At 44.0% G+C, this 64,307-nt stretch overlaps 1 protein-coding gene across 1 annotated transcript; it reads right to left on the bottom strand.

Annotated features, from left to right (window-relative positions):
• Positions 1-39,810: 39,810 nt before the first annotated feature.
• LOC146563376 (noelin-like) lies at positions 39,811-57,005 on the bottom strand. Its single transcript, XM_085295802.1, has 6 exons — positions 56,719-57,005; positions 55,828-55,977; positions 53,607-53,762; positions 45,304-45,523; positions 44,995-45,101; positions 39,811-43,786 (listed from the first exon to the last, which is right to left on the bottom strand). The coding sequence occupies exons 1-6, from the start codon at positions 56,812-56,814 to the stop codon at positions 43,124-43,126; spliced, it is 1,392 nt and encodes a 463-aa protein (XP_085151928.1). The 5' UTR covers positions 56,815-57,005; the 3' UTR covers positions 39,811-43,123.
• Positions 57,006-64,307: the final 7,302 nt, after the last annotated feature.

Here is a 64,307-nt window from a genome sequence, read left to right as displayed (position 1 = left end):
ATTCATAGAGATTTGGAAAAGTTTAAAAGGTGTTATAAACCAGTTAGAGAAAAACAGAACATTTCATTGGCAGAAGTCAGAGCTCTGCGAGAGCTAAAAAACGCTAAACATATAGTAATAAAGCCAGCCGATAAAGGATCGGCGGTTGTAATTTTAAGTCGAGAACAATACACGTTTGAAGTACAACGACAATTACAGGACACCACATATTACAGGAAATTAGACAAACCATTGTATTTGGACACAATCCCTATTGTTAAAAACATACTTAAATCATTAAAGGACAAAAAATTCATTAATTCTAAGCAGTACAAATACCTATTGGGCAGTTCGCAACCTAGGGAGAGGCGGTTTTACATATTGCCGAAAATACACAAAGCTCCAGACAAATGGACCATCCCGTACGAGATCCCCCCGGGGAGGCCCATTGTTTCGGATTGCGAGAGCGAGACTTATCGTACAGCGGAATTTCTGGATTTTTATTTGAATCCATTGTCTGTAAGGCATCCCGCATATGTGAAGGACACATATCATTTCATTGACATTGTTAAAAACTTAAAAATAGTTGAGGATTATTATTTTTTCTCCATGGATGTAGACAACTTGTACACTAATATCCCAATTGAGGCAGGAATCGCTACTGTAAGGAATATTTTTCAGAAATTTCCAGATCCTAAAAGGCCTGATCAGGAATTGCTACAATTGCTAGAAATTAATTTGACAAAGAATGATTTCATGTTTGATGAACAATTTTATTTGCAAGTTAAGGGAACCGCAATGGGCAAGAAATTTGCACCGGCGTATGCAAATATATTCATGGCCAATTGGGAAGCAGAAGTGCTCCCGAAGTGTAAAAAGAAGCCGGCCCATTATTTGAGGTATTTGGATGATATTTGGGGGATTTGGACCGGCTCTGAATTGGAATTTACAGAATTTGTGCAAACGTTGAATTCCCATGATCCATCAATTCAATTAAAATTTGAAATCAATAGGGAGGCCATAGACTTTTTGGACACCACGGTGTTCAAAGGGCCGACGTTTAACATCACCCGTAAACTCGATGTCAAAGTTTTCTTCAAAAGTACAGACACGCACGCCCTGTTACACAAATTTAGTTTCCACCCAAAACACACTTTTCGTGGTATCGTTAAGTCCCAGCTTCTCAGATTTCGGCGGATTTGTACCCGACCGACGGACTTTAGACAGGCAGTAATCACCTTATTTAAGGCATTGCGTGAAAGGGGATATTCTCGACCTTTTTTAAAGAAATGTCTTAAGACCTTTCAGGAGGACAGTGAGAAGGTCGAGGGGGACTTACTCCCACTCATTAGCACATTTTCCTCCAATAGTAGGTATTTTAACAGGCACATGAAGACTCATTTTGATGAGGTCATAGGTCAGGCAGCTCTTATCCCAAATTCAAGGGTCATTTCGGCCTTTCGGAGGAACAAGAACTTAGCTGACCTGCTTGTAAGGGCCAGACTTCCACGGCTCGACTCGAGCAAACCGAGGTACTTGGAGGCCCTGTTTACGAAGCTGGAGTTTGTTAGGAATGTCAAGGACAGGACTATTATTTCAGTTACGCAAAGTTTCAGCCCACACACAAAGAATTGTGTTTATGTTGTTTTTTGCTCAAAGTGTGGAATGAAGTACGTGGGTGAAACTAGAAATGATTTGTACAGTAGGTTGTACCAACATGTGTATAACATCAGGAAAAAGAAGGAACCTGATGCACCTTTAGTTGTACATTTTCTTAAGCATGGCTGGGATTCGCTGAGAATGGCTGGACTACAACAAGGCATGGATTGGACAGATTGGGAACGAAAAAAGAGGGAGAGATATTGGATTTATGCATTGGGAACTAAAGAACCATTGGGACTTAACATAAAATGGAATTAGACTTTTATTGGGGAAGGTTTTGGTTAGTTTCCAACCCTTACTCCCACCCTAACCTCAACCTCTTTAACCCTATTGGTCTCAGTATGTTAATTTAAACCAGATTTAGTTTTGACCCCAAAACCCACCCCCCCTGTTTTTGTTCTCCACTGTTTTGCACTACCCTAGCCCCAACCCAAGCCCCATCCCTAAACCTAACCTCACTGTAAGCCCTATGTCAGTCTAACCCCAGTCCTTTGTCTTATCCTAACCCTAACCCCAGCCCTGTATGTTAGCCCTAACCCTAACCACTTTATCCCCACCTCCTGACCCTCGGTATATATTATTTAATAAAGGGGGAATTAAATTAGTGAGAAATTGGAAGATTGGCTTAAAAATTCTAAAAACCAGGGTTCATAAATTCATTAGCACAATTCATAGGGTTTGCGAGACTATTTACAGTTAAAAATGGATTAAAAAACAAATTGGGAATAAAAACAGTGATTAAATTAATTTGGCTTTAAAATTCATTAACAGTAATTTCATGGAGTGCAAATATGTTATTTTTGGCTAAAAAACAGTTAAAATGTAATGTAGATTTAAAAATAAAGACCAAATTCATTTTTACCGAACCAAAGTTAAAAAAGACGAATGGGATTTTACACAGCCGAGGGGAGAATATAAAAGGCGGAGCTCACACAGGAGCTCATTTTCCACTCGGCACTCGATGAGAGCACATCTCTGCCAGTCCAACTGTTGCCAGCTAACCTAGCTTACAGTTTTCTGTGTGCCACACCTGAAGAAGACCGTGTACGGTCGAAACGTTGTGTTTTTTGTGTTTATTTTTAAATAAACAGTTTTTTTTGGCACACCTTCTTTTGTTGTTTATTGTTTTTTAAGTGACTTTTTCCTTTCCACATTTTGGAAAGCGTTTTTTGTTCACATTAAAATTAATTAAATATATTTTGTGAAGCACATTTAATTTTTTTTGGAAAAAAGAAAAACGACAAAACAATTCTGGACGCCATGGACGATGGCTGGACGGTGGTACGCTATGGCCGCCGCCGCCAACGTGACCGCCAAGTCTTCTGGGACGGGTACGGAGGGCCGCAGGGAGGGATGGACCGTGCACGCTCCTTTTCCTTTCGGAGAAGGGATTATCTTCCCCATCCTAACCCGCCAGTGCCTCCCCCCCGGGTCCCCCGGTACTTTGGTCCCCAAGTCCCATCCCGCTCGTATGCAGCTGTGGTCCGGCAGGGACGTTTCCAACCGGCCCGAAGAGGGAGCTCTTCCAGGACCAGAGAGGATGATGTAATAAGAGAAGCGGCAAGTCCCGATTTTGGAAGACTGATTCGTAAGCTGCATGGCATCATAAAGATGGTGCACCATCTCCAGAACGTGGCTCCAGAGCCAGGCAGGCCGGAGCCCAGGATGATTGCTAGGATGGTGGATGTCCTAGCTGGGATGATTAAGCCGGCATACCCACGGCGGGATACAACAGACATGATCGTGGGGAATGCAAGAAATTGGGGTCAGATGACCCTCCAGATTTTGATGGAACATTATGAAGGATGCTTGGAGAGGTTTATGGAAGAACTCTCCAGCATGGACACTCGTGAATGGCGAAAGGCCTTTGAGGTGGCCTCCCGCTGGGCCAAGCGGAACCTAAGACGGATCACGCGGAGCATCATTGACCACGCTGAGGCTCTCATCTCAACTAAGCTCGCGGGTGAATCACCTCAGGTTCGTCGGCGGGTAGCGCCAAAGGCCTCGGTGGCCACCATGACAGACCGGGTCCCTGATGCAGCGGCTAGCTGGTCAAGCCCCAACATGGCGGACTGGATGCCATCTCCCCTCGGACGGAGGGAAGTCCAAAGGGGGACGAGGAGACCCGAAGGGGTGGTTCTTCCTGAGGAAGATGTTCTTCATGACGAGGATCTTTTTCTGGAAGACGTGCAGGAGGACCACCTGTCAGACGCTGACCCCGTGTTTCCTCCGGAACGTTCAGCCTCCCTGTTGGAGTTGGAGGCCATGTTTGATGAGATGCGAGCAGAGGAGGCACGAGATGAGGCCAGGGCTAGAGCGGAAGCAGAGGCCGAGAGAGAGGCCCAAGCAGCAGAGGAGCGGGGACAATCTTCCCAGCCTTCAACACGGGATGTGCAAGTTCAAGCCCAGGTCCATCACGAAGGCTCTGAGGGTGAGGAGCCGTGGATGGATCTTTCAGGGGACCTGTTTGATGAGGTCGAGAGTTCCAGGGGTCCTCGTTTCCGGGTGAATCGACATCAGAACACCACAAGAAAGATGATTGATTGGGGCTGGGTGGCGAATCGCAAATGGATTTTCTTGGGAGATTCGAACCTCACCAAATTCCCTGACTTCTCCAACACGAACTTGCAGGTGGAGAGCTTTCCGGGGGCGGACTTCCGCCACGCAGAAGCCTTGTTGAGGAAAACGGTACCGCCACAGGGTCTGGTGGTGGAGAAGATGGTCTTGTCCTTTGGGATCAATAGCAGGGCCAACAAGCCTAAGGAAACGACCATCAAGAATGTGCAGGCGGCAGTGAGGGCTGCGAGGACGCGGTTCCCATATGCAGAAATTTGGGTTCCCCAGATTAATTTCTCGGAGAACCTGCCAGCTGAAGACAAGTCGAATCTGCAGGTCCTGAATGACTATATCTACCGGAATAGGGTTCACATTCCCCTTTTGGACGAGGACTTGTTCCATACCGAGGAAGATGACATCCATTGGACGGCGGAAACGGGCGAGGCCATGTTTCAACATTGGACGTCCTTTTTAAACTGCAACACCCCCTGAGTCTGGACCAGTATGGGGACGACAGTGGACTGGGCCTTCAAGGTCAGGACGTGGTGGTCTTGGCAAAGAACTTTAGACTCTCGAGGCCACAACGGGAACTGTTGAGAAAAGGACTGTTCTTTGTTCCAGCATTGTATATAGGTAAGAATGAAAAGCTTAAGTTTGAATTTGATATGCAAGCTTACCATAGAAAAGTTAAGTTGGCTGCGTATTTTAGAAACTCAAAAAGGAGGGATAAAATGCCTTTCACGGGGCCGTCGGATTGGTCACCGCCGATGCAGGAGCTTCCACCAGAAGTGGAAACTTTAATTCATAGAGATTTGGAAAAGTTTAAAAGGTGTTATAAACCAGTTAGAGAAAAACAGAACATTTCATTGGCAGAAGTCAGAGCTCTGCGAGAGCTAAAAAACGCTAAACATATAGTAATAAAGCCAGCCGATAAAGGATCGGCGGTTGTAATTTTAAGTCGAGAACAATACACGTTTGAAGTACAACGACAATTACAGGACACCACATATTACAGGAAATTAGACAAACCATTGTATTTGGACACAATCCCTATTGTTAAAAACATACTTAAATCATTAAAGGACAAAAAATTCATTAATTCTAAGCAGTACAAATACCTATTGGGCAGTTCGCAACCTAGGGAGAGGCGGTTTTACATATTGCCGAAAATACACAAAGCTCCAGACAAATGGACCATCCCGTACGAGATCCCCCCGGGGAGGCCCATTGTTTCGGATTGCGAGAGCGAGACTTATCGTACAGCGGAATTTCTGGATTTTTATTTGAATCCATTGTCTGTAAGGCATCCCGCATATGTGAAGGACACATATCATTTCATTGACATTGTTAAAAACTTAAAAATAGTTGAGGATTATTATTTTTTCTCCATGGATGTAGACAACTTGTACACTAATATCCCAATTGAGGCAGGAATCGCTACTGTAAGGAATATTTTTCAGAAATTTCCAGATCCTAAAAGGCCTGATCAGGAATTGCTACAATTGCTAGAAATTAATTTGACAAAGAATGATTTCATGTTTGATGAACAATTTTATTTGCAAGTTAAGGGAACCGCAATGGGCAAGAAATTTGCACCGGCGTATGCAAATATATTCATGGCCAATTGGGAAGCAGAAGTGCTCCCGAAGTGTAAAAAGAAGCCGGCCCATTATTTGAGGTATTTGGATGATATTTGGGGGATTTGGACCGGCTCTGAATTGGAATTTACAGAATTTGTGCAAACGTTGAATTCCCATGATCCATCAATTCAATTAAAATTTGAAATCAATAGGGAGGCCATAGACTTTTTGGACACCACGGTGTTCAAAGGGCCGACGTTTAACATCACCCGTAAACTCGATGTCAAAGTTTTCTTCAAAAGTACAGACACGCACGCCCTGTTACACAAATTTAGTTTCCACCCAAAACACACTTTTCGTGGTATCGTTAAGTCCCAGCTTCTCAGATTTCGGCGGATTTGTACCCGACCGACGGACTTTAGACAGGCAGTAATCACCTTATTTAAGGCATTGCGTGAAAGGGGATATTCTCGACCTTTTTTAAAGAAATGTCTTAAGACCTTTCAGGAGGACAGTGAGAAGGTCGAGGGGGACTTACTCCCACTCATTAGCACATTTTCCTCCAATAGTAGGTATTTTAACAGGCACATGAAGACTCATTTTGATGAGGTCATAGGTCAGGCAGCTCTTATCCCAAATTCAAGGGTCATTTCGGCCTTTCGGAGGAACAAGAACTTAGCTGACCTGCTTGTAAGGGCCAGACTTCCACGGCTCGACTCGAGCAAACCGAGGTACTTGGAGGCCCTGTTTACGAAGCTGGAGTTTGTTAGGAATGTCAAGGACAGGACTATTATTTCAGTTACGCAAAGTTTCAGCCCACACACAAAGAATTGTGTTTATGTTGTTTTTTGCTCAAAGTGTGGAATGAAGTACGTGGGTGAAACTAGAAATGATTTGTACAGTAGGTTGTACCAACATGTGTATAACATCAGGAAAAAGAAGGAACCTGATGCACCTTTAGTTGTACATTTTCTTAAGCATGGCTGGGATTCGCTGAGAATGGCTGGACTACAACAAGGCATGGATTGGACAGATTGGGAACGAAAAAAGAGGGAGAGATATTGGATTTATGCATTGGGAACTAAAGAACCATTGGGACTTAACATAAAATGGAATTAGACTTTTATTGGGGAAGGTTTTGGTTAGTTTCCAACCCTTACTCCCACCCTAACCTCAACCTCTTTAACCCTATTGGTCTCAGTATGTTAATTTAAACCAGATTTAGTTTTGACCCCAAAACCCACCCCCCCTGTTTTTGTTCTCCACTGTTTTGCACTACCCTAGCCCCAACCCAAGCCCCATCCCTAAACCTAACCTCACTGTAAGCCCTATGTCAGTCTAACCCCAGTCCTTTGTCTTATCCTAACCCTAACCCCAGCCCTGTATGTTAGCCCTAACCCTAACCACTTTATCCCCACCTCCTGACCCTCGGTATATATTATTTAATAAAGGGGGAATTAAATTAGTGAGAAATTGGAAGATTGGCTTAAAAATTCTAAAAACCAGGGTTCATAAATTCATTAGCACAATTCATAGGGTTTGCGAGACTATTTACAGTTAAAAATGGATTAAAAAACAAATTGGGAATAAAAACAGTGATTAAATTAATTTGGCTTTAAAATTCATTAACAGTAATTTCATGGAGTGCAAATATGTTATTTTTGGCTAAAAAACAGTTAAAATGTAATGTAGATTTAAAAATAAAGACCAAATTCATTTTTACCGAACCAAAGTTAAAAAAGACGAATGGGATTTTACACAGCCGAGGGGAGAATATAAAAGGCGGAGCTCACACAGGAGCTCATTTTCCACTCGGCACTCGATGAGAGCACATCTCTGCCAGTCCAACTGTTGCCAGCTAACCTAGCTTACAGTTTTCTGTGTGCCACACCTGAAGAAGACCGTGTACGGTCGAAACGTTGTGTTTTTTGTGTTTATTTTTAAATAAACAGTTTTTTTTGGCACACCTTCTTTTGTTGTTTATTGTTTTTTAAGTGACTTTTTCCTTTCCACATTTTGGAAAGCGTTTTTTGTTCACATTAAAATTAATTAAATATATTTTGTGAAGCACATTTAATTTTTTTTGGAAAAAAGAAAAACGACAAAACAATTCTGGACGCCATGGACGATGGCTGGACGGTGGTACGCTATGGCCGCCGCCGCCAACGTGACCGCCAAGTCTTCTGGGACGGGTACGGAGGGCCGCAGGGAGGGATGGACCGTGCACGCTCCTTTTCCTTTCGGAGAAGGGATTATCTTCCCCATCCTAACCCGCCAGTGCCTCCCCCCCGGGTCCCCCGGTACTTTGGTCCCCAAGTCCCATCCCGCTCGTATGCAGCTGTGGTCCGGCAGGGACGTTTCCAACCGGCCCGAAGAGGGAGCTCTTCCAGGACCAGAGAGGATGATGTAATAAGAGAAGCGGCAAGTCCCGATTTTGGAAGACTGATTCGTAAGCTGCATGGCATCATAAAGATGGTGCACCATCTCCAGAACGTGGCTCCAGAGCCAGGCAGGCCGGAGCCCAGGATGATTGCTAGGATGGTGGATGTCCTAGCTGGGATGATTAAGCCGGCATACCCACGGCGGGATACAACAGACATGATCGTGGGGAATGCAAGAAATTGGGGTCAGATGACCCTCCAGATTTTGATGGAACATTATGAAGGATGCTTGGAGAGGTTTATGGAAGAACTCTCCAGCATGGACACTCGTGAATGGCGAAAGGCCTTTGAGGTGGCCTCCCGCTGGGCCAAGCGGAACCTAAGACGGATCACGCGGAGCATCATTGACCACGCTGAGGCTCTCATCTCAACTAAGCTCGCGGGTGAATCACCTCAGGTTCGTCGGCGGGTAGCGCCAAAGGCCTCGGTGGCCACCATGACAGACCGGGTCCCTGATGCAGCGGCTAGCTGGTCAAGCCCCAACATGGCGGACTGGATGCCATCTCCCCTCGGACGGAGGGAAGTCCAAAGGGGGACGAGGAGACCCGAAGGGGTGGTTCTTCCTGAGGAAGATGTTCTTCATGACGAGGATCTTTTTCTGGAAGACGTGCAGGAGGACCACCTGTCAGACGCTGACCCCGTGTTTCCTCCGGAACGTTCAGCCTCCCTGTTGGAGTTGGAGGCCATGTTTGATGAGATGCGAGCAGAGGAGGCACGAGATGAGGCCAGGGCTAGAGCGGAAGCAGAGGCCGAGAGAGAGGCCCAAGCAGCAGAGGAGCGGGGACAATCTTCCCAGCCTTCAACACGGGATGTGCAAGTTCAAGCCCAGGTCCATCACGAAGGCTCTGAGGGTGAGGAGCCGTGGATGGATCTTTCAGGGGACCTGTTTGATGAGGTCGAGAGTTCCAGGGGTCCTCGTTTCCGGGTGAATCGACATCAGAACACCACAAGAAAGATGATTGATTGGGGCTGGGTGGCGAATCGCAAATGGATTTTCTTGGGAGATTCGAACCTCACCAAATTCCCTGACTTCTCCAACACGAACTTGCAGGTGGAGAGCTTTCCGGGGGCGGACTTCCGCCACGCAGAAGCCTTGTTGAGGAAAACGGTACCGCCACAGGGTCTGGTGGTGGAGAAGATGGTCTTGTCCTTTGGGATCAATAGCAGGGCCAACAAGCCTAAGGAAACGACCATCAAGAATGTGCAGGCGGCAGTGAGGGCTGCGAGGACGCGGTTCCCATATGCAGAAATTTGGGTTCCCCAGATTAATTTCTCGGAGAACCTGCCAGCTGAAGACAAGTCGAATCTGCAGGTCCTGAATGACTATATCTACCGGAATAGGGTTCACATTCCCCTTTTGGACGAGGACTTGTTCCATACCGAGGAAGATGACATCCATTGGACGGCGGAAACGGGCGAGGCCATGTTTCAACATTGGACGTCCTTTTTAAACTGCAACACCCCCTGAGTCTGGACCAGTATGGGGACGACAGTGGACTGGGCCTTCAAGGTCAGGACGTGGTGGTCTTGGCAAAGAACTTTAGACTCTCGAGGCCACAACGGGAACTGTTGAGAAAAGGACTGTTCTTTGTTCCAGCATTGTATATAGGTAAGAATGAAAAGCTTAAGTTTGAATTTGATATGCAAGCTTACCATAGAAAAGTTAAGTTGGCTGCGTATTTTAGAAACTCAAAAAGGAGGGATAAAATGCCTTTCACGGGGCCGTCGGATTGGTCACCGCCGATGCAGGAGCTTCCACCAGAAGTGGAAACTTTAATTCATAGAGATTTGGAAAAGTTTAAAAGGTGTTATAAACCAGTTAGAGAAAAACAGAACATTTCATTGGCAGAAGTCAGAGCTCTGCGAGAGCTAAAAAACGCTAAACATATAGTAATAAAGCCAGCCGATAAAGGATCGGCGGTTGTAATTTTAAGTCGAGAACAATACACGTTTGAAGTACAACGACAATTACAGGACACCACATATTACAGGAAATTAGACAAACCATTGTATTTGGACACAATCCCTATTGTTAAAAACATACTTAAATCATTAAAGGACAAAAAATTCATTAATTCTAAGCAGTACAAATACCTATTGGGCAGTTCGCAACCTAGGGAGAGGCGGTTTTACATATTGCCGAAAATACACAAAGCTCCAGACAAATGGACCATCCCGTACGAGATCCCCCCGGGGAGGCCCATTGTTTCGGATTGCGAGAGCGAGACTTATCGTACAGCGGAATTTCTGGATTTTTATTTGAATCCATTGTCTGTAAGGCATCCCGCATATGTGAAGGACACATATCATTTCATTGACATTGTTAAAAACTTAAAAATAGTTGAGGATTATTATTTTTTCTCCATGGATGTAGACAACTTGTACACTAATATCCCAATTGAGGCAGGAATCGCTACTGTAAGGAATATTTTTCAGAAATTTCCAGATCCTAAAAGGCCTGATCAGGAATTGCTACAATTGCTAGAAATTAATTTGACAAAGAATGATTTCATGTTTGATGAACAATTTTATTTGCAAGTTAAGGGAACCGCAATGGGCAAGAAATTTGCACCGGCGTATGCAAATATATTCATGGCCAATTGGGAAGCAGAAGTGCTCCCGAAGTGTAAAAAGAAGCCGGCCCATTATTTGAGGTATTTGGATGATATTTGGGGGATTTGGACCGGCTCTGAATTGGAATTTACAGAATTTGTGCAAACGTTGAATTCCCATGATCCATCAATTCAATTAAAATTTGAAATCAATAGGGAGGCCATAGACTTTTTGGACACCACGGTGTTCAAAGGGCCGACGTTTAACATCACCCGTAAACTCGATGTCAAAGTTTTCTTCAAAAGTACAGACACGCACGCCCTGTTACACAAATTTAGTTTCCACCCAAAACACACTTTTCGTGGTATCGTTAAGTCCCAGCTTCTCAGATTTCGGCGGATTTGTACCCGACCGACGGACTTTAGACAGGCAGTAATCACCTTATTTAAGGCATTGCGTGAAAGGGGATATTCTCGACCTTTTTTAAAGAAATGTCTTAAGACCTTTCAGGAGGACAGTGAGAAGGTCGAGGGGGACTTACTCCCACTCATTAGCACATTTTCCTCCAATAGTAGGTATTTTAACAGGCACATGAAGACTCATTTTGATGAGGTCATAGGTCAGGCAGCTCTTATCCCAAATTCAAGGGTCATTTCGGCCTTTCGGAGGAACAAGAACTTAGCTGACCTGCTTGTAAGGGCCAGACTTCCACGGCTCGACTCGAGCAAACCGAGGTACTTGGAGGCCCTGTTTACGAAGCTGGAGTTTGTTAGGAATGTCAAGGACAGGACTATTATTTCAGTTACGCAAAGTTTCAGCCCACACACAAAGAATTGTGTTTATGTTGTTTTTTGCTCAAAGTGTGGAATGAAGTACGTGGGTGAAACTAGAAATGATTTGTACAGTAGGTTGTACCAACATGTGTATAACATCAGGAAAAAGAAGGAACCTGATGCACCTTTAGTTGTACATTTTCTTAAGCATGGCTGGGATTCGCTGAGAATGGCTGGACTACAACAAGGCATGGATTGGACAGATTGGGAACGAAAAAAGAGGGAGAGATATTGGATTTATGCATTGGGAACTAAAGAACCATTGGGACTTAACATAAAATGGAATTAGACTTTTATTGGGGAAGGTTTTGGTTAGTTTCCAACCCTTACTCCCACCCTAACCTCAACCTCTTTAACCCTATTGGTCTCAGTATGTTAATTTAAACCAGATTTAGTTTTGACCCCAAAACCCACCCCCCCTGTTTTTGTTCTCCACTGTTTTGCACTACCCTAGCCCCAACCCAAGCCCCATCCCTAAACCTAACCTCACTGTAAGCCCTATGTCAGTCTAACCCCAGTCCTTTGTCTTATCCTAACCCTAACCCCAGCCCTGTATGTTAGCCCTAACCCTAACCACTTTATCCCCACCTCCTGACCCTCGGTATATATTATTTAATAAAGGGGGAATTAAATTAGTGAGAAATTGGAAGATTGGCTTAAAAATTCTAAAAACCAGGGTTCATAAATTCATTAGCACAATTCATAGGGTTTGCGAGACTATTTACAGTTAAAAATGGATTAAAAAACAAATTGGGAATAAAAACAGTGATTAAATTAATTTGGCTTTAAAATTCATTAACAGTAATTTCATGGAGTGCAAATATGTTATTTTTGGCTAAAAAACAGTTAAAATGTAATGTAGATTTAAAAATAAAGACCAAATTCATTTTTACCGAACCAAAGTTAAAAAAGACGAATGGGATTTTACACAGCCGAGGGGAGAATATAAAAGGCGGAGCTCACACAGGAGCTCATTTTCCACTCGGCACTCGATGAGAGCACATCTCTGCCAGTCCAACTGTTGCCAGCTAACCTAGCTTACAGTTTTCTGTGTGCCACACCTGAAGAAGACCGTGTACGGTCGAAACGTTGTGTTTTTTGTGTTTATTTTTAAATAAACAGTTTTTTTTGGCACACCTTCTTTTGTTGTTTATTGTTTTTTAAGTGACTTTTTCCTTTCCACATTTTGGAAAGCGTTTTTTGTTCACATTAAAATTAATTAAATATATTTTGTGAAGCACATTTAATTTTTTTTGGAAAAAAGAAAAACGACAAAACAATTCTGGACGCCATGGACGATGGCTGGACGGTGGTACGCTATGGCCGCCGCCGCCAACGTGACCGCCAAGTCTTCTGGGACGGGTACGGAGGGCCGCAGGGAGGGATGGACCGTGCACGCTCCTTTTCCTTTCGGAGAAGGGATTATCTTCCCCATCCTAACCCGCCAGTGCCTCCCCCCCGGGTCCCCCGGTACTTTGGTCCCCAAGTCCCATCCCGCTCGTATGCAGCTGTGGTCCGGCAGGGACGTTTCCAACCGGCCCGAAGAGGGAGCTCTTCCAGGACCAGAGAGGATGATGTAATAAGAGAAGCGGCAAGTCCCGATTTTGGAAGACTGATTCGTAAGCTGCATGGCATCATAAAGATGGTGCACCATCTCCAGAACGTGGCTCCAGAGCCAGGCAGGCCGGAGCCCAGGATGATTGCTAGGATGGTGGATGTCCTAGCTGGGATGATTAAGCCGGCATACCCACGGCGGGATACAACAGACATGATCGTGGGGAATGCAAGAAATTGGGGTCAGATGACCCTCCAGATTTTGATGGAACATTATGAAGGATGCTTGGAGAGGTTTATGGAAGAACTCTCCAGCATGGACACTCGTGAATGGCGAAAGGCCTTTGAGGTGGCCTCCCGCTGGGCCAAGCGGAACCTAAGACGGATCACGCGGAGCATCATTGACCACGCTGAGGCTCTCATCTCAACTAAGCTCGCGGGTGAATCACCTCAGGTTCGTCGGCGGGTAGCGCCAAAGGCCTCGGTGGCCACCATGACAGACCGGGTCCCTGATGCAGCGGCTAGCTGGTCAAGCCCCAACATGGCGGACTGGATGCCATCTCCCCTCGGACGGAGGGAAGTCCAAAGGGGGACGAGGAGACCCGAAGGGGTGGTTCTTCCTGAGGAAGATGTTCTTCATGACGAGGATCTTTTTCTGGAAGACGTGCAGGAGGACCACCTGTCAGACGCTGACCCCGTGTTTCCTCCGGAACGTTCAGCCTCCCTGTTGGAGTTGGAGGCCATGTTTGATGAGATGCGAGCAGAGGAGGCACGAGATGAGGCCAGGGCTAGAGCGGAAGCAGAGGCCGAGAGAGAGGCCCAAGCAGCAGAGGAGCGGGGACAATCTTCCCAGCCTTCAACACGGGATGTGCAAGTTCAAGCCCAGGTCCATCACGAAGGCTCTGAGGGTGAGGAGCCGTGGATGGATCTTTCAGGGGACCTGTTTGATGAGGTCGAGAGTTCCAGGGGTCCTCGTTTCCGGGTGAATCGACATCAGAACACCACAAGAAAGATGATTGATTGGGGCTGGGTGGCGAATCGCAAATGGATTTTCTTGGGAGATTCGAACCTCACCAAATTCCCTGACTTCTCCAACACGAACTTGCAGGTGGAGAGCTTTCCGGGGGCGGACTTCCGCCACGCAGAAGCCTTGTTGAGGAAAACGGTACCGCCACAGGGTCTGGTGGTGGAGAAGATGGTCTTGTCCTTTGGGATCAATAGCAGGGCCAACAAGCCTAAGGAAACGACCATCAAGAATGTGCAGGCGGCAGTGAGGGCTGCGAGGACGCGGTTCCCATATGCAGAAATTTGGGTTCCCCAGATTAATTTCTCGGAGAACCTGCCAGCTGAAGACAAGTCGAATCTGCAGGTCCTGAATGACTATATCTACCGGAATAGGGTTCACATTCCCCTTTTGGACGAGGACTTGTTCCATACCGAGGAAGATGACATCCATTGGACGGCGGAAACGGGCGAGGCCATGTTTCAACATTGGACGTCCTTTTTAAACTGCAACACCCCCTGAGTCTGGACCAGTATGGGGACGACAGTGGACTGGGCCTTCAAGGTCAGGACGTGGTGGTCTTGGCAAAGAACTTTAGACTCTCGAGGCCACAACGGGAACTGTTGAGAAAAGGACTGTTCTTTGTTCCAGCATTGTATATAGGTAAGAATGAAAAGCTTAAGTTTGAATTTGATATGCAAGCTTACCATAGAAAAGTTAAGTTGGCTGCGTATTTTAGAAACTCAAAAAGGAGGGATAAAATGCCTTTCACGGGGCCGTCGGATTGGTCACCGCCGATGCAGGAGCTTCCACCAGAAGTGGAAACTTTAATTCATAGAGATTTGGAAAAGTTTAAAAGGTGTTATAAACCAGTTAGAGAAAAACAGAACATTTCATTGGCAGAAGTCAGAGCTCTGCGAGAGCTAAAAAACGCTAAACATATAGTAATAAAGCCAGCCGATAAAGGATCGGCGGTTGTAATTTTAAGTCGAGAACAATACACGTTTGAAGTACAACGACAATTACAGGACACCACATATTACAGGAAATTAGACAAACCATTGTATTTGGACACAATCCCTATTGTTAAAAACATACTTAAATCATTAAAGGACAAAAAATTCATTAATTCTAAGCAGTACAAATACCTATTGGGCAGTTCGCAACCTAGGGAGAGGCGGTTTTACATATTGCCGAAAATACACAAAGCTCCAGACAAATGGACCATCCCGTACGAGATCCCCCCGGGGAGGCCCATTGTTTCGGATTGCGAGAGCGAGACTTATCGTACAGCGGAATTTCTGGATTTTTATTTGAATCCATTGTCTGTAAGGCATCCCGCATATGTGAAGGACACATATCATTTCATTGACATTGTTAAAAACTTAAAAATAGTTGAGGATTATTATTTTTTCTCCATGGATGTAGACAACTTGTACACTAATATCCCAATTGAGGCAGGAATCGCTACTGTAAGGAATATTTTTCAGAAATTTCCAGATCCTAAAAGGCCTGATCAGGAATTGCTACAATTGCTAGAAATTAATTTGACAAAGAATGATTTCATGTTTGATGAACAATTTTATTTGCAAGTTAAGGGAACCGCAATGGGCAAGAAATTTGCACCGGCGTATGCAAATATATTCATGGCCAATTGGGAAGCAGAAGTGCTCCCGAAGTGTAAAAAGAAGCCGGCCCATTATTTGAGGTATTTGGATGATATTTGGGGGATTTGGACCGGCTCTGAATTGGAATTTACAGAATTTGTGCAAACGTTGAATTCCCATGATCCATCAATTCAATTAAAATTTGAAATCAATAGGGAGGCCATAGACTTTTTGGACACCACGGTGTTCAAAGGGCCGACGTTTAACATCACCCGTAAACTCGATGTCAAAGTTTTCTTCAAAAGTACAGACACGCACGCCCTGTTACACAAATTTAGTTTCCACCCAAAACACACTTTTCGTGGTATCGTTAAGTCCCAGCTTCTCAGATTTCGGCGGATTTGTACCCGACCGACGGACTTTAGACAGGCAGTAATCACCTTATTTAAGGCATTGCGTGAAAGGGGATATTCTCGACCTTTTTTAAAGAAATGTCTTAAGACCTTTCAGGAGGACAGTGAGAAGGTCGAGGGGGACTTACTCCCACTCATTAGCACATTTTCCTCCAATAGTAGGTATTTTAACAGGCACATGAAGACTCATTTTGATGAGGTCATAGGTCAGGCAGCTCTTATCCCAAATTCAAGGGTCATTTCGGCCTTTCGGAGGAACAAGAACTTAGCTGACCTGCTTGTAAGGGCCAGACTTCCACGGCTCGACTCGAGCAAACCGAGGTACTTGGAGGCCCTGTTTACGAAGCTGGAGTTTGTTAGGAATGTCAAGGACAGGACTATTATTTCAGTTACGCAAAGTTTCAGCCCACACACAAAGAATTGTGTTTATGTTGTTTTTTGCTCAAAGTGTGGAATGAAGTACGTGGGTGAAACTAGAAATGATTTGTACAGTAGGTTGTACCAACATGTGTATAACATCAGGAAAAAGAAGGAACCTGATGCACCTTTAGTTGTACATTTTCTTAAGCATGGCTGGGATTCGCTGAGAATGGCTGGACTACAACAAGGCATGGATTGGACAGATTGGGAACGAAAAAAGAGGGAGAGATATTGGATTTATGCATTGGGAACTAAAGAACCATTGGGACTTAACATAAAATGGAATTAGACTTTTATTGGGGAAGGTTTTGGTTAGTTTCCAACCCTTACTCCCACCCTAACCTCAACCTCTTTAACCCTATTGGTCTCAGTATGTTAATTTAAACCAGATTTAGTTTTGACCCCAAAACCCACCCCCCCTGTTTTTGTTCTCCACTGTTTTGCACTACCCTAGCCCCAACCCAAGCCCCATCCCTAAACCTAACCTCACTGTAAGCCCTATGTCAGTCTAACCCCAGTCCTTTGTCTTATCCTAACCCTAACCCCAGCCCTGTATGTTAGCCCTAACCCTAACCACTTTATCCCCACCTCCTGACCCTCGGTATATATTATTTAATAAAGGGGGAATTAAATTAGTGAGAAATTGGAAGATTGGCTTAAAAATTCTAAAAACCAGGGTTCATAAATTCATTAGCACAATTCATAGGGTTTGCGAGACTATTTACAGTTAAAAATGGATTAAAAAACAAATTGGGAATAAAAACAGTGATTAAATTAATTTGGCTTTAAAATTCATTAACAGTAATTTCATGGAGTGCAAATATGTTATTTTTGGCTAAAAAACAGTTAAAATGTAATGTAGATTTAAAAATAAAGACCAAATTCATTTTTACCGAACCAAAGTTAAAAAAGACGAATGGGATTTTACACAGCCGAGGGGAGAATATAAAAGGCGGAGCTCACACAGGAGCTCATTTTCCACTCGGCACTCGATGAGAGCACATCTCTGCCAGTCCAACTGTTGCCAGCTAACCTAGCTTACAGTTTTCTGTGTGCCACACCTGAAGAAGACCGTGTACGGTCGAAACGTTGTGTTTTTTGTGTTTATTTTTAAATAAACAGTTTTTTTTGGCACACCTTCTTTTGTTGTTTATTGTTTTTTAAGTGACTTTTTCCTTTCCACATTTTGGAAAGCGTTTTTTGTTCACATTAAAATTAATTAAATATATTTTGTGAAGCACATTTAATTTTTTTTGGAAAAAAGAAAAACGACAAAACAATTCTGGACGCCATGGACGATGGCTGGACGGTGGTACGCTATGGCCGCCGCCGCCAACGTGACCGCCAAGTCTTCTGGGACGGGTACGGAGGGCCGCAGGGAGGGATGGACCGTGCACGCTCCTTTTCCTTTCGGAGAAGGGATTATCTTCCCCATCCTAACCCGCCAGTGCCTCCCCCCCGGGTCCCCCGGTACTTTGGTCCCCAAGTCCCATCCCGCTCGTATGCAGCTGTGGTCCGGCAGGGACGTTTCCAACCGGCCCGAAGAGGGAGCTCTTCCAGGACCAGAGAGGATGATGTAATAAGAGAAGCGGCAAGTCCCGATTTTGGAAGACTGATTCGTAAGCTGCATGGCATCATAAAGATGGTGCACCATCTCCAGAACGTGGCTCCAGAGCCAGGCAGGCCGGAGCCCAGGATGATTGCTAGGATGGTGGATGTCCTAGCTGGGATGATTAAGCCGGCATACCCACGGCGGGATACAACAGACATGATCGTGGGGAATGCAAGAAATTGGGGTCAGATGACCCTCCAGATTTTGATGGAACATTATGAAGGATGCTTGGAGAGGTTTATGGAAGAACTCTCCAGCATGGACACTCGTGAATGGCGAAAGGCCTTTGAGGTGGCCTCCCGCTGGGCCAAGCGGAACCTAAGACGGATCACGCGGAGCATCATTGACCACGCTGAGGCTCTCATCTCAACTAAGCTCGCGGGTGAATCACCTCAGGTTCGTCGGCGGGTAGCGCCAAAGGCCTCGGTGGCCACCATGACAGACCGGGTCCCTGATGCAGCGGCTAGCTGGTCAAGCCCCAACATGGCGGACTGGATGCCATCTCCCCTCGGACGGAGGGAAGTCCAAAGGGGGACGAGGAGACCCGAAGGGGTGGTTCTTCCTGAGGAAGATGTTCTTCATGACGAGGATCTTTTTCTGGAAGACGTGCAGGAGGACCACCTGTCAGACGCTGACCCCGTGTTTCCTCCGGAACGTTCAGCCTCCCTGTTGGAGTTGGAGGCCATGTTTGATGAGATGCGAGCAGAGGAGGCACGAGATGAGGCCAGGGCTAGAGCGGAAGCAGAGGCCGAGAGAGAGGCCCAAGCAGCAGAGGAGCGGGGACAATCTTCCCAGCCTTCAACACGGGATGTGCAAGTTCAAGCCCAGGTCCATCACGAAGGCTCTGAGGGTGAGGAGCCGTGGATGGATCTTTCAGGGGACCTGTTTGATGAGGTCGAGAGTTCCAGGGGTCCTCGTTTCCGGGTGAATCGACATCAGAACACCACAAGAAAGATGATTGATTGGGGCTGGGTGGCGAATCGCAAATGGATTTTCTTGGGAGATTCGAACCTCACCAAATTCCCTGACTTCTCCAACACGAACTTGCAGGTGGAGAGCTTTCCGGGGGCGGACTTCCGCCACGCAGAAGCCTTGTTGAGGAAAACGGTACCGCCACAGGGTCTGGTGGTGGAGAAGATGGTCTTGTCCTTTGGGATCAATAGCAGGGCCAACAAGCCTAAGGAAACGACCATCAAGAATGTGCAGGCGGCAGTGAGGGCTGCGAGGACGCGGTTCCCATATGCAGAAATTTGGGTTCCCCAGATTAATTTCTCGGAGAACCTGCCAGCTGAAGACAAGTCGAATCTGCAGGTCCTGAATGACTATATCTACCGGAATAGGGTTCACATTCCCCTTTTGGACGAGGACTTGTTCCATACCGAGGAAGATGACATCCATTGGACGGCGGAAACGGGCGAGGCCATGTTTCAACATTGGACGTCCTTTTTAAACTGCAACACCCCCTGAGTCTGGACCAGTATGGGGACGACAGTGGACTGGGCCTTCAAGGTCAGGACGTGGTGGTCTTGGCAAAGAACTTTAGACTCTCGAGGCCACAACGGGAACTGTTGAGAAAAGGACTGTTCTTTGTTCCAGCATTGTATATAGGTAAGAATGAAAAGCTTAAGTTTGAATTTGATATGCAAGCTTACCATAGAAAAGTTAAGTTGGCTGCGTATTTTAGAAACTCAAAAAGGAGGGATAAAATGCCTTTCACGGGGCCGTCGGATTGGTCACCGCCGATGCAGGAGCTTCCACCAGAAGTGGAAACTTTAATTCATAGAGATTTGGAAAAGTTTAAAAGGTGTTATAAACCAGTTAGAGAAAAACAGAACATTTCATTGGCAGAAGTCAGAGCTCTGCGAGAGCTAAAAAACGCTAAACATATAGTAATAAAGCCAGCCGATAAAGGATCGGCGGTTGTAATTTTAAGTCGAGAACAATACACGTTTGAAGTACAACGACAATTACAGGACACCACATATTACAGGAAATTAGACAAACCATTGTATTTGGACACAATCCCTATTGTTAAAAACATACTTAAATCATTAAAGGACAAAAAATTCATTAATTCTAAGCAGTACAAATACCTATTGGGCAGTTCGCAACCTAGGGAGAGGCGGTTTTACATATTGCCGAAAATACACAAAGCTCCAGACAAATGGACCATCCCGTACGAGATCCCCCCGGGGAGGCCCATTGTTTCGGATTGCGAGAGCGAGACTTATCGTACAGCGGAATTTCTGGATTTTTATTTGAATCCATTGTCTGTAAGGCATCCCGCATATGTGAAGGACACATATCATTTCATTGACATTGTTAAAAACTTAAAAATAGTTGAGGATTATTATTTTTTCTCCATGGATGTAGACAACTTGTACACTAATATCCCAATTGAGGCAGGAATCGCTACTGTAAGGAATATTTTTCAGAAATTTCCAGATCCTAAAAGGCCTGATCAGGAATTGCTACAATTGCTAGAAATTAATTTGACAAAGAATGATTTCATGTTTGATGAACAATTTTATTTGCAAGTTAAGGGAACCGCAATGGGCAAGAAATTTGCACCGGCGTATGCAAATATATTCATGGCCAATTGGGAAGCAGAAGTGCTCCCGAAGTGTAAAAAGAAGCCGGCCCATTATTTGAGGTATTTGGATGATATTTGGGGGATTTGGACCGGCTCTGAATTGGAATTTACAGAATTTGTGCAAACGTTGAATTCCCATGATCCATCAATTCAATTAAAATTTGAAATCAATAGGGAGGCCATAGACTTTTTGGACACCACGGTGTTCAAAGGGCCGACGTTTAACATCACCCGTAAACTCGATGTCAAAGTTTTCTTCAAAAGTACAGACACGCACGCCCTGTTACACAAATTTAGTTTCCACCCAAAACACACTTTTCGTGGTATCGTTAAGTCCCAGCTTCTCAGATTTCGGCGGATTTGTACCCGACCGACGGACTTTAGACAGGCAGTAATCACCTTATTTAAGGCATTGCGTGAAAGGGGATATTCTCGACCTTTTTTAAAGAAATGTCTTAAGACCTTTCAGGAGGACAGTGAGAAGGTCGAGGGGGACTTACTCCCACTCATTAGCACATTTTCCTCCAATAGTAGGTATTTTAACAGGCACATGAAGACTCATTTTGATGAGGTCATAGGTCAGGCAGCTCTTATCCCAAATTCAAGGGTCATTTCGGCCTTTCGGAGGAACAAGAACTTAGCTGACCTGCTTGTAAGGGCCAGACTTCCACGGCTCGACTCGAGCAAACCGAGGTACTTGGAGGCCCTGTTTACGAAGCTGGAGTTTGTTAGGAATGTCAAGGACAGGACTATTATTTCAGTTACGCAAAGTTTCAGCCCACACACAAAGAATTGTGTTTATGTTGTTTTTTGCTCAAAGTGTGGAATGAAGTACGTGGGTGAAACTAGAAATGATTTGTACAGTAGGTTGTACCAACATGTGTATAACATCAGGAAAAAGAAGGAACCTGATGCACCTTTAGTTGTACATTTTCTTAAGCATGGCTGGGATTCGCTGAGAATGGCTGGACTACAACAAGGCATGGATTGGACAGATTGGGAACGAAAAAAGAGGGAGAGATATTGGATTTATGCATTGGGAACTAAAGAACCATTGGGACTTAACATAAAATGGAATTAGACTTTTATTGGGGAAGGTTTTGGTTAGTTTCCAACCCTTACTCCCACCCTAACCTCAACCTCTTTAACCCTATTGGTCTCAGTATGTTAATTTAAACCAGATTTAGTTTTGACCCCAAAACCCACCCCCCCTGTTTTTGTTCTCCACTGTTTTGCACTACCCTAGCCCCAACCCAAGCCCCATCCCTAAACCTAACCTCACTGTAAGCCCTATGTCAGTCTAACCCCAGTCCTTTGTCTTATCCTAACCCTAACCCCAGCCCTGTATGTTAGCCCTAACCCTAACCACTTTATCCCCACCTCCTGACCCTCGGTATATATTATTTAATAAAGGGGGAATTAAATTAGTGAGAAATTGGAAGATTGGCTTAAAAATTCTAAAAACCAGGGTTCATAAATTCATTAGCACAATTCATAGGGTTTGCGAGACTATTTACAGTTAAAAATGGATTAAAAAACAAATTGGGAATAAAAACAGTGATTAAATTAATTTGGCTTTAAAATTCATTAACAGTAATTTCATGGAGTGCAAATATGTTATTTTTGGCTAAAAAACAGTTAAAATGTAATGTAGATTTAAAAATAAAGACCAAATTCATTTTTACCGAACCAAAGTTAAAAAAGACGAATGGGATTTTACACAGCCGAGGGGAGAATATAAAAGGCGGAGCTCACACAGGAGCTCATTTTCCACTCGGCACTCGATGAGAGCACATCTCTGCCAGTCCAACTGTTGCCAGCTAACCTAGCTTACAGTTTTCTGTGTGCCACACCTGAAGAAGACCGTGTACGGTCGAAACGTTGTGTTTTTTGTGTTTATTTTTAAATAAACAGTTTTTTTTGGCACACCTTCTTTTGTTGTTTATTGTTTTTTAAGTGACTTTTTCCTTTCCACATTTTGGAAAGCGTTTTTTGTTCACATTAAAATTAATTAAATATATTTTGTGAAGCACATTTAATTTTTTTTGGAAAAAAGAAAAACGACAAAACAATTCTGGACGCCATGGACGATGGCTGGACGGTGGTACGCTATGGCCGCCGCCGCCAACGTGACCGCCAAGTCTTCTGGGACGGGTACGGAGGGCCGCAGGGAGGGATGGACCGTGCACGCTCCTTTTCCTTTCGGAGAAGGGATTATCTTCCCCATCCTAACCCGCCAGTGCCTCCCCCCCGGGTCCCCCGGTACTTTGGTCCCCAAGTCCCATCCCGCTCGTATGCAGCTGTGGTCCGGCAGGGACGTTTCCAACCGGCCCGAAGAGGGAGCTCTTCCAGGACCAGAGAGGATGATGTAATAAGAGAAGCGGCAAGTCCCGATTTTGGAAGACTGATTCGTAAGCTGCATGGCATCATAAAGATGGTGCACCATCTCCAGAACGTGGCTCCAGAGCCAGGCAGGCCGGAGCCCAGGATGATTGCTAGGATGGTGGATGTCCTAGCTGGGATGATTAAGCCGGCATACCCACGGCGGGATACAACAGACATGATCGTGGGGAATGCAAGAAATTGGGGTCAGATGACCCTCCAGATTTTGATGGAACATTATGAAGGATGCTTGGAGAGGTTTATGGAAGAACTCTCCAGCATGGACACTCGTGAATGGCGAAAGGCCTTTGAGGTGGCCTCCCGCTGGGCCAAGCGGAACCTAAGACGGATCACGCGGAGCATCATTGACCACGCTGAGGCTCTCATCTCAACTAAGCTCGCGGGTGAATCACCTCAGGTTCGTCGGCGGGTAGCGCCAAAGGCCTCGGTGGCCACCATGACAGACCGGGTCCCTGATGCAGCGGCTAGCTGGTCAAGCCCCAACATGGCGGACTGGATGCCATCTCCCCTCGGACGGAGGGAAGTCCAAAGGGGGACGAGGAGACCCGAAGGGGTGGTTCTTCCTGAGGAAGATGTTCTTCATGACGAGGATCTTTTTCTGGAAGACGTGCAGGAGGACCACCTGTCAGACGCTGACCCCGTGTTTCCTCCGGAACGTTCAGCCTCCCTGTTGGAGTTGGAGGCCATGTTTGATGAGATGCGAGCAGAGGAGGCACGAGATGAGGCCAGGGCTAGAGCGGAAGCAGAGGCCGAGAGAGAGGCCCAAGCAGCAGAGGAGCGGGGACAATCTTCCCAGCCTTCAACACGGGATGTGCAAGTTCAAGCCCAGGTCCATCACGAAGGCTCTGAGGGTGAGGAGCCGTGGATGGATCTTTCAGGGGACCTGTTTGATGAGGTCGAGAGTTCCAGGGGTCCTCGTTTCCGGGTGAATCGACATCAGAACACCACAAGAAAGATGATTGATTGGGGCTGGGTGGCGAATCGCAAATGGATTTTCTTGGGAGATTCGAACCTCACCAAATTCCCTGACTTCTCCAACACGAACTTGCAGGTGGAGAGCTTTCCGGGGGCGGACTTCCGCCACGCAGAAGCCTTGTTGAGGAAAACGGTACCGCCACAGGGTCTGGTGGTGGAGAAGATGGTCTTGTCCTTTGGGATCAATAGCAGGGCCAACAAGCCTAAGGAAACGACCATCAAGAATGTGCAGGCGGCAGTGAGGGCTGCGAGGACGCGGTTCCCATATGCAGAAATTTGGGTTCCCCAGATTAATTTCTCGGAGAACCTGCCAGCTGAAGACAAGTCGAATCTGCAGGTCCTGAATGACTATATCTACCGGAATAGGGTTCACATTCCCCTTTTGGACGAGGACTTGTTCCATACCGAGGAAGATGACATCCATTGGACGGCGGAAACGGGCGAGGCCATGTTTCAACATTGGACGTCCTTTTTAAACTGCAACACCCCCTGAGTCTGGACCAGTATGGGGACGACAGTGGACTGGGCCTTCAAGGTCAGGACGTGGTGGTCTTGGCAAAGAACTTTAGACTCTCGAGGCCACAACGGGAACTGTTGAGAAAAGGACTGTTCTTTGTTCCAGCATTGTATATAGGTAAGAATGAAAAGCTTAAGTTTGAATTTGATATGCAAGCTTACCATAGAAAAGTTAAGTTGGCTGCGTATTTTAGAAACTCAAAAAGGAGGGATAAAATGCCTTTCACGGGGCCGTCGGATTGGTCACCGCCGATGCAGGAGCTTCCACCAGAAGTGGAAACTTTAATTCATAGAGATTTGGAAAAGTTTAAAAGGTGTTATAAACCAGTTAGAGAAAAACAGAACATTTCATTGGCAGAAGTCAGAGCTCTGCGAGAGCTAAAAAACGCTAAACATATAGTAATAAAGCCAGCCGATAAAGGATCGGCGGTTGTAATTTTAAGTCGAGAACAATACACGTTTGAAGTACAACGACAATTACAGGACACCACATATTACAGGAAATTAGACAAACCATTGTATTTGGACACAATCCCTATTGTTAAAAACATACTTAAATCATTAAAGGACAAAAAATTCATTAATTCTAAGCAGTACAAATACCTATTGGGCAGTTCGCAACCTAGGGAGAGGCGGTTTTACATATTGCCGAAAATACACAAAGCTCCAGACAAATGGACCATCCCGTACGAGATCCCCCCGGGGAGGCCCATTGTTTCGGATTGCGAGAGCGAGACTTATCGTACAGCGGAATTTCTGGATTTTTATTTGAATCCATTGTCTGTAAGGCATCCCGCATATGTGAAGGACACATATCATTTCATTGACATTGTTAAAAACTTAAAAATAGTTGAGGATTATTATTTTTTCTCCATGGATGTAGACAACTTGTACACTAATATCCCAATTGAGGCAGGAATCGCTACTGTAAGGAATATTTTTCAGAAATTTCCAGATCCTAAAAGGCCTGATCAGGAATTGCTACAATTGCTAGAAATTAATTTGACAAAGAATGATTTCATGTTTGATGAACAATTTTATTTGCAAGTTAAGGGAACCGCAATGGGCAAGAAATTTGCACCGGCGTATGCAAATATATTCATGGCCAATTGGGAAGCAGAAGTGCTCCCGAAGTGTAAAAAGAAGCCGGCCCATTATTTGAGGTATTTGGATGATATTTGGGGGATTTGGACCGGCTCTGAATTGGAATTTACAGAATTTGTGCAAACGTTGAATTCCCATGATCCATCAATTCAATTAAAATTTGAAATCAATAGGGAGGCCATAGACTTTTTGGACACCACGGTGTTCAAAGGGCCGACGTTTAACATCACCCGTAAACTCGATGTCAAAGTTTTCTTCAAAAGTACAGACACGCACGCCCTGTTACACAAATTTAGTTTCCACCCAAAACACACTTTTCGTGGTATCGTTAAGTCCCAGCTTCTCAGATTTCGGCGGATTTGTACCCGACCGACGGACTTTAGACAGGCAGTAATCACCTTATTTAAGGCATTGCGTGAAAGGGGATATTCTCGACCTTTTTTAAAGAAATGTCTTAAGACCTTTCAGGAGGACAGTGAGAAGGTCGAGGGGGACTTACTCCCACTCATTAGCACATTTTCCTCCAATAGTAGGTATTTTAACAGGCACATGAAGACTCATTTTGATGAGGTCATAGGTCAGGCAGCTCTTATCCCAAATTCAAGGGTCATTTCGGCCTTTCGGAGGAACAAGAACTTAGCTGACCTGCTTGTAAGGGCCAGACTTCCACGGCTCGACTCGAGCAAACCGAGGTACTTGGAGGCCCTGTTTACGAAGCTGGAGTTTGTTAGGAATGTCAAGGACAGGACTATTATTTCAGTTACGCAAAGTTTCAGCCCACACACAAAGAATTGTGTTTATGTTGTTTTTTGCTCAAAGTGTGGAATGAAGTACGTGGGTGAAACTAGAAATGATTTGTACAGTAGGTTGTACCAACATGTGTATAACATCAGGAAAAAGAAGGAACCTGATGCACCTTTAGTTGTACATTTTCTTAAGCATGGCTGGGATTCGCTGAGAATGGCTGGACTACAACAAGGCATGGATTGGACAGATTGGGAACGAAAAAAGAGGGAGAGATATTGGATTTATGCATTGGGAACTAAAGAACCATTGGGACTTAACATAAAATGGAATTAGACTTTTATTGGGGAAGGTTTTGGTTAGTTTCCAACCCTTACTCCCACCCTAACCTCAACCTCTTTAACCCTATTGGTCTCAGTATGTTAATTTAAACCAGATTTAGTTTTGACCCCAAAACCCACCCCCCCTGTTTTTGTTCTCCACTGTTTTGCACTACCCTAGCCCCAACCCAAGCCCCATCCCTAAACCTAACCTCACTGTAAGCCCTATGTCAGTCTAACCCCAGTCCTTTGTCTTATCCTAACCCTAACCCCAGCCCTGTATGTTAGCCCTAACCCTAACCACTTTATCCCCACCTCCTGACCCTCGGTATATATTATTTAATAAAGGGGGAATTAAATTAGTGAGAAATTGGAAGATTGGCTTAAAAATTCTAAAAACCAGGGTTCATAAATTCATTAGCACAATTCATAGGGTTTGCGAGACTATTTACAGTTAAAAATGGATTAAAAAACAAATTGGGAATAAAAACAGTGATTAAATTAATTTGGCTTTAAAATTCATTAACAGTAATTTCATGGAGTGCAAATATGTTATTTTTGGCTAAAAAACAGTTAAAATGTAATGTAGATTTAAAAATAAAGACCAAATTCATTTTTACCGAACCAAAGTTAAAAAAGACGAATGGGATTTTACACAGCCGAGGGGAGAATATAAAAGGCGGAGCTCACACAGGAGCTCATTTTCCACTCGGCACTCGATGAGAGCACATCTCTGCCAGTCCAACTGTTGCCAGCTAACCTAGCTTACAGTTTTCTGTGTGCCACACCTGAAGAAGACCGTGTACGGTCGAAACGTTGTGTTTTTTGTGTTTATTTTTAAATAAACAGTTTTTTTTGGCACACCTTCTTTTGTTGTTTATTGTTTTTTAAGTGACTTTTTCCTTTCCACATTTTGGAAAGCGTTTTTTGTTCACATTAAAATTAATTAAATATATTTTGTGAAGCACATTTAATTTTTTTTGGAAAAAAGAAAAACGACAAAACAATTCTGGACGCCATGGACGATGGCTGGACGGTGGTACGCTATGGCCGCCGCCGCCAACGTGACCGCCAAGTCTTCTGGGACGGGTACGGAGGGCCGCAGGGAGGGATGGACCGTGCACGCTCCTTTTCCTTTCGGAGAAGGGATTATCTTCCCCATCCTAACCCTAACCCTAACCCTAACCCTATCATAAATTTATAACCTAAAAATTGGATAATTTATGGATAAAAACAGTTTAAAAGCCTAAGAATTGGAAATAAAAACGACACAGAGACTAAATTCATTGAGCAAAGACCAATTTTATTAAAAAACAGTTAAAAACCTAAAGAACAGGACAAATAAAACACAAATTCGGCAAAATTAAATATAATTTGGTACTTACCTGAACCTAAAAAAGAAAAGGACGGTACTTACCTGAATTCGGACCTGGGGACTGCCGGATACGGTAGATGGGGTGGCGACAACGTAACGGGTCTCGGGAAGGGTCATGGTGCGGAGCGTGCACCAACTCCTGCCCTCCTCGTGCAGGGAGGAGTTTCAATTTCCCCTAACCTTACCCGCCAGGTCCTACCATGGACCCGCTGGGTTTCCCAGATTGACTGGGGCCCGTTGCCGAAGCCATTTCCATTCCTTATCTGGTTACCCCTCACCTCTATTTTGCATCTCGCTCAGGATGCCTAATTGAATTCCTCTGACCCCTAATTTGGACCCCAAATTTGAATCCCAATCCCAATGCCAATTCGGCCTGATCTATCCCCATCCCACATTCTTACCCTAACCTTAACCCTAGCCACATGACTAATGCCCTATCTCTAGTCCCATCCCCAGCCTAAGCCCTGACCTTAACCCCAACCCCAATGCTGACCCCTTTGTACAGGTACCCCAATTCCATCCCCAGTTGCGGATGATGATACCCCAAGAGAGGGAAAATAGAAACCCAAGAGAGGGAAAATTATAGATGGGCCACAAAGACAAAGAAATAAAGCCAAAGTAAAGACAAATAGAGGCCAGAAAACAGGGACTGTCAAAGGAAAGTCAATGGAGGGGAGAAGAGTAAGGAGGGACTTTAAGGCAAAAGGAAGGGATACAGGGATTAGGAGACAAAAGGAAGACGGCAAAGAAAAGGTAGGAAAGGAGAGAAGGAAAGAAGGGAAGCAAAGGATTAAGTAAAAGTAAGCAACAAGAAAAAAGAAAAAGGAAAAACCAGAAAAAGAAAAAGAGAAAAACACAAAAAAAGAAAAAAAGCAAAGTGACGTACATCCGGTACTTTCAGCGGCTGCTGGAGGGAGGAGCCACAGCACATATAAAAGGAGGGGCAGAGAAGAGTCTCTTCATTTTGATTTGGCCAGCGACGCATGTGCACAGCCTGAAGAAGGCACAATCCAGCCGAAACGTAGCTACAGCCATGCGTCAGCACTAAAACGTGTTTTTGTTTGTTATTTTAGTTTGTTATTTTAGTTTGTTATTTTCGGGGGGGATTTCTTTTGATGTTTTTTCATTTATGCATTGATTTACTGGCCTAAAAAATTAAAAACCTAATATATGGACTATCATAAATTTATAACCTAAAAATTGGATAATTTATGGATAAAAACAGTTTAAAAGCCTAAGAATTGGAAATAAAAACGACACAGAGACTAAATTCATTGAGCAAAGACCAATTTTATTAAAAAACAGTTAAAAACCTAAAGAACAGGACAAATAAAACACAAATTCGGCAAAATTAAATATAATTTGGTACTTACCTGAACCTAAAAAAGAAAAGGACGGTACTTACCTGAATTCGGACCTGGGGACTGCCGGATACGGTAGATGGGGTGGCGACAACGTAACGGGTCTCGGGAAGGGTCATGGTGCGGAGCGTGCACCAACTCCTGCCCTCCTCGTGCAGGGAGGAGTTTCAATTTCCCCTAACCCTAACCCCCTAACCCTACTCAACACCTAACCCTAACCCCCTAGCCCTAACCCTAACCCTAACGTCGCGAAGGCCTATAGACAGTTAACCCAAGACATGGGTAATTTTTGGAACACCCGGGCAGGGTCTCCACCTCCCGGCAAGAACCCTCGGCCCCCACGATGGACAGTGCCTGTCAGGCCCTTGGTGGCCTGTTTTCACCTAACCCCTAACTTTGCCCGTGCCTCGTGGGGGTGGGAGATGCCCCTGCCTGTCCCAAACCCTAAACCTAACCAGGGGGGGTTTGAATTCAACTCAGAAAAAAGAAAAACCTAAAAAAAAGGGAAAAAAAGTGAAAAAAATACTTACCTGTCGCAGAACCTAAAAAAAGAAGAAAATGTAAAGTTAAATAAATACTTACCTGTTAAAACCTAAATAAAAGGAAGAGAGTCACACTTACCAAGGCCAGTCTGAAGAAGGCACATCATAGCCGAAACGTCGCGAAGGCCTATAGACAGTTAACCCAAGACATGGGTAATTTTTGGAACACCCGGGCAGGGTCTCCACCTCCCGGCAAGAACCCTCGGCCCCCACGATGGACAGTGCCTGTCAGGCCCTTGGTGGCCTGTTTTCACCTAACCCCTAACCCCCTAACCCTAACCCGTTTCCACGCCACCAGCGAAGAGCACGGAGGAGGCAGAGATCACTGAGCCTGAATCGAGTGGTCCAACAAACACAAAGAAACTCAGGTGAGCTCCCCACTGACAAATATAAGGTACAAAACAATAACTTTGAAGCCTTAGGTGAAAGTTTGTCTGGTGATGGTATGGCTACGCATGCTGGGGGTCGGGAGGGGACGAGGCACGGGGAGGGATGGGGTCGCCCGAACATGAGACGTGTCAGACAACAAGGAGGACAAGATGCTCCCGCACCAAAGCGTGCACTTGATGCCGACACAAGGAAGAGTGCGAAGAATATATTTAAATTAATACGGACAATACACCATAAAAGTGTGATTGAAGAAGCACGCGACACGGGCTTATACCCCAGGGGTATGATAAAACAGGTGTCCAGGCTCTCTAGTTTTATAAAACCGGCTGTGCCCACAGAACAAGTTAGGAGGCAACTTGATCAAAACACAGACTCTTGGATGTCTAAAAATTTAGATATTCTTTATGATCATTATGCCACTGTCATTGAATCTTTAAAAGAAACTAGAAAGACTGAGGTGTCATTTCAGGTGGCAAAGACGTGGGCTTTTAAAAGATACGGGGCTCGCTTACGTGTTTCTACAATGTCAGCAGTTGAAACTCTGCTTAAATCGTCAGGGGAAGAGGGTGGAGGGAGGGCCCGTTCGGAGGCCGGCCACACACGGGAACAGAATACAGTACAGAGGGGGGGAAGATCGGGGGTAATGCCGATTGATCTGAGAGATGATAATGAATTTCCGCCCTTACCTACAGTGGTTAAAAACCAGACTGCTAGTAGCAGTAATACACAAAATGTTTCCCATCAGAAAAACCTATCGTTGGGTAAAAGGAAAACTATTGTAGAAGAGCTGAATGAGCTTCAGACTGTTAATGCCCGTGCGCCGGCCACCGCGGGAGCTCTCCCAAAGGGGAGAAATGTAGATGGGGGGAAGACGGGAGAGGGTGGGAGTAGGGTGGAGACAACAGCCAGAATTAGATCAAACGTGGTGGTTGATTTAGATGAAACCGATGACATTCTGCCTGCCTCTTTGTGCTCTCCCCCTGTGTCCCCCAGAAATACTGTGCGCCGTGACTTGCCCTTAACGGCCGCGAACAGGTTGCCATCTGAGCCTGCCACCCCTTCAGTTTCTTGCTCCACGTCTCGCGCAGGAGACCGGACGAATGGTCCGGACCCTATAATGAAACAACAACAAAAGCGAGTAAAAATCCAAACCTCTGCTGAAACAGGTGATAAGGTAGTGGGTGAAATGACGATTGAGGCCCTGCAACAGCAGGAGCCGGCGGGAAACCTGAGCAGTGACTCATTGGACCGCGCTGATCCCCACTATTATAATATTAAGAGTAATTTTCACCTTAGCGAGGAGGATAATGAGAGCGATGGCTCGGTGGCAGAGTTCAAAACCGTGCGGCAAATAAAGCAGAGGGAGTCTCACAGTGGACGCGGGATTACGGGAAAGGGAGATCTGGTCGAGGCGGGGGGGGAGACGAGGGGCGCAGAGGGGGGTTACCATACACCTACTTACCATCGGGCGAGGCCTAGTAGGAAACTGCAGGATTGGAGAATTAAAATTGACAAACCTGTAGTTTTCTTGGGCGACTCCAATTTAAATAGGATACCCCCCTTCCAGAATGATCAGATTCAGGTAGAGAGCTACCCGGGTGCGAATTTTTACCACTTTTTTAACCTGTTGGAAATGACACCGGTGTGTGAAAGTACGGCAATGGTGATTTTGTCTGTAGGCCTTAACAATAAGGACCAGGATCCCCAGAAGACCTCAATTAAACAACTACGCAAGGTAGTGAATGGGGCGAAAGCCGTTTTTCCGAATGCGGACATTTTTGTAGCCCACATCCACTTTTCCAAATCACTGTCCAAACTCCAACAGACAAATCTCACTATGATCAATAACTTCATCAGTACACATTATAATTATTTACCTTGTATAGCACAACAACACTTCCATACCATAGCTGATGGTATTCATTGGACAAGTGAGACTGCTAAAAAAATCTTTGACTGCTGGTGTGAAAGCCTGCGACTGAACGTGGGTTTAGAGGAGTGACAGAGCCGCGTACGGAGCAGCGGATTGAGGATAAGACTCCTGTTCCCCTGCCAGATTTAGATTGGTCCTCTCCCTCTAATGTGTTGAACCTTTCTAGGCTTTTTGTCCCATCACCAGCACAATTAGGTTTATTGGAGAAGGGCCTCACTTTCAGCCCAAAACCATCTAGCTTCTCCCGGGAGCTACTCCGACGTGACTTACATAATTACCATAGACGCTTAAAATTGAGAGATTATTTTGACAATGATGACTTTTGCAGAGAGCCCTTTATTCAGCCGTCTGTGTGGGAACCAGAGTGGGGCGCTTTGAGTGACTCGCTTAGAGATCTGATAAGGAGGGACATTCGGTCATTTCATTCCTTCTGTCCGCAGGTGGGTGGGGTAGGTGGGCTCTCGAGGGAGGAACGACAGGCGCTGAAGGACCTGAAAGAGAATGAGAACATTGTAATAAAACCGGCAGATAAAGGGTCCAAAATAATTATCATGGATAAACAGCAGTACAGGCTAGAGGCCCAAAGACAACTTGACAATACAAAATATTATAAATGTATCCCATATTCCATTCAACCCGAAGTGCAACGGAACATCAGAAAGATCGTTTATTCATTGTATCATAATAAACATATCTCTGCTAAACAACGGGACTATTTATTGGGCCCTGATGATCCACGCCCGCGCTTATTCTACCTTCTGCCTAAAATCCATAAGAGCCCTGACACCTGGACCGTCAAATTTGAAGTCCCACCTGGGAGGCCGATCGTGTCGGATTGTAGTAGCGCTACGTACAATGTGTCGCAGTATATTGATTCGTTTCTCGGACCGCTGTCTAATAAACACCCGAGCTATCTTAAGGATACGTACCACTTTTTGGATATTATCCGCTCTATGCCAGTGCCCGCCAATGCATTTTTATTTACCATAGATATTGACAGTTTATATACAAACATCAATACGGAAATGGGTCTGAGGGCAGTCAGCAATATCTTCCGCCGATATCCAGAGGCTGCGCGTCCGGACGCGGAGATCTTAAAGCTGCTAGAAATATGCCTCGTTAATAATGACTTTCAGTTTGAAGATAAAATCTATTTGCAGATGGAGGGCACGGCGATGGGCCAAAGATATGCCCCTTCTTATGCGAACATTTACATGAGCGAATGGGAGAGAGAGGCTCTGGCCAAATGCCCGCTACAGCCGGTATTTTATTTGCGTTTCCTAGACGACATTGTGGGTGCGTGGACGCACGGGGAGGAGGCGTTCCAGCAGTTTGTACAGATATTAAACACACATCATCCATCAATAAAGCTAAAATATGAATACAGCCATGTTGAGATTAACTTTTTAGACACGACGGTCTTTTTCGGGGAGGTGGGGGAGGAAGGGAGGAGGTTACATACGAGAGCTTACTTCAAGCCCACCGACACGCATGCGCTTTTACATAAATCAAGTTACCATCCACCTCATACGTTCCGAGGAATTGTAAAGTCACAAATATTGAGGTTTCATAGAATATGTAGTAGAAGAGAGGATTTCAATAATGCTACCCGCATATTGTTCAAGAGCCTGAAAGGGAGGGGATACTCACGGTCAATGTTGAGAAGAGTATATAAGAATACCCTCTCGAACCTCTGCTCTCAGAGAGCATGCAGGGAGGATGATGAAGGCACTCCCTTCGAGCCAAACGCCATCAGGGATGAAGCTGAAAGGGAGAACATCTTGCCCTTTGTCAGCACGTTCCACGTGAGCTCCAAATCCTTTCTTGACGGTATACAACAAAACCTTGATGATATGAAAGCTCGGGGCCGTACGTTCGAGGTCCGGTTTATTAAGGCCTTTAGGAAGAATCCCAGCTTGGGTGACCTTTTGGTTAGGGCCAAACTGGGGGGGAGAGAAAAAGAACCACCTGATATACTCAAAGGCTATTTAACATATAGCCATATGGTTAGCAATCCACACAGTGGGGCCACTTGGGCGACCACAGGCAGATTTTCTCTTGAAGTAAAAAATGTGATTTATGTGATACGGTGTAGGCGTTGTGGATTAATGTATGTGGGGGAAACTGGGGCCTGTTTGAGAGCACGCCTGCAGCAACACCTGTATGCTATACGGGCGGATCAACCGCACTCCACAGTGGCAATTCACTTCAGGGAACATACAGAGGATGCCCTGAGCATCATGGGCCTACAGGCCAATCCAGGCTGGTCAGTCGGTCAGCGGAGGAGAATGGAGAGGATATGGACTGACAGGTTGAAAACTTATAGGCCAACAGGCCTGAATGTGCCTGTCTGAGAAACAACTACAGACTCTCCGGTTAATGGTTATTTTGAATAATCTGTTTTGGGTGTAGGATTTTTAGTATTTGATATTTCTTTGATGTTGTCAATATTAAGTATATGCAGTATATGGTGTGGAATAATCAATTAAGACTCCAATGTCTGAGGGAGGGAGAATCCTTAGAATTACAGGTCAGGCTGTGAAAGTATGGTGAGAAATAAAGAAAGTTCAAAAAGAAAAAATGGTCTGGAAACCTGTTGTTTGTTTTATAACATAGAAGTTCTGTGAACAGATCATATTTGTATTTCTAAGCAAAATGTCACCGGGAAAAAAAAAAAAAAAAAAAAAAAAAAAAAATACAAAGACTACTTGTCAATATTGAGTATGTTTCCCTGATTGCCATAAGTCCCCATGACAGAACTGCATGGAGGTTGTTTTGAACAGAGTGTAACACTAACAGTGTGAGGTTTCATTATAATTACTAACTGCATGGAAGTGTGATTATTGTTGAAAATGAATAAGAAAATCAAAAACGATAAAAAACCCTTTCTCTTGGAGGTCACATCCCCTCCAGGGAGTCATGGGAGAAATATGGCTTTGGGACCTTTTTTAGTATTGGTGACAGTGCTGGAACTTTCAATGAGGCTGCCTTATGGCCTGGGGGGAATAAAGACATTGGGGGACGGTTTTATGATTGACAACATATGGAAGAAGGTACAAGACGCACCCAAGAAGAAGAGGAGTATGCTGGAGAGAAGGAGAAGAGCGGAGTAAGTGGAGATGGGATGCTTCAGTAATTCCTAGGACCGTGCACCAAAGTTTGAATTAAAAAACATCTAAGCTATAGTTTCCTAACACCTAACCCTAACCCTACCCTAACGCCCGGGATGGGAACAGGTATGGACAGTGCATTGGAGCCCGGCCCCCTTCGGGGACCGGACTCCCAACTTGATCTCCCCTAACCGGCCAGTGCCGCCTGTCCGCCCGCTTGGGTAGCGCGGGGTTCCCTGAGGGCTCCCTCAGGAGGTTCTCTGGCCACTGGGCTGGGGGTATCCCGACCCCCTCACCAATCCTAACCCTAAAGGACACAGAAAAACAATTGGACACAACACATCCTGACCCTAACCACATATAATCTGAATACAAACAATTGGACATTATACAAAAATCAATAAAGACAAACACATAATTAGGACAAAACAATTAAAGGAGGAATTGGAGGACACAAACCAATTGGACATGATACAAAGGTCAATAAGACAAACATGTAATTAGGACAAAACAATAAAAGGAGGACGTGGAGGACACAAAACAATTGGACAAAACACAAAAGTCAATAAAGACATACATATAATTAGGACAAGAAATTAAAAGGAGGATTTGGAGGATACAAAACAATTGGACATAACACTAAAAACCAAAACGAGAAACACGTAATTGGGACAAAAAAATCAAAGGAGGATTTGGAGGACACAAAACAATTGGGTATCACACAAAAGGTCACAGAGGAGGACATAAAAAGGACAAAGGAAGGTGGGACAGGATGGTTACAAAGACAGGAATAAAATCACAAAGTCACGTAAAAATCAAAGGAAAGGACGAATAAGATGGGGGTGCCATAAATAACATAAGACAAATATTGGAAAGGAAATTTAAGAAGGGGGTGCCAATAGAACAATAAAAACAAAGAAAGCCAAAGAAAAGACAGGACAAAACAATAAGGATATTAAACAGAAAAATAATGAAACAGAAAAAGAGTGGGAGGAGCCAGCACACTATAAAAGCCAAGAGAGGCACACAGACAACACACAGACACAAACGTTGGGCCAGCCTGAGGAAGGCCTAAACCGGCCGAAACGTCGCGACGGCCCAATGACACATAAGTACATTATTAAAACACAAAACAAAATTATAATAATAACCTAATTACGGGTAATTTTTGGAAACAGGATAGGGACATCATCACCGGTCCGTTGGACGATCACAGCCTCTTGGGGCATGCTATGGGGGACCTTGACGCCCGGGATGGGAGCAGGTATGGACAGTGCATTGGAGCCCGGCCCCCTTCGGGGACCGGACTCCCAACTTGATTTCCCCTAACTGTATTCCCCCGACCCCATTTCATCACCCCCCCGCCCCCCATACTAACCCTTGTTGGGAGGATGGGAAGAGGGAGGGGTTCAATATTTAAAATGGGTCATTGTCATCATACAAATTCATGGGGGAATTGCAACTAATTCATAATTTTATTCTGATAATTTTAATAATTTCGGGTATTGTTGGATTAAAAATTTCATATTTGTAGTCTAAGCGCAAAGGGCATGCAGAATTTGGGGGTTTAAAAATTTACAAGTAAAAAATTCATGTGTAATAACGTTTAACATAAATTTTGGGATTAAAAATTATTATTAAAAATTTCATGTTAAATTGGACTTTTAATATTGGGTATAAATATGATTTGGGCCTACAATAATTAAGTACATACTGGGAAATATCATAATTCATGGAGTTAGTATTTTTAAAAACTAATGGGAAGGGGCTATTTACATGGAAAGGAATTTGGATAAAAAAAGACGAATGAAAAATCTCACTGAAGCAGAAGGTATAAAAGGAGCTGACACACACAGAAAGGGCATTTCGCCTTGAGACACAGAAGGAGCAACATCACAGAGACTAGACAAACACACAGAAGTTTGTTTTACTTGTTTTTTGTGCCATAGCCTGAAGAAGGCCCTTTTCAGGGCCGAAACGTCGCGGCGGCACATATTGAAATTTGATTTACTTTAATTTAATTCATTTTATTTTTAATTCATAAATACAAAACTAATAAATAACAAAAGAACTAAAAAAACTTTTATTTCATTTTATTTTATTTCCTTCATTACTACTCTTACTTTTTGATTACTTAGATACCAAAGGCGACATTATTACTATATAGCAAAGGCGATACCACAATAATAAAAATCAACACACAACAAAAACAATAAGACATTAAAAAGTCCATCGGCCTCGATGGCTTTTTTTGATGATGATGAGGATGGGTGGATGGTGGTCCGTTGCGGGAGGCGCCAGCGGCGTCCTGGGCGGTCCAACTTCCAGCAGCAACGGGTCACCTGGGGGATGGACCGTGCACGTCCTCCTGCCTTCGAAAGAGGGGGGAGGAGTCAGTCTTCATTCCCTAACCCTAACCGGATGGCCTCAGGTGATTGGACCGTTGTCCGATATGGGAAAAGGCGGAGGCTTTCCCATAATCGGGACATCCAGCAGGGTGGGTTTCCTTCGGGAGGGATGGCCCGTGCGTTTCCTGTCTCACAGAGGTGGCAGGCTCAGTCCCCTTCCCCTAGCTCCCCCTAACCTTTCCCCTAATAACCCAAATTGGCTTTATGTCTAACCCTAATTCTGAGTTTGACTTGTTAAAAAAGATAAAAATTTTCCCCTAATTAATTTTATAAAGTACAAATATTAAAATATATTAATTTCATGTAAAAGTGTTAAACCAATAACAGTAAATTCATCATTATATTGTCAAAGAATAATTATTAATTTATACACTCAAATATTAGATAAGCATTAACACAAATAAATTTAAATAATTTAATCCAAGTTTTTTTTTTTCAATTCATGTAATATAATTTATTGTAGCACAATTACATGAACACATACAAAGTCAAAACCTAATTTTGTAAGAAGACAGGGACATTGAAACAATATTTTAAAAAAAGGGACGGTACAAACAGCATTACAGACCAGAGGGTATAAAAGGAGTGCAAATAGGAGAGAGAGCTCGTTCTGCTTTCGACGGCCAAACGGTGCACATCTCCAGCAGCCAGCCATTGGTTTGAGCGCTTGGGTTTTAGTTGTTTTTATTTTCTTTCGTGCCTCACAGGCCTGAGGAAGACCTCTTAAGGTCGAAACATTGCCTGAGGCACGTTTGATTTTTTTTTTGAACCAGAAGACACGCTCTTTTGTTTTTAGGGATTTTTAAGCCTTTGTGCTCTCTTTTAGTTGTTTAAGCCCTTTTGGGTGTATCCTTTTTGTTTAAAAACAAACCTTATTTAGTTATTTTATTTATTTTTTAGCAGAAATTTAAAAGAAACAGCCGAACAGACGGTTTTTATTTTAAGGGATTTTCAAGCCTTTGGGCTCTCTTTTAGTTGTTTGAGCCCCTTTTGGGTTTCACTTTTAGTTGAAAAAACAATTCATTAATTTTTTTTTTTGCATTTCATTTAAATTAAAAAAGAAAAAGAATATAAAACGAATATTAAAAACCACCCGTCATGGCTGACGAGTGGCAAGAAGTCTGCTATAGAAGGCGGCGCCAGCGCCTCTTCCTTGACAACCCAGACTGGGATCGGGGGTTCTCCCGTGGGATGGCCCACGCACCTTCCTTCTACCCTCGTAGGAGGAATCAATTCCCCTCCCCCAGTTTAGGTTTCTGTGTTGTTTTCTCCGGTCAGCAGTAAAGCTGCTTTTGAGTTCACGTCTTGCCTCGCCTGAGTCTGTGTCTTGGGTCCTCTCTTGCCTGCACACAGCCATAACATGACACCCACATTGAACTTACCTGCCGCCTTTCTGATCTCACTGATGTTTGTTTACTTCGCCATGACTGCTGAAACTGTGCTTTCTGCCTTCTCTGGCACTGATTGCAGATCAATCCACAAAGCTGGAAGCATCATTGATCAGAATGTGAGAGGCATTTTTAAACGCCTCTGAGGGTCCGAGGTCGGTGAACAAACTGCTCTCCATTATTACTGTTCATCACCCATTTATTTTTCTTTGTATTTCATTGCTGATATATATATATATATATATATATATATATTTGTTGTACTATCTCATAATTTAAGGCCCTTACCTGTGGCACTTTTATTTTAACTGTGTTGTGTATTTGTAGAGTGTACTATTCATAATCATGTTACTGTAACGTGTTGCCTTGTGTGATCAATGAAGCCTTTAAAAAGACACATGAAGAGTTCACGAACAGTTCATGAAACTGAGCCTCTTAGTTTAAATTTTGTTTTAAAAGTGGTTGGGTGAAGAAATCCATAGCACAATCACATATTAAGGCTATTGGTCATGAAAACGGAATAAATCATCTTACACATTTGAAGGGGGCTGTAGAATTAAAACCTGCTGCTTACGCCAAACATTTATGACAGACAAACAAACAAATACTTAAAGTACTATCCAAAAGTTGATTCTGTGCATCTGAACGTAGCTACGTCCAGATGCACAGAATCAACCTTTGGAGATTTACTTACCTGGATGATTGAGCATGCATCAAGACGTACTTAAAGTACTGTAAAAAAAAAAATCATCTGATATGGAAAACAAAAGCAAATAAGCTATTACAAGTCAATCGGGTGTTAGAATGAAGAACAACTGTTGTGCAGTCACTTTGTTTTTAGGCTTAGCCTCAAATACCTAAAAGCTGCACAGACCAGTGATACTGAAATCAGCTAACTGATGTTCACTGAGACCAACAGACTACAGTTTCTGTACATATCATCTGTTTTGCACAAACGTCGTACTGGGTTCTTCTGTCTGACAGATCACACGATGTCATGGAATCTAAAGTGATGCTGGACAAGACGTTTGATGGTAAAGAGGATTTTAGCATCAATGTATCAGCCAAGCATCATGTGCGTTCATAACTACCATTCAGGGCAACACTCAAATTACTTATTGAGAACAACAGGTGAGTGTGTAGAGGAATTCTTATTGTTTAAATAGTTAGACTATGCCCATAGCTCAGTGATCTTAATGAATTTCACATGGTACAATGATAAATCTAAAAACTGAATGAAGTATTGCGAAAAACAGGCAATCATTTGTATTGCTGTATAACACACAACAGTAAGAAATACATTATTATTTATAATATTAAGGGATATAAGAATAAGAACAGCGGGTCTTGCTTCAGTCAGAAGAGATTACGCAGAGAAAATAAATCTTGAAAAAACTGTGAAGCATTCTTCAGTGTCCATCAAAATATGTCATGTAAAAATGTTGGGTTTTCTCACTGTGAAATTTTTAATTTCACTGTGTTTCACATTTTAAGTGCATTTGTGTCAAACAACTGAGTTAATGATTTAAATACAATTTTTAAGAAACATTTAGTAAAAGAAGTCAATGACATAAGTTAACAGTCCAATGCTTTGTGCAGTATTTCAGTACTGAGAATTCCAGCTAGCTTTTAGCCTAGCTTTACACAAACGTGTCCCAAAACATCGGCTGCATCCTTCGGAGGACCCGGCCTTCGCGGCATACGTGGGCCAAGTCCTTCTAAGACCGAGAAGGCCGGAAGTGCAAGGCTGTGAAATCTGACGGTCTAGCATTCAGATTTGCGTGACCGCTGTGTCTGTGAAGTTTAATAAACTCAGCCGTCTGCTCCTTGGTATCTAAAATATAACAGGACACTGGTGTAAATTCTCGACCGTGTTTAATCAGTTTTCTATTTGACGTTTATTCAGCTGTTTGAAAATCCCGGAGGAATGGTAAATGGCCTGCATTTGTATAGCGCTTTACTCAGTCCCTAAGGACCCCAAAGCGCTTTACACTACATTCAGTCGTTCACCCATTCACACACACATTCACACACTGGTAATGGCAAGCTACATTGTAGCCACAGTTACCCTGGGGCGCACTGACAGAGGCGAGGCTGCCGGACACTGGCGCCACCGGGCCCTCTGACCACCACCAGCAGGCAAACATGGGGTTAGTATCTTGCCCAAGGATATTTGGCATGCAGCCAGGAGACAGCCTGGGATCGAACCACCGACCTTCTGATTAGTGGCTGACCTGCTCTGCCACCTGAGCTACAGCCACCCCGGGTGGGAGGAACCCACCCGATGGATTAATAAAGTTTTATTTAATCTAATAATCTAATAACTTTGATCTCAGCCAAACCGATTTACTCCGGAACAAATAAAACACTGAAAAAAGCCAAACAATTACATGTTTAAGTTATCCGAGTGACTTATATATCATGTTTAACCTGAGTAGCGAAAGACAGCGGGGGTCTAAAAACGATGAAGCCGGGAGTCTGCTGCTCTCGCCAGCTCGAGTGACCATTGAACCCCCCGGCTAGCTATCGAGTGGGTGGGTAACAGACGTCTCCGAAAACTTCAGAGTACTTTTGCAAATATGCGATGTCTTGATAAACCAAGAAGGTATTTGAAGTTTACACAGCTACTTTCTCGCCTGAAAATATGTCTAAAGTTTATTTTGTGACCCAGAAAGATTAACAAGAGCAATTTTAAAACTTAGTAGCGGCCGCCATTGTTGGAAACTGGAATTGGCTGAGCCGCGCTATGAATTCTGATATATGGTGGACCACGAAGGACACACCCGACCCATACTTCAAATTCAGGGAAATGAAGAATGCATTTGTCGGCCGCATTTGAAGGAGTCGACGAATTGGGACAGCCTTTGTTGCCTGGCTGTGACGTAATTGGCCTACAAATGTGGCATCAGGAGGATGCAGCCGACATTTTGGGGCACAGCTACTGAGAACATTTGGTTTGGTTAGCTAGCTCCATCATGACAGAAAAAAACCCAACACTCTCTTAGATTCCTCTTATGTTCTTTTGACATATTTAATGGACTGGTCTAAAAATGTAATAGCACCTGAAGTGTTCAAACACAGCATCACATAGACGGGTTTCCTGATTTGATCCCGGTTCTACTCTTGAGTACACCAGCTGACACCTTAAAGGCCTATACTGGCAATCAAAATATTTCTCTAAACCTGAACTAAATCTTAAGTCACTACCTATATACTGACAAGGGCTGTAAAGTTAGTGGTTCCGCTTTCAGAATGGGCTCTCTTCTATCTCAGGGCTAGCAGTTCCCTGAAGATTTCACATGCAGGTGAGTCATTTTTTAAGATGATGAAGTTTCTGTTAGAGAGGAATGTGTGGACAAGAGGAGAATCAGGGACCCAGCCTTCAGCTTTTTGGAAGGTTTTTTTTCTCTTCAGATGGAGCTAAGCTAATTGTAGCTAATACACCACTCTCTGTCCAGGAAGCAAATAAACTGACCTGATAACTATTTTCTATTTTCTTTTGACCCTCTAACAGTCAGAGTACTTTAGGATTTATTCTATTTTTTTTATTTAGTTGTATAGTTTGATATCACCTAATGTTTTCAGGAAAATCATATTTATTCTTTAATTGTATAAAATTTTGGAGCATTACTTTGTAAAGGCCCACAGAGCATCCTGTGTAAGGGATCGTGTGTACTGTGATTGCAGTAACATTGTGGGGTCTTGATTTGTTTTTTCTTTTGAATGTGAGAGTGGCTAATATTGATTGTTACTGTATTATGTGATAAAGTGTGACATTATAAAGAACTTGGTGGCCATTGTTCCAGGCGTAGAGCGCTCTGTCTCGAGGGTTGTAGTCAAGCATAGACAGGTGGCTGTATTTGTTGGTCAGAGGGATGTCGATGTACTCATAAGTGGATGAGTTGGTGGAAAAGGCGTAGTATACTTTGGTTCCACCTGAGTACCCATTGGTGACATACAGGGTTCCACAGATCATGAAGGCCTCACCAGCGCTGCGTTTTGGATGGTTGGTGGTCCAGCTGCGGATGATCTGTAGGGTGTTGGGGTTTAGCTGGCTAAGAACAATATTACCAGCATTTTGATTGGTAGCATATACAGCCCACAGCCCACCCTCGTCCACCATGAGGTCAATGTCTGAGTGCCCACCCCAGGAGTAATGGTACATGTTGTTGTAACCAGCAAAGTCAAGTTGTCGCGATCTGCTGATGAGCGATGTGCTGAAGTCAAATTTAATGATTGTGTGACTCTGAAACTTGTTGAAGTAAAGAGATCCATTATAAACCACCTGCCCAGTACCAGACCAGGGATGAGGAAGTCGGTGAGAGGTGAAATTGTCTGTCATCATGAAGTCAGACATGGACTGGTACTCCCTAACAAAGCGATTGTTATGGTACCCATCCATGTACCATACCTGTAAGGAAAAAGAACAAATATTAAAAATAAAAACAATCATAATTATTTGTATTGTTAACTTGAATCCTTTATGTTCCACAGACATGCAATGTATGCATAGCAAAACATCGTAAAATGACCACTGCAGCCGAGATATCCTTATCCAGTTACTTCTAATTCGTGTTCATATAGTGACACGAAAAACTCTCTAAGCTAAAAAAGAGCCAGTGTTGGAAAGTAACAGAATACATGTACCACCGTTACCTATTTAAAATACAAAATATGAGTAACTGTATTCCGTTACAGTTACCGTTTAAAAATGTGGTATTCAGAATACAGTTACTTTGCTGAAATAAATGGATTACACGGCGGTCTTTTCCTATTTCATATGTTAGGCTGTCACCTCTCTATTTTTGGTGATTCCACGCCGGTGGAAACCCAAACAAAACACGCATTAAGAGGGTCTAATGCCTGTGTCTCAGTCTCGTGGCCCATGTAACCTCTACTTGTGGCCGCATAATGACGTGAAGAAATATTTTTAAAAATTATTATTCAAAAGAATGACTTAATAAGAAGGCAATAGGCAGAGTGTTACAGGCATAGCTGTAAAGAATGTAGTCTCATGGGCAGTGTAGCCTAGTTGTAAGTAAGCTATTAAGACTCGACTGTACACTGTGTTCGTGAAAAAATAAGTTCCGTTGGAGCAGCCTTTCAACGCCTCTCTCTGTCTCTCGCTAGCAAAGTTGACCTAGACAACAAAGTAAAGCTAGTTTTCAGCTACGAGCCCGACACGAACCCGACGTATTAGCCAGAGGTCCCTTTACTACGGTTCGGAGCCGCGGACCTGTTTTATATATGCGCCGAATAGTTTTCTATACGAGATCGCTGCAAAAATTGCAGCCTTACCTAATGTCTACCCTACTGTTACTCATTTATATTAAGATTTAAACATCTAGTTGGTATTGGTATGGCGAGTAACCTTCAGTAATAGTAATAAATCACACAGCAATAGTACATTCATGTAGTTGTAAAAAACATCATAATATATTAAGTAATCCAAAGTATTCCATTACGTTACTCTTATTGAGTTACGTTACAAAATACATTTTGGGGGATCTAATCTGTAATCTGTAGTGGAATACATTTTAAAAGTAACCTTCCCAACACTGAAGAGAGCCAGTATGATATGCTCATAAATTTGATTTACTGTTACATATTAAGACTTACTCTGTTGTCTCCAGCTGGAGCAAGTGGGTCAGTCATCCATGATCCAAATCTAGATCCAGATGTCTTTATGGTGATTGGCTCGGAGATTCCTGTGAGCTTCCCACAAGCTAAAAAACAAACAGAGGCACATGTGGACAAAATAACATGAAAATTTGCAGAAACTGCAGGAGATATTATGAGTTTAATGTACACAGCTTTGTGTGGTCACACCCAGCCCTCTGAAAACTTTAGTCCACAAAGGCAAGTTCAGATATTTTCTTGATTCAGAAAAGATAGTATGAGCTTCAGATTTTATTTTCCTCTACCCACCTAGCCTCTGCATGCAAGCCTTCAGTCGGTCCTCCAGGCTTATCACCCGGCTGTGGAGCTCCTGGTAGTCCAGACCTCCGAGCTGTTCCTGCAATGATCCCAGCAGCTCCGTCACATTCGCTGCCTCTTCTTTAAACTGGCGGACCAACAGTGCATCTGCTTTGTAGGACTCCAGAACTGGGATGAGAGGCCTTAACTCCTCCATCTTTGCTTTGATGGACTGACAAACAGCAGACATTCAGAAAAAAAAACACTTTAGATCAGATGTTTTCAAATGTCCTTTTAAATCTCACATATGTTCAACATATTGTAAAGACCTAATTGCATCAAATTATCCTAATACAGTACTTTACTCTCTGACTGCCGGTTTACTTGTGGTTACTAGGGCAGAATTAAGAGCAGAATGGGAGGCAGAGCCTTCAGCTTTCTGGCCCCTTTTCTGTGGAACCAGCTCCCAGTTTGTCTTTGGTAAATGGTAAATGGCCTGTATTTGTATAGCGCTTTACTAGTCCCTAAGGACTCCAAAGCACTTTACACATTCAGTTATTCACCCATTCACACACACATTCACATACTGGTGATGGCAGCTACATTGTAGCCACAGCTGCCCTGGGGCGCACTGACAGAGGCGAGGCTGCCGGACACTGGCACCACTGGGCCCTCTTTGGAAGACAGACATCCTCTCTACTTTTAACCCTCATATTCTCCTCAAATATTACTAACATGTTTTACCGTTGGGGTCAACCCCATGGGATATTTGCCTCCAGAAAATGGTTACATACAATTGTTGACCAAGTGTTTGTGTCAGCCACTTTGTTTATTTATTTAATACACAAATAGCCCCTTGATAATGAAACTCTAGTGCCACCATCAGGCCAAACTTTTAATTTAGAATAAATGTATCTTGAAAGGTTTGCATGAAATATTTTCAAAATTACTGACAACATTCATGGCCAGAAGCTGATGAACCCATTCAAGTCATCATGTCATCACCAAAACCCCTGACATGACTTTTTCTCTAGCACCGCCACCAAGTCACACTTTAAATTTTAGACTTATAGATCTTTCATCCATTTGGGTTTTTTTTTTAATAATTTTGGATGCACATCCATGCCCCTCAGAATGAATCCTGTTGATTTCGGTGACCCTAGACCAGGGGTCACCAACCTTTAACATCCAAAGAGCCATTTGGACCCGGTTTCCACGCAAAAGACAACAGAGGGAGCCACAAATACTTTTTGACATCTAAAATGAAGATAACAGTGTATATATTGTTTTTTACCTTTATGCTTTTTGTGAACAACTAAGGTGTGTTGCTTATCAAAATCCGTGAAGGGCTACAGAGAAAATTACATTTTATTTATGTAATTAACACATTTTGAACACTTAAAGGAAAGACACCCAGCTGAACTAAAATGATCCACATAGCAAACAAAAACTGTTGTGAGACGCCACCCTTATATCTCCTTTGGGCTTTTGGAGCCTTGACCTGGTTTTTAAAAAATAATTGGAAAAAAGCACTATGCTGCTAAAAAAAGAAAGATAGACATTTGCAAAATTCTGCCTAAATATGTATTTTACCTGAAAAGACCTGGCGTGGTCTGCAGCGCCGCTGCAGGGGAGGCGGACACACCTGAGCAGCACCCGCAGTCACGCCTCGCCACCTTAACGTCTGTGCTATCTGTGCTGTTGTGTTGGTATGTGTCGGGCTGTGAGCTGAAAAGCTACAGCCAGCCGGCTGTATGCGTACTGCAACCGTGTGTGAAAAGTGGTCAATAAAGATATGCAGAAAAGCATGTTCATGGAAACATCGTCGGGTCTGCCGTGATATGTTTACAATGGGACTTCTGCTCCTGAACCTCTGCGCACAGCGTCTGCAAATTGGGGCTGTACAAAGTCACTTTCATCTTTACGCAGGACTGTAAGCTGTCATCTGTGAGGCGTGAGCGGTGTTTGTTTTTAACATAGTTCACAGTGGAGAATAGCTGCTGACATAATGTGGATCCGAAGATCCATAATTGGCCTACCTGGGGTTGAAAGTCTCAATAAATGCATGGCGTTTCGGCGGGTACACCGCCTTCTGCGAGTGTGACACTTATTTTGAGTGATGAAAAAAATAATAGAATATAATTTTATTTTTATATTTCAATATCATGATAATCTTCCAGTTTAGAACTACAAGTTTAAAAAAGAACTAACATAAATAAAATACACTTCAGCTAAATACTTCTAATTTATTTTCCCAAACCACGCGGAGCTGCACTATAACGACTAAAGAGCCGCAGGTTGGTGCCATGACATCGCTTTGGTTTGTGTGCATGTGTGTGTGGTGGAGGTGTGTCACTCGGCGACACACCCGCTGGGGGTCAAACTCTGGTAATTGGTGATTCTGTTCTCAGACATGTGAAGCTAGAGACACCGGCAACTATAGTCAATTGTCTTCCAGGGGCCAGAGCAGGCGACATTGAGGGAAATTTAAAACTGCTGGCTAAGGGTAAACATAAATTCAGTAAAATCATAATTCACGTTGGCAGTAATGACACCCGGTTACGCCAATCGGAGGTCCCTAAAATCAATATTGAATCGGTGTGTAACTTTGCCAAAACAGTGTGGGACTCTGTAGTTTTCTCTGGTCCCCTCCCCAATCAGACCAGGAGAGACATGTTCTCCTTAAATTGCTGGCTGTCTGAGTGGTGTCCCAGAAACGATGTGGGCTTCATAGATAATTGGCAAACCTTCTGGAGGAAACCTGGTCTTGTTAGGAGAGACGGCATCCATCCCACTTTGGATGAAGCAGCTCTCATTTCTAGAAATATGGACAAATGTATTAAACCCCCCAAAATATGACTATCCAGAGTTGGGACCAGAAAGCAGAGTTGCAGTCTTACACGCCTCTCTGCAGCTTCTCTCCTGCTGCTACCCCCCCAAAAACCATCTCCATAGAGACTGTGTCAGCTCCCAAACGGACAGAAAACAAACTAAAAACCAGCAACAAACAACTTAAACATAAAAAAATCACAAAGAAAGAACAATACAGTATCTACATCTGAACCAAAGAGTAAAGCAGTGAAATGTGGATTATTAAATATTAGGTCTCTCTCCTCCAAGTCTCTATTAAGATAAGATAAGATAAGATAAGATAAGATAAGATAAGATAAGATAGAACTTTATTAATCCCTCGGGTGGGTTCCTCTGGGAAATTCGACTTCCAAAAAGCACAGCAACGACCGAAGTTACAGTTACAGAATTGTTATATATATATATATATATATATATATATATATATATATATACATACATACATATATATACATATATATATATATATACATATATATATATATATATATATACACACACACACACACACATATATAAATACAGAGACAAATATAAATAAAATATACAAAGGGGATAAATAGAATAAATAGGAATAAAAAAATAAAAATACAAGTGAATTGCACATTTCAAGTATTGAGTCTATTGCACTGTTGACTATTTACAAAAAGTATTGCACAAGGTATTGTACAGTGAGGTGAAGAGGCACTACAGCTTAGTTGTTCCCCCCTCCTTTGTCCTCCTGTTTCCCCTCCCTCTCCCCTCCAGAGAGGAGTTAAACAGTTTGATGGCGTGTGGGACAAAGGAGTTTTTAAGTCTGTTAGTTCTTGTCTTGGGGAGAAGCAACCTGTCACTGAACAGACTCTTCTGATTGTTTATGGCCGTGTGCAGAGGATGCCCAGCATTGTTCATAATGTCCATCAGTTTCTTTAATGTCCTTTTCTCTGCCACTGTCACCAGAGTGTCCAGCTTCATACCGACCACAGAGCTAGCCTTCCTGATCAGTTTCTCCAGCCTGCATGAGTCCTTCTTTGCTGTGCTGCTCCCCCAGCACACCACAGCATAGAAAAGTACTCCAGCAACCACCGACTGGTAAAACATCCTCAGGAGCTTCCTGCAGATGTTAAAAGACCTCAGCCTCCTGAGGAAGTACAGTCGGCTTTGGGCTTTTTTATACAGGTGCTCTGTGTTGCATGACCAGTCCAGTTTATTGTCCACCCACAGCCCGAGGTACTTGTACTTGTTGACCACCTCCACCTCCTCCCCCTCTATCTGAACCGGCAGTGGACCTTCTCTGGACCTCCCGAAGTCCACAACCAGTTCCTTAGTCTTTGAGGTGTTGAGTTGCAGGTGGTTTGTGTGACTCCATGCGACAAAGTTCCTCACCAGACTTCTGTACTCCTCTTCCTGATCATCCCAGATACACCCCATGATGGCCGTGTCATCTGCAAACTTCTGAATATGGCATAATTCAGAGTTGTAGCAGAAGTCAGAGGTGTACAGGGTGAAGAGAAGAGGGGACAGCACAGTTCCCTGTGGTGCTCCTGTGCTGCTGACTACAGTGTCAGACGTGATGTCCTTCAGCCTGACGTACTGTGGTCTGTCGGTGAGGTAGTCGGAGATCCAAGCCACCAGGCAGGGGTCCACCTCCATCCTGTTCAGTTTTTCCTGAAGCATACAGGGCCGGATGGTATTAAAGGCACTGGAAAAGTCAAGAAACAGTATCCTGACCGTGCCTTTTCCCCCATCCAGGTGTGAGTGGGCTCTGTGTAGGAGGTACAGGATGGCATCCTCCACTCCGACACCCGCCTTGTATGCAAACTGTAGTGGGTCCTGGGCATGTTGTACCTGTGGTCGGAGGAGGTTGAGGAAGAGCCGCTCTAGAGTCTTCATAAGATGTGACGTCAGTGCCACCGGTCGGAAGTCATTCAGCTCATTGGGCCGGTTCTTTTTGGGGACCGGGACGATGCAGGACGTCTTCCATAGGGTGGGCACTCTCCCCAGTCGCAGACTGAGGTTGAAGACTCGTTGTAGTGGCTCCCCAAGTTCAGCAGCACACGCCTTTAGCATCCTAGGACACACCTTGTCTGGGCCTGCTGCCTTTCTGGGGCGAAGCTTCCTCAGTTGCCTCCTGACCTGATCCACTGTGACACTGGGAGATGTTTGGGAGGAGGGGAGGGGGGGAGATGTCTTGCTGCTGAGAGAGGGATTGGAGGAGGGGGGTGTCATGGTGTCAGGAAGGGGGGGAAGCGAGGGAGGCAGGAGAGTGGGGAGAGGACTCTGTAGTGAAGGTGAGGGTGAGGGTGGGGGGGTTGTGGGCTGGTCAAACCTGTTGAAGAAGTTGTTGAGTTCGTTTGCCTTCTCCACAGTCCCCCCCACTGTGCTTTTCTTGGTGTTGTGGCCTGTGATGGTTTTCACACCATTCCAGACCTCCCTCATATTGTTCCTCTCCAACTTCTGCTCCACCTTCCTCCTGTAGGTGTCCTTTGCTTCCCTCAGGCAGCGTTTCACCTCCCGCTGTGCTGCTTTCATCTCCTCCTTCACTTTGCTCCTGAAAGCCTTCTTCTTCATGTTGAGGACAGCTTTGACTTCCTGTGTTACCCACGGTTTGTTATTAGGATAACACCGTACCGTCTTAGCAGGGGCGACTGTGTCCACACAAAAGTTGAGGTAGTCTGTAAGACAGTGTGTCGCCCCCTCTATGTCCTCACCATGTGGGCTCAGGAGCACATCCCAGTCTGTGGTGTCATAGCAGTCTCTCAGAGCATCCTCCTTTTCTGGGGTCCATCTCCGGATGGAGCGCGTTGTGACAGGCTGCCTTTGGACGAGGGGTGTGTATTGTGGCTGTAGGTAAACCAGGTTGTGGTCTGACTTCCCTTCATTACTACATGACTTAATAATTGATCAACAAATCGATTTACTCTGCCTTACAGAAACCTGGTTGCAGCAGGATGATTATGTTAGTTTAAATGAATCAACACCCCCGAGTCATTCTAACTACCAGAAACCTCGAAGCACAGGCCGAGGGGGAGGTGTGGCAGCAATTTTTCACACCAGCCTATTAATCAACCAAAGACCCAGACAGACGTTTAATTCATTTGAAAGCCTGATGCTTAGCCTTGTCCACCCCAGTAGTGATGTCTCGGTCGAGAACGAAACGGCTCTTAGAGCTGGATCTTTGAAGTGAACGATGTGAGTTTGTTTGTTTTTTTCTCACCCTCTGTCTCACACTTTTTTCCACTTCACTCCACACGCGAGCCTTGTGCTGGAAAGAGGGGCGGTAGTTACACTCAGTAGCACAGGAACAGAGCGGGAGGGAGAGAGAGAGAAAGAGAGCCATGGACAACAACGTCACATTAGAAAGGTATAGTAATCATCCACAACTATTTTCAGTTGCAGATGATAAAGGATTCAGAAAGTTTATTCATGCAGGTCCATATGACAGAGAATGTGCATCTTCTTTTTGTTTTCACATTTTAATTGTGTTGTGGTTGGCAGTGTTTTGTGTTGTTTCACTTTAAATTTGTTTAAAAGGAAAAAGCTGAAAATTTAAGTAGTTATGTATTATAAGATTTATTTATTACATTTTATGTGGAGTGAATAAATAAAAGTATATATACGGTGGCCCCCTAGAGACAAAACATGTACAAACTCAGAAATACGTACAAACTCCAAAACACGTACAAAACACAACAGAAGTGCTCCAGAATGCTAGGCGCAGTGTTGAGCTTTTGTTACCTAGTGGCTACACAAGCCAGGAAGTACCAACGACCGGATTTGGTGTGTGGTAGTAACAGGTAAATGAACATTTCTTTTTAATTATTTGAATATATATGAGTGCTTGTGTATAAATACACAAACAATACACATATGCTTTCAATTGTGTAATTTAAGTGATCTAGTAGCTCTGTTTTGGAAGTTCAGTTAATGCTAGAAATGTGTTTTGGAGTTTGTGCGTGCTTTGTCTCTAGGGGCCACCATATATATTTATATGTAATCATATAAATAAATCCACGTTTTTTTTTTATATTAGTAATTTCTTTTGTGCATAATTTTATGTTGTTGTTGATAATTAATTAATTAAAGCAACAAAACAACCGGAAGAGCCGGTTGGCAGCCGAAAGAGCCGGCTGTTTTTAGTGCCCCAAGCCGAAAGAGCCGGTTCTCCAAAAAGAGCCGGAAATCCAATCACTACACCCCGGCTGTGAAACTCAGAAACCAGTCTTACTTGTTATTATCTATTGTCCACCTGGGCCTTACACAGAGTTTCTGTCTGATTTCTCAGAATTTTTATCTGATTTAGTTCTCAGCTCAGATAAAATAATTATTGTGGGTGATTTTAACATCCATGTAAATGAGCCTTAACATGGCATTTAATCTGTTATTAGACTCAATTGGCTTCTCTCAAAATGTAAAAGAACCCACCACTTTAATCACACTCTAGATCTTGTTTTAACATATGGCATAGAAACTGAACATTTAGCAGTATTTCCAGTGTTTGTTTAATATGTGCATTGAAGGACATGTCCTGGTCAAAAATTACTCCAAGGTTCCTCACAGCGTTACTGGAGGCCAAGGTAATGCCATCCAGAGTAAGAATCTGCTTAGATACCATATTTCTAAGATTTTCAGGGCCGAGTACAATAACCTCAGTTTGATCTGAATTAAAAAGTAGAAAGTAGCGGTCATCCAGGTCTTTATGTCTTTAAGACATTCCTGCAGTTTATGGTAAATGGTAAATGGCCTGTATTTATATAGCGCTTTACTAGTCCCTAAGGACCCCAAAGCGCTTTACATATCCAGTCATCCACCCATTCACACACACATTCACACACTGGTGATGGCAAGCTACATTGTAGCCACAGCCACCCTGGGGCGCACTGACAGAGGCGAGGCTGCCGGACACTGGCGCCACCGGGCCCTCTGACCACCACCAGTAGGCAGCGGGTGAAGTGTCTTGCCCAAGGACACAATGACCGAGACTGTTGGAGCCGGGGCTCGAACTGGCAACCTTCCGATTACAAGGCGAACTCCCAACTCTTGAGCCACGATCGCCCCATTTAAGTCATTGGTGTGTGTTATCTGGCTTCATGGACAGATAGAGCTGGGTGTCATCAGCATAGCAGTGTAAATGTATGCTATGTCTTCTAATGATGCTGCCTAAGGGAAGCATGTATAATGTAAATAGAATTGGTCCTAGCACCGAACCCTGTGGAACACCATAATTGACCTTAGTGTGTGAAGAGGACTCTCCATTTACATGCACAAATTGGAGTCTATTAGATAGATATGATACAAACCACTGCAATGCAGTTCTCTATCTCAGTAAATTATGTTCAGTTCCTTCAAGTGATCTCTTCTTTTTGAAATGCTTCATTGCTCTTTATTGAGAGAGAGAGAGAGAGAGAGAGAGAGACCACAAAGTTGTTGATGGATTGTTCAGTTTCATGATGTGGGCAAAGTACCTTGTACTGTCTGGCAATGTTGCTCTCATGTCCATCTTCCACCTGTTTGAATTTGTTTTCCAGACCTTTCAGCTGAACTTCCATCTTCTCCACAAACTGTAGATCTCTCTGAGACCGCTGATCTAGCGCTTCAATGGATTGACTCATATTCTGCACCTGGACAGGACAGTATCATTGATAAACACTAAGGTACCTGTCATTTCCTTTTTTTAATTTGAATATGACATTATGGTCAGACAAGCCAGTCAAAAAGTTATATGTTTTTGTCATTCTATCCGGTTTGTTAGAAAACACCTGGTCTTATGAGTTATAGAGGGATTTGTTACTCTAGTGGGATCACTGATCATTTGTGTTAGACCAAAAGTATCTGTAATTTCAGTTTCTTTCTATCACTTTTGTTATCCCAGTTTTTTAAGTCTCCCATTAGAATAACTTCATTGTTGAAGTCACAACAGAAGTGCCTTGAATTGGTCATATACACACACATATTTAAAACATATTCTCCGCTCGCCCCTACAACTGGTCTTTATCCTTCAAGCTCGAGTCCTCTGACAGAGGCCTGGGAGCTTGAGGGTCCTGCGCAGTATCTTAGCTGTCCCTAGGACTCTGCTCTTCTGAACAGAGATGTTGGGTGTTGTTCCTGGGATCTGCTGGAGCCATATGCCAAGCTTGGGGGTCACTGCACTGAAAGCCACCACTGTTGTTCTGCATAGGCCTGAAACTCCTCAATGAGATCATTGAGACTCGCTACAGATACCAACTACGGAATGGAACAATCATCAGCTGCATCCTCTACATGGATGACATGAAGCTGTAGGCCAAGAGGGAAGGAGACATCGATTCACTGATCCACACCACCAGGATATCCAGCAAAGGCATCGTAATGTCATTTGGATTGGAAAAGTGTAGTCAGCTGGTAACAAAGAGATGAAAGGGAGTCGGAACTGAGAGGCTCACACTACCAGAAGGCAAAATTACAGAGATTAAGGACAGTTACAAGTACCTTGGAATCCCACAGGCAAATGGGAACCATGACGAAACCACTAGGAAAGCTGCAACTACCAAGTACCTGCAGAGAGTAAGGTAAGTCCTGAGGACTCAGGTTAATGGTAAGAAGAAGATCTGGGATATTAACACCTACACCCTGCCTGTGATCAGATAGCCTGCTGGGATAATAGGCTGGCCAAAGGAGGCGATAGAAGCCACTGACATCAAGACCAGAAAGCCCCTGACCATGCATGTAAGGTTTCAACCAGAACCCAACACCCTGAGACTGTATGCTAAGTGGAAGAAAGGAGGCCGGTGTCTAGTGAGTGTCAGTACCACAGTCCAGGATCAAACAATGAACATCCACAAGTACCTCAGGAAGATGTCCCCAACCAACCAGGTGCTCAGTGAATACCTCAGGCAGCAGAAACCCAAGAAGGAAGAAGAGAAAGTCATCATGGAAGGACAGGCCCTTGAGAATTATATTCAGCATTTTCCAATTATAATATTTTTAGCTTTTTCAGTCAGCTGTGGGAGCTGTTTGGTTTGAAGGTATTGGAAGCAGATCACCTACTTCTGCAGCAGTGCTAACAGTACTAACAGAAGTTGTTGTTTTTTTTGTTTTTTTACTTTAAGTCTATGTACAACAATGACTTTTGAACAGCAAACCAAATCCCTCATGGTGACCTTATTCCTCGTCATCTGGAATGAAAGGAATGGATGGATGGATGCAGACTGCATTTCGTTGCCTGTACTTGTGACATGTGCAATGACAATAAAGTTGAATTCTATTCTATTCTATTCCAAGCTTCTCATCCATTCAGAAGCATCCGGCCAACGTAAGTGACCAAGAAGTGCATCAGGGTCATGCCAGCAGTGCCAAAGGATCCAGAACCACATGACACCGATGATAAGCTCTGACTCAAACTTCTGCTTCTCCGTCAGCTGCAGGTATTGTCTTGCCTTTCTGCTCATTATTCTCATGGGTCCATGCTGTAGCAGGTCAGAAGGGCCCCTAGCGCCCTCCCAAATGAAGACGTGGCTGCATTTCTGTCAAAATCTAGCGTCTCTGCGACTGTGTAAAAATCTAGACCAGGTGCTACTCCGTTGACCGCTGTCGCCAAAGTGCTTGCTCATAGGGGGTCATATGATTGTTGCCTTTTTCTCTGTATGTATTATTGTACGGTCTACCTTACAATATAAAGTATCTTGAGGCCACTGCTGTTGTGATTACCTTTTCTAGCAGTTGTCGTAGTTGCTTGGTTCGAGCATCTCTGGAACAGACAGTCTGCTGAGGAGCCACCACTGTACAAACACATCGACCCTCTGAGTCCTGAGCTGAACTGTAGACCTGCCAGCCCTCCTCAGGGGTTGAGGGACCCACCTAAATGAGGGTACGATGAAAATTAGGACATTATTAAAACAACAGAAATATGATGTGTTCTTCACAAGGATCAGTGTGTCTAAAAAAGAAATCCATTGCTAAAGTACCAAAAACCTTCAATAGCCATACTGTCCAGCAGAAGATCCACTTTTATTATAATTTTTACTGTTAACAGTCTTTGTATTTCAGCTGTAAAGCTATTCTGTCTATGTCACTCTCACACTGAAGCTAATCTGCTGCTATCCATCGGATAATCCGGATTATTAGCAGACTTATTATTAACTGATGTGAGAAATGTGATTACATATTAAATACATTCAGAACACTTCCATCTGGCTTCATTTGTTCCCATTTTATCAACCTGTGCTGCTGAGCAAGGCAATGATACGGCTTTATCCGCTAAAATTAATTATCGGGCTGAAAACCACGTGACCTGGATTAATTATTAATAACTGAAAAATGCTTGCATAAAGGGAAGGTAGCTAAAAACCATTAACCCAGAATTATCTCAAAGAAAGCAGATTTACATTCTGACTTAAAGATGATCAGAGATTTGGTCTCTGATGCAGATCAAGATCGATTGACACCACCATTTTCTCACCAACATGGAAGTGTGTCAGAAAAAAGGTTTTACAGCCTGTGACTGAAATTCACCAGAAAGCACCAAAACAGATCGGAATACATGATACCATGAGGGAGTCCTCACTCGGCAGAATATAAATAGAAGCAGGGTCGTGTTACCAGAGTGAAGTGTGATCCGAGCAGCAACAGCAGCAGGTAAGCACTCAGCAGATTCTCTTCAGACTCCATCTCCTTCTCCTTAAAGGCTAGACACATCTACGTTAGCCTGTTTCTTATGGATTCAGCTGGTTATGAAGCTGCTGATTAACTGGGTTATTTGTTCATCTGCTACCTGACGCTCCCTCTGCTGCTCTCAGCTCCTCCTACTGCCTCCTCCTTCCTCTTCTTCTCTGATGCGACGCCAGAAATCAGCCAAGTGGAAATAAAACCGCTCTGCTGAGTGTGTGTGTGTGTGTGTGTGTGTGTGTGTGTGTGTGTGTGTGTGTGTGTGTGTGTGTGTGAGAGAGAGAGAGAGAGAGAGAGAGAAAGAAAGAGATGATGATGTCACAGCCTGCCTGATGAACAGATCGGTGGAACAGCAGCAGAAGGAGGAGGAGCTGTCCATGCTGCTGAGTGTGTGTGTGTGTTCCTGCAGGAAGACATTTGGTCTCAGAAAATGTCATCTTTTTCTGAAATGTTGTATTTCATATAAATATTTTAGATTTGAAGAATTAAAACTAATCTTGATGGGGTTCAAGATATTATAGAGAGTTTTCTGTTCATGCATGAACTCACCTGTAAGGTTCATGAGATTAAAATTATCATGTGGTTACGTCCGATCCAAAAGACTAAATGAAATAATAAAATATGTTACAAAATCTAAGAACTAGTTCTAATATATACAAATAGCTCAATTCTAAATATCCAGAATATTATCTAAATTAAATATACATGATTGCCAGTACTAGGGGTGGGTTTTAATAATCGATTCATCAATTAAAATCGATTCTAGCTTGGATAACGTGATATCGATTCATTAAAATCCTGAATCAATTTTTTTATATAAATGTATTTTGTCACAAAATTTTGACAACCACCAAACATTTAAAACAGTAAATGAAAGCAGGAACATGGCTTCTGCACAAAGACATAAACACAAAGCGTGGACCCGCGGATCAGAATCAGTGAGATTTCACCTTTCTTACCCGACGGCACGGACACGGTCGGGTCTGAAAGCCGACAGCTCACTGATTCTGATGTTTCGGCGGGTCCGCGCTTTGTGTGTACGCCCTTTTTGCGCTGATTCTAAAGCTGTTAGTTTTATCTCTGAACCTGATCCAAACTACGCTTCACATAAACATCGTCATGAATTCACTCTGACTTTTGCTGTTTTGCTTCCACCAGGATAAAATCACACTTCATGCTGTCACGATCCTGGGTCTTGTGACCCAGTGTTTTGAGTTTTAGTTCATTTTGATGTTTTAGTTTATGTAAGCCCTTCAGGTTCCTAAGTTCATTTGTTATCATGCTTAAGTGTTTCTAGTTCTTATTATTTCCCCCTCGTGTTTCCAACTATGGTAAATCTCCCCTGCTCTTCATGTGTTTCATGTCTGTGTCTTACATTGTGAAGTTCGGGTTGTCATGTCTACGTCTCATTATGTTTCCTGTTTTATTGTGAAGAGGTCTGGTGTTTCTGTGTTCATCGTGTTCAGTTTTACTCTTCCCCTGTGGCGTTGTTATGTTTATGTTGATCTACTGTGCCTTTCTGTTCCATGTTTCAGATCCCTATGTTCTGTCTCCCCCAGTCTGTTAAGTCCACATGTCTTGAGTTCCGTCAGTGTGTTTCCTGTTTTACTTTCACAGTCTGTTCTATGTTAATGTTTCTAGTTTTGCTTCCCTTGCCTCGTCCTGCTTAATTACTCTCAGCTGTGCTCTCCTCCTGTGGCTCATTCCCCCTCGTTATCCCTCAGTGTATTTAAGCCCCATGTTTCTCTTTGTCAGTGTTGCGTCCTCCATCATAGCTGTGTGATTTTTCCCTGTGGCTCCTTGAGCTTTAGTTTTCCCAGTTTAGTTTATTTTGTATTGTTTTACCTGTCCCACTCCACGCCAGCAATAAAGCTGTGTTTTTTGAGTTTACCTTTTGTCTCTGTGAGTTTGCGTTTGGGTCCTACTTTTGCCTGCACACAGCCGTATTGTGACACATGCACAGCTCTCTCTCTCTCTCTTTCTCAGTGTACTTCAAGAACAGTTTCCCGCCGTGTCTTCTTCTCAGTGCTCTTGCTCCGTGTCTCCGCTCCCATGATACTTGCTGCTTGCTGCCCTCCTGTTCCCGCACTCCTGCTGGAAAATCCACAGAGGCAGCCGTTAACACACAACTGAACAGCGACAGACTAGCACTCACTGATTTGGCTGAAAACACTGATGGGTAGTCACTCAACGATCCCGGTAGGCAAACTGCACAGGGTCCAGCTGGTGGCCTGTAATGTCTTTCAGATGGGCTAACACCAGTCGTTCGAAGGATTTCATGACCACAGACATCAAGGCGACAGGTCTGTAGTCATTCAGTCCTGTGATGGTGGGTTTCTTGGGAACAGGGATGATGGTGGAGCGTTTGAAGCAGGAGGGAACTTCACACAGCTCCAGGGATCTGTTGAAGATGTGAGTAAAGATGGGAGCCAGCTGTTCAGCACAGGTTTTGAGGCAGGAGGGTGAGGCGTGGGAGTCTGTCCGTCTCAAACCTGCAGTAGAAAGTGTTTAACTCATTGGCCAGGTCTTTGTTTGCTTCAATAGTGGGTGGGGGGCATCTGTAGCTGGTGATTTCCTGCAGACCCCTCCACACTGATGCTGGGTCGTTGGCTGAAAGCCGTTCTTCCAGCTTCTGGGAGTAGATCCTTTTAGCTGCTTTGATCTCCTTGGTCAGTGTGTTCCTGGCTTGCTTGTACAGGGGCCTGTCACCACTTCTGTAGGCGTCCTCCTTGGTCATACGAAGATGTTGGAGTTTAGAATTGAACCATGGTTTATTGTTGTTGTACAGTGGGGCAAAAAAGTATTTAGTCAGCCACCGATTGTGCAAGTTCCCCCACTTAAAATGATGACAGAGGTCAGTAATTTGCACCAGGGGTACACTTCAACTGAATGTGAAAAAAGGTCCATGAATTCACATGGTAGGATTTGTAAAGAATTTATTCGTAAATTAGGGTGGAAAATAAGTATTTGGTCACCTCAAACAAGGAAAATCTCTGGCTCTCACAGACCTGTAACGTCTTCTGTAAGAAGCTTTTCTGTCCCCCACTCGTTACCTGTATGAATGGCACCTGTTTGAACTCATCATCTGTATAAAAGACACCTGTCCACAGCCTCAAACAGTCAGACTCCAAACTCCGCCATGGCCAAGACCAAAGAGCTTTCGAAGGACACCAGGAAAAGTATTGTAGACCTGCACCAGACTGGGAAGAGTGAATCTACAATAGGCAAGCAGCTTGGTGTGAAAAAATCAACTGTGGGAGCAATCATCAGAAAATGGAAGACATACAAGACCACTGATAATCTCCCTCGATCTGGGGCTCCACGCAAGATCTCATCCCGTGGGGTCAAAATGATCATGAGAACGGTGAGCAAAGATCCCAGAACCACACGGGGGGACCTGGTGAATGACCTGCAGAGAGCTGGGACCAAAGTAACAAAGGTCACCATCAGTAACACACTACAACGGCAGGGAATCAAATCCCGCAGTGCCAGACGTGTTCCGCTGCTGAAGCCAGTGCATGTCCAGGCCCGTCTGAAGTTTGCCAGAGAGCACATGGATGATACAGCAGAGGATTGGGAGAATGTCATGTGGTCAGATGAAACCAAAGTAGAACTTTTTGGTATAAACTCAACTCGTCGTGTTTGGAGGAAGAAGAATACTGAGTTGCATCCCAAGAACACCATACCTACTGTGAAGCATGGGGGTGGAAACATCATGCTATGGGGCTGTTTTTCTGCCAAAGGGACAGGACGACTGATCCGTGTTAAGGACAGAATGAATGGGGCCATGTATCGTGAGATTTTGAGCCAAAACCTCCTTCCATCAGTGAGAACTTTGAAGATGAAACGAGGTCTTCCAACATGACAATGATCCAAAACACACCGCCCGGGCAACAAAGGAGTGGCTACGTAAGAAGCATTTGAAAGTCCTGGAGTGGCCTAGCCAGTCTCCAGACCTCAACCCCATAGAAAATCTGTGGCGGGAGTTGAAAGTCCGTGTTGCTCGGCGACAGCCCCAAAACATCACTGCTCTCGAGAAGATCTGCATGGAGGAATGGGCCAAAATACCAGCTACTGTGTGTGCAAACCTGGTAAAGACCTATAGTAAACGTTTGACCTCTGTTATTGCCAACAAAGGTTATGTTACAAAGTATTGAGTTGTATTTCTGTTATTGACCAAATACTTATTTTCCACCCTGATTTACCAATAAATTCTTTACAAATCCTACCATGTGGATTCATGGATTTTTTTTCCACATTCTGTCTCTCACAGTTGAAGTGTACCTCTGGTGCAAATTACTGACCTCTGTCATCATTTTAGGTGGGGGAACTTGCACAATCGGTGGCTGACTAAATACTTTTTTGCCCCACTGTATGTGCAAAAGGTCTTTGTTGGCACACACACATCTTCACAAAAACTGATGTATGATGTCACAGTGTCCGTGAGCTCATCCAGGTTCTCAGATGCAGCTTCAAAAACAGTCCAGCAGTTCCTGCTTTGCTGCGTTAGTCCACTTCTTCACAGTTTTGACTACAGGCTTCGCACGTTTGAGTTTTTGCCTATAAACTGGAATAAGATGGACCATGCAGTATTCAGAATGTCCCAAAGCTGCCCGGGGCACAGAGCGATAGGCATCTTTTAGAGTGGTGTAACAGTGCTCCAGTATGATGTTGTCCCTGGTGGGGCAGACTATATGCTGTCTGTATTTAGGGAGTTCGTGGTTTAGGTTTGCTCTGTTAAAATCCCCAAGAATAATTGTAAAGGAGTCCGGGAATTTCCTCTCCAGGGTAGTAATCTGGTCAGCCAGCTCGCACAGTGCGTTGTTCGCGTTGGCCTGTGGAGGGATGTAAACTCCAACCAGCATGAAGGAAGAAAACTCCCGTGGTGAATAAAACGGTTTACAATTGATGAAAAAACTTTCCAAGTGTGGGCTGCAGTGTTTCTGTAACACTGTGACATCAGTACACCAACCTTCATTAATGTAGAAGCAGACTCCACCACCCTTTGTTTTCCCTGAGAGCTCTGTTTTGCGGTCCGCCCGGTGAAGTTGGAAGCCCGGCAGATTTAAGACAGCGTCTGGGACTCACTCACTGAGCCAGGTTTCAGTGAAGCAGAGGGCAGCAGAGCGTGCAAAGTCCTTGTTAGTCCGGTTTAAGAGCAGTAAAAGCAGAGAGCGCAGTACCGAGGCTGCCATCCACGGCGCCATCTTTTCTCACAGCATTGTAAGATGGTGACAGATGTACCCTTAGTGTACATCCTCATCCTTGAAAGAGTGTCCATTGGCCTGTGGGTGTGAATAGACTGCAGAGTCCTGGCCTGACAAGGTAGCTCTTCTGTGTTGTAGCCAGAGGTTGTTTGGTTTCCCCGATGTATAAATTCTGGCAATCCTCCTGGCACTTAACAGCGTACACTATGTTACTCTGTTTGTGTCGGGGGACCCGATCCTTGGGAATCCACTTCTGGATTGTTATTGTTGTCCTTCCAGTGCTGATGATCAGGGGAAACCTGGCAGAGTCCAACACTCACTAAAAAACTGCTCCAGGAAGTTTACACGGCTCAGGGGGTTGGGAAGCGCATCTGTAACCTGTCTTCCTTCTCTCACCCCAACCAATCACAGCAGATGGCTCCGCTCCTCCCTGAGCCTGGTTCTGCTGGAGGTTTCTTCCTGTTAAAAGGGAGTTTTTCCTTCCCACTGTCGCCAAAGTGCTTGCTCATAGGGGGTCATATGATTGTTGGCTTTTCTCTGTATCTACTGTACAATATAAAAGTGCCTTGAGGTGACTTTTGTTGTGATTTGGCACTATATAAATAACATTTAATTGAATTGAATAAAAAAATAGACATAATAATTCATAAAAAATTCACAATTCATTCATAATAAAAACTCCATCACCAAATTCACACATACAAACTATTCTGTTCCCAAATAAAACATTAAAACTATACAATTTATACATGATCACACACTTGATTTGTCCATAACCAGTTTTTAACCTGTGCCAAGTTGAATGTCAAGCATTTTCTAATGGATTGAGGAAGACTGTTCCACAGATGGCCACCGTGGACAGAGAGGACGTTCTGCCCAAGTGCTGTCCGTCTGTGGTGTATAAACAAGTCTCCGCGGGTTGTAGCTCGAGTGATCCTGTCTGTGTTTTCTTTATGCCTAATGAACTGCTTTAGTGGTGGTGGAGCAAGGGAGTGTAAGACTTTATATATTCTTTTATTCATTTATTTTAAACAATGATTTATTGATTTTTTGGAACAACACAAACAGCAACAAATCAGCACAGCCAAATACAAATAAGAAAAAGAGAAGAAGAAAAACAAATACAGGTACATGAGTTACAGATATACATGTCTGGGTCAAAATATGTATAGGGTTTCATATTTGAAATCAAGGGAAAGAAAAAATTTTAAAAAAGGGGGGGAGAGAGAAAAAAAAAGCGAATACAGACATTAATTATTGTGTTTAAAAACAAAATTTGATCCCCCTTTAAGTAATAGCACAGCAAAGTCACGAGGTAGGTGATCAAGCAAAGGCCGCCACATCCTACAGAATGCATCACAATTGCCCTTTATGATGGCACTAAGGCGCTCCATTGGCAGCACCTTGAACATTTCTCTGTACCATTGTGTAACAGTGGGGCGCTGTCTCTGAATCCATTGAAACAGTACACATCGCCTTGCTAAATGTAAAAGTAAATGGATTTGATCAACTGGTCTCTGAATGCTATTGACACCCTTTTCTCAACGAGAAGTCTGGGCTCGGGAGAGCCCGAGTGTCCTGGAGGGACTTTCCCTGTCGGATACACGATGGACGGGTGGCAGAGGATCGTGTGCCTGGCGGGACTGTCAATCGAGGACGCTGAAGATATCTACCTATTCGGAACCATGATAACAGGGTTCTTGCTGATCGGAGCTGGCTTGGCCCTGGCTTATCGGAGAATTAAGAAAGCGGAACCGGCTGTTCAAACCCCCCCAAGGCTGCCCACTGGGATTGAAATGATGGGACAAGGCGCGACTTCTCAGAATGGGCTCATTGAGAGCAGCATGGTTAAGACCTTGGAGACGCTTAAAGCTGCCGTGAATACTCAGAATAACACCTCTGAGCGTATATTGGGTTACATCAAGAAGAGGCCTGCTCAAAATAACACCTTTGAGCATACATTGGATTACATCGTGGAACAGCTCACTGCAGTCGTGAGTTCTCAGAATCGGCTCTCTGAGCAAAAGAATGACAACACCACAGAACGCAAGTTTGATACCATCACGGGGAAGCTTGCGGTTCTCCAACGTGAGATTGAGAGACCAGTGTAAAGAACAGCTTTGAAATTCGCATGAGTTGTTGCAAAAGAAAAATTACCATCATAATCCGGCTACCCCTTCGGCGCCAGCTGTGGGCTCAAGGCTGGAGCCGAACAAAAACTCCCTGATAACGACTGTGTTGAGTCTGTTCCTTCCCATTCTATGCAAGGCCACCTGGGTTGGCTGGAAGACTGTTTACTTAGCCTGGCAGGGCGAA

The sequence above is a fragment of the Mchenga conophoros genome, linkage group LG12 (genome assembly GCF_057382185.1).
Source record: "Mchenga conophoros isolate Kocher_MC1m ecotype Shallow Benthic linkage group LG12, M_conophoros_male_GT1.1, whole genome shotgun sequence".
NCBI lineage: Eukaryota > Metazoa > Chordata > Actinopteri > Cichliformes > Cichlidae > Mchenga > Mchenga conophoros.
The sequence above is the reverse complement of the archived record's forward strand: the minus strand, read 5'-3'. Positions and strand labels throughout refer to the sequence as shown.

Coding starts and splice junctions, on each gene's coding strand:
- LOC146563376 (XM_085295802.1), bottom strand. CDS start 56,814: ATGTGTCTAGCCTTTAAGGAGAAGGAGATGGAGTCTGAAGAGAATCTG. Junction 53,763..55,827: donor TACGACAACTGCTAGAAAAG/GTAATCACAACA, acceptor TGTCCTGTCCAG/GTGCAGAATATGAGTCAATC. Junction 45,524..53,606: donor ACATTGCCAGACAGTACAAG/GTACTTTGCCCA, acceptor GCTGTTTGTCAG/TCCATCAAAGCAAAGATGGA.